Below are 65,113 nucleotides of genomic sequence, written 5' to 3'. Positions count from 1 at the left end.
AGATCGGTGAGTGGTGAGCTAAGGCTTGAGCTCATCGCCAATCAAGTAAGCAATGAACCTCAAGTTTGCGGCAACCGGCCAAGACAAAATTTAAAAAAGAAAAAGAAAAAGTATAAACAAAATTGAATTTTTTAAAATAAAAATAAACATGGAAAAGTTAACATGGGTGTGAAATAAGAGAAACTGAGTGAGGAAAATGTTTTCTTTTTTCTTAAAAGTGGAAAGCATTTTCTCCTATTTTAGAAGATTTTTTTCCTTCATGGAAAATATTTTCCCAACTAATTTATTTTCCATGAAATGACTATCGAAAAACAAGGAAAAAGTTTTCTTGAAAAATATTTTTAGTGAAATGAATGGACCCTAAAATTATAAATTAAAGAAGACTCTACTAATACTATATTTTTTTAACTTTAGATGAGAGATTATTAAAAATTAAAAGAAGATGTGAATCATATATGATGAAAGGCTCAATTTGTAAGTAATGAGCAGCAATATTATTACTTCTGTTGGTTTACTTCCAATTCCTTCCTAGGTTGTTATTGTGTAGGAAACAAGAGTTCGAAATGGATGGATGAATACTCCAAGTTGTATTGAATAGCATCAATTAAGACCTTGCAATCACTTTTAAAGATCATGTTATAGATGCTGTGGGACTGGGCAGCTTTGCAAGTGAGAAGAAGAGACGTAGCTTCCACTTCCATTGGCAAGTTCCATCTTCCTTGTCTTGTCCACACTTGGACAATTGAACCTCTATCTGATTGTGCTCCTATTGCCCCCTTATTATCCTTCCACACATCATGTACATTAAACTTCAACTTGTGGTTCGACAGATGAATCCAAAAGTCTATCCTTACTCCGGTAGAATCTACTTCTCCGCTTAACTCAACTATATTCCCCTTGTTGAACATATTCAAATGCATGACCAGTTGAATCATCTGGGAATGAACTGGAATAGTTTGGTTACATAATTTTGCATTCCTATGACGCCACATTCTAGTTTAGAGAATTTGCAATTCAATCTCATTCTCTATAGTATCTTCATTGGATTAAGAGTGGTTTAACATCTCTTCTAGCGACCTGAACTTTCAAAAAGATGAGATGAGAACTCATGGGCTCTATCTCCACCAAATTTGGGTTAGAGTATACATAGAAAAATTATTCAAAAAGTCTTAAACTTATTGCACTTTTACTAATTCAATCATAAACTTTTTGATTTTGCTAATTTTTTTTTTGGTAAATCAATTTTGCTAATTCATTCTTAAATCTTTTTATATTTTGCCAGTTGAGTCTATTCGACCAATGATAAACATGCAATAGGTTTAGGACATTTTGGATAATTTTATCGAGGACATATTGTGAACATATGCACTGAATTTTCTTCCGACTCTCCACACAGCAGGCAAGAAGGGTCATGGGTATAAAGCAATTGAAACAAATTAGCTCGACAAGGAAAGCTAGTCGTTGTCCTCCACAACATCGTTTTGTGCTACTCATGAACTCAATAACTTTCGAGATTTTGTCCCAAATCTTGAAGTTGCTGCCATTTTTAGTTTGCGACTTGATGAATTTGTAAGTAGATTTAACAAGAAATATTCCATCATCAGCTGTTGCCAAATCGCTTTGTCCACCCAAATGGAGTTTGGAACATGGATATGAAGAATTGCTTAGATTGAGGTTGGGTAGAATGCTGATCTAGACCGATTACATCCCAAGTTTTTGTCCCTGGGACAAAGAAGTTTTCTATCTATCTTTGCTTCAAAACATGGTCCGAATCAATAAAAGAAAGCGGATTTAAGGACTATATGAATGTGTTTGAAGTTACTTACGCCCTTGCAATATCCTTCGTCCTTGATTAATTGTGCAAGATCCAGTGCCCTGAAGGGTAAAAATTTGCTCACCTCTATAGGTCTTCCTCGCTGAGAGAAGAGTCAAGCACTTTTGCATGCATCGGTAAATAGGGGTTTCCAACATGTCCTGTCCACATCGTGCTCCGGATCTTTATTGATCATCAGATCTCAGCCGTTAATAGAAAGGCATGAGGCGCATATACCAATTAGCCTTAAGTATGTTCGAACACATTTCTAAAAATGAGCGGTTGCTTCTCTCACAAGATCTAGTGAATGGAAAATATTTTTGTTACAATAACAATATATATCTAAATTTTTTCGTTGATGACAAAAATGCCTTTGGTTTATATATTTTTGTAATTGACATAACATATCATTGTTTGAAAAATATTTTTCAAGTGATTGATTTTTCCCAATGCTAAGGTGCCTGTAATTATGAGATGATGACTGAAAAACATTTGAGATGGAGACTAGACAAATTTTCCTGCTTTTTGAGTAAAAGGCAGCTCAGATGCAGTCTTGCAGACAAGACAATATGTTACTTTACCCGCCCTCCCGACTTAATATTTGCCTAGGAGCAGGAAGGGAAATTGAGAAACCACAAGGCCAAAACCTAGCAATCGGTATATCTGAGTTCCTTCGGATCAAAGGCACGTACATCTCTTTCTTCTTGAGTTAAAGTGAGATTCAACGGGAGGTCACCTTTGCGGCCCAGCAGGCAGTCACTCACTGCCTGCACTTTAACTCAACCCTCCGTTGCCCCCAGCTCTACTAGATTCCACCACCGGTTGTCGAGGCAATCTCGGAAAAAGAAAGTGTTCTGTACCCACCAAGATCGCCTTTTCGAGATATTATGTATCGCGGGGACCTTGGTATTGGCCTCGCCTTGTGTGCACTTTCCAGTTTCTATTTTCTTTCTTCTTATTCTTCAAGAACTTCTGGTTGTTGAACATCGACGGTTGTCCATTCGGTTCCCATTATGGCCACTGGCAAGGGAACGGCCGAGGCATCGGAGACCGACATCCAAGGCATGCCCTCTGAGCAATCGGACGGTCATGAGAAGCCGGGGAAGTTGCAAACCCACTTTGGGAAGGCGATCGCGCACCGAGCGCTGCACGCTTCGAGCGGCCGTCAGAGTAGGAGCAGGAGCCGAAGTTCCCGGACGAGCGATGTGAACGCCTCATTGCCAAGCAGGTTGAGCAAGGTTTCCCTGGCTGATGGGGCAGAGAAAGAAAGCAAGTGATGCTCATTTGTCATGGTCAGGCAAGTCGTTCTTATGGGAGCACAGTGTCTGAAATCTCAGTCAATAGATATGGCAGGTCTCGCCAATCACCATATCTGACAGTCCATATTCATTTCTCATCGAGTAATTTCACTAGTCAAGCAAAGTAGCTGTGCTAACTTGTACTCTTGTTTCCAGTTAGGAATGTTAAGTGTCAATATCTCTCTGTGTCACTGGATGCACATGAGAGAATGATTTAAATCTCATTCTTTGACTCTCTACAACCAAATGACAAGCAACAACACATCCGTTAATAAGAAAAGAAAGAAAAACTCAACTATGGGGTGCTTGAGAAACTGCTACGGGGCATAAAGATTTAAGAACAAGGACACGATATTTTTCAGGAGCTCATTTTTCTAGCTAAACATACAGGAATAGTTAGAAAGTGCATATAATGTTGATTGTTGGTTCTTGAGTGATGAATCTTTTATGCAGGACATGATTGAGAATTAGATTTTTGACTGGTGCAATCAAATCTTAAATCTTTTTCAAGAAGTGCAATCAAGTGCTAAAAAGATCAACTTAGGTATTGGAGATTCTCCTTTCAGGAGATTTCCTTTAATTGTGGTGTGAAGTTCAATCTACTCTACAAGACGCACAAATAAATCCGGGAGAAGTAAAAAAGAACTGTGTCATTATATACTAGAAATTGTAATGTGGCCGATACCTTTAATCATTAGACACAAAATCATTGAAATAATTATTTTGTTTAACTAATATATCCATAAACCCTAAATAATAAAATAAAAACGTAATCACTAATTGATATTGACTGTATGTAGACGTGGGATTTGCTTTTAGGGAGGGAAAGAGGCTGGAAAAGCATAGTCGTTATGGTTGAACGCGTCATAAAACCTTGAGACTCGGCCCAACATTATGGGAGTTCAGAGTTGATCGAATTGGCCCAACATTCTGGGGTTTCAATAAGAGAAGCCCAAAAGCCTTGGAGGACCCATCACCAGATTGTCACATATGTCCATTTTAGTTTAACAACCAAGAAAAACCTTACAATAGTTTGGTTTCTCTCCCTTTCCTTTCATAATCTTAGGCCAACAGCATAGTTCAATTCGCAGCTCCGGTCATCGCCGCGCTTCCGGCCACCATCGTCGAGGTCACCCCTCTGATCATTATCACACCACTGCTGCTGTTGAAATCGACAACGACGCACGCACCCCTCCCCATCCTTTGACGAAGCTAACATTAGCATCTCTTTGATCTTCCCTCGAGTAAAGAGCTTCGTCTCATTGTTGCCAAGGACCACTTGCCAACGCGAAAATGTGGAGTATAGGCCGACAGACCCGAAAGGCGCTCTCCAAACCTCACCATACCAGTTGAGCTTGACAACAATGACCATATCTCGATGAAAAATGGCCTGTGTGGTGCTGCCGGCCTAGAGGCTGTGGTAGGGGTTTCCATCAACAAATGAGGCAACGGGCGGTGATCACCAAAGAGAAAGGTGGTTAAAATCACATTTTAGAGCAGAATTGCTGTGGAATAATATAACGTAAACTCGCCTTATAAAAACACAATAAACACTATTTGTAGAGAACTATGACACGTAGATTGCGAGTATTTGTACTAAGTAAAAGAGCATAATAATGGACTTTTACATAGTTCCGTAGCCCACATCATTTTATAAAAAAGGCATACTATAAAGACGAATCAACTCAACTTACAATCTACAAAATAAATCATATCCAACATTTTTATGAAAGTCTAGACTGGCCGAGGGTTGCATCACCGCCACCATTCGCATCGAGTCTATCGCCGATGCCATCCATGGCAAGAAACGTCAGAATAAGTCAATCATAGCGTTAAGCTCGGGTGGGCTTCTCCAAGTGGATTTGATCATTGTTACACAGTGCTAATGTCATTAAGACTAATTTTAGCAAAGTCAACACCCAAATTAATATGTTTTTTTATTTATTTCATACGTCTCTCTCTTTCTCTCTCTCCCTTTTTTCTTTTCATCCTCAATTTTGATTTTCATAGTTTATTTGTGTCAAGTATTCTCATTTTTGGACTCCGTCTAACACAAAATCAAGAAATTACAAGATGATACTATTCTTTCGACTTAAGACTTTGACAAGAAAAAATCATTCTAGATGTTTTGAATAGTGGAACTGCACAATGTTAGAAGATTCTGTGACTTATATCTAGAATTTGCTAAAATTTTAGCATAGAAGTAGATTGTTAGATGTGTATGATTAAGATAGCGATATCATATTATTTTAAGATTTAAATTTAGATTTTAAGAACCATAGGATAGCAACATGGGTAAGTTGGGAAATCGAGATAGACAAAATTATTAAATACTCCTGACCTAGTCGTTAGATTACATTTGACTCACATGATCCATGTGATTTAACATAGATAGGGAGTATCCAAAGTAGTTTAAGATAAAGGAGGAGTGGAGGAGAGAGAGTTCGTACTTGACAGCGGGAGTAACTCTGTCAGGGCAAGTCCTTGAACACGTACAATTTTTTTCACTCAAGTCCTGCTTGTGGCCAGTTCCAACACGTGAATGCATGTTCAATGTCGCTTGAAAGTTCCGAGGGTCATCGTGTAATCAAGCATTATTGAAATTTCACTACCTTCTATGCGAGTCCCGTCCTTTTAAGGGCCTATTTTAACCATCTTGTTTATATATATAATTTTTTTTTTGTCCCCAAAAATAGAAAAGAACATGGATCCAACTAATTTCTCTATTCATTGTAAAAGAAAAATTGCTAGATAATATACTTCTTTATACTTCTTTATTCTCAAAAACAATTTATAAAAAAATGGTCATTATCTTTTTTTCCTTTTTCTTTTATTTTTCTTCCTCCTCTTGTTTGTCACTAGGCCTTGACGATGACTGGCGAGGCTCAAGGCTTGGCGATCGACTAGAGGAGAAAGAAGAAGGGAGAAAAAAATTCAAAAAAAGATTAGAAAAATCTCATATGTTTTCTTTTTGAGAATAGAAATTTTAGGATCGTATACAAGACATTCTTTTGCTAAGAAATTTGTCCAAAGAATAGAAGTGGAAAAAAAAATATTTATGAATAGAAATTATTCTCGGGAATAAAAATATCATCGAATGCACCCTAATTCACCATGAGTATTTTTTTTTTTTTTTTTTTTTTGGTGATTGGAAGGAAGATTTTCATTTCACATAAAAGAAAGGTACATAACTTCTAGATAAAGATGCAAATCTTACAAAGTAAGTAAATCTGAAAATTAAATTAACTTGATAAATATGTAGAGACTCAATCATTAACCAAGATGGGTTTATCATAACATCAAAACATAACCGGCAATCAATTACTGAATCTTATATCATCATCATCAATGATGAGCAGATGCTGCAATTTCCTTCTCTAATATCTACAATTTTGCCAAAACGTGGTTTATGCCTAGGTTTGTCATCCTTAACACTATAGGGACGACAACAACAACAACAGGTTAAAAGAGCACAAAAAATCCATTGTGAATCCTAAATTTATAACTAGATTGGAATAAGAGAGCACCCAAATCTACATGTAGCTCTAGAACGGGAGAGAAGAATTGTAATAGAAAGATCCGTTGATTACAAAATTACTTTAAGATAAGTCGATTGCTGAAGACAACAATAGAAGAGCTCGGAGACTTGCAGAGCGCTCTACTCTATGGAGCAAGCACTGGAGTCGGAGTAAGCGAGCAAATTTGGAGGAGTATATTCTTCTAAGGCACTCGCACTTCGAACTTTTGGGTTCACAGGATAAAATTCTCCAGATATTGACTACATCATCTGCAAGGTCAACGAAGAAGTCTTGAAGATAAGGAGAGAGAGAGGTAGGAAGAGGGAGAGGGCGAGGGAGGGAGAGCTTCTCTTTCCCTCAGGGATGAGCTATAGAAAAATTGGCGGCGACTTCAAGGAAAAGAGAGCAACCCTAAGAGAGAGGGAGTCGACCGTTCGTGGAAGAAAGCCGTATCATCATGAGTCTAGTCCCCATAAGAAGATGCTCAACTTATGATCATCGGTGTTTGGATATTTACTTATGAACAATGTTACAAATATGCCGTAATTTCTTTATTATTTCAACTAATACTATGCGCTAGTCATATATGAATCCAAGTTTGGGAGAAAGGACTATTGTTCCATTTAAATTACGACGGCACAATGTAGAATGATACGATTAAAGGCAAAATTAGCAAGAAACCTCAAAATATGACTTGCTGAAGCTTAGGATACGCATCCGTCACGACCCCTGGACGAATTTCATCGATCTGATTACTGTTCTTAAGCAATTGCGACTCAATTTGGTAACTTGTGGATTTGAAGAGGAGATCGGATGGGTGCATATCTCACCTCTATTTTCATGTACATCGCGCCACCTCATCCTTTCTTCTGATCTGCGAATATAATCTCCGTTTAGGCAGCAGCGGCAGCAGCATAAGACCCTCTTTCCAAGATTCATTCTTTCATAAGATTTCCCATTTCCTCACTGAGTCGAACTAAAATCTCGCTAACTCAGTCAGCGATTGCGCGTTGCTCAGCAACTTCCTCGTTTCCGTCACGATTCCGAGCTAAACAAATCATTTTCACTGATCTTAAACGCTAATTATAAACTACAATTTATCAGAACCCCCAACACATGATTCTGTCCGGACCCGCAAGGCAAGAAGAGATCGGCAAAACCGAGGCCGACACTCAAAGACACTCGAAGTCTCTCAGTACTTCTTTGTATTCCAGCACGAAAGGGGCCCCGAAAAGAAAAAGAGAAATAGAGAAATAGAGAAAAGCTTTTTCCTTCCATTTTGCTTTTCCCGTTTTCCCTCGCCGCTCATCATTCATCGCACGACACATCAAAAAGCAAAAAAAAAAAAGAGAGGAAAAAGAGAGAGGGAGAAAGGAATAAGAGAGGAAAAAAAATAAGAAAAAGCGGCCCCCCAAGAACACTCGCTTTCCTCCCTTTTTCTCTTTTTAAAATTCGATTCTCATTTGATCCCCCCCGTCCTCTCCTTGCAGCTTGCCCAGTTTTAGAAAAAAACCCTACTGCCACCCTTCTCTCTCTCTCTCTCTCTCTCATCGTTCAGCCGGGCTTGCTCGATCGGAACACGCGCTCGCTCGTTCCGGCTTCGTGTTCATGGACGGGTACGGATCCTACGGCGGCGGCGGCGACAGGAGGATGGAGATCGTGAGCGGGAAGGGGCTCGGCGCGTGCCACCGGCCGTACTCGCCGACGACCCACCACCCCCCGCCGCCGCCGATGCCGGCTAGGGATAGCTGGTCGGGCCACCACGGCGGCGGGGCGGCGGCGGCGGCGGCGGCGAAGCCGTGGGGGTTCACGGACCCGGAGATGAAGCGGAAGAAGCGGATCGCCCGGTACAAGGCGTACACGGTGGAGGGCCGGGTGAAGGCGTCGCTACGGCGGGGGTTCCAGTGGATCAAGAACAGGTGCTCCCAGATCGTGCACGGCTACTGAAGGCCGTTACGATCGCGACACGTGTGAGAGTCCCCCTCCCTTTTTCTCCCCTTTCCCGATTTCCGACTTCCTTTTTCCTTCTTTTGATTCGGTGCCGTTGATGGTGGTGGCGGCGGCGGCGGCGGCGAGCGGCGGAGCTAACACGACAGGCGTAGATTAGGGCGACTTTCGTTGACAAAGATATATAATTTCCTTTTACTTTCCCTCCCCCCCTTTTTTCCTGTGCATTTTGTGACATAGTTATTTCTATTTCTGATCTACTCGCTTTCCTCTTTTTTATTTTTTTTCCCTTATGCTTGATCAGATTTCAAAATGTGATTATGTTTGATTTTTAATTGAACCCACATTTTGGCGAGAGGCTTATTGGTATTTCGGATGTAATTTTGCTTCTTTTGGATGGTCCTATGAAAAGATCGTGGATTTCCCTAAATCGGTCATTATCAAATTATTGGTATGCGTTTCTGTCGGCTATGTATTAAACCCTGATGTGGTCAATCACGAGTCAAATGTTGTCGCCATCGCTGGTTGTTATGGAAATATTTCGATATGGAGCTGAATTATTGGGTGAGATAACGTAGGAGTCGTCGAACTTTACTCCATTAGTCAATGTCATTGTCATACCATAACTTTTTTTTTTCTTCGTCAATGTCGTCTCTAAACTTTTTAATTTTCATTCAAACTTGTTGACGCGTGTATTAAAGTGGCTAACTTTTTATCTTTTTCTTCAATTTCATCTTCAAACTATTAGATGTTGGTTTCTTCTCACTGTTACGTGAGCATGGCATGGTTCCTCAAGTGTTCCGCAGTATAAACCTTGAGGACCCTTATCTAAAATTAGTAATTGTGGACACTAACCCTTGACAAGACATACGCACTACGGGCGTTGAGGTGTTCTTATAAAGCTTAATCATGATGAATAATAAACATGTCGAGCATGAATTTTTCATTTTTATCTACATATGGCGCGCTTGGCCCTGGTTAAATAAGCAGTCTAGAATGTTTCTTGTATTAACACAGCATATTTACTTCAATTCAGCAATTTGAAATGTTTCTTGTATTAACACGGCATGTTTATCTAGATTTAGAAATACTTACAATATGTAAGCACAAATAAGCATTTTTATTTGCGAGAATTCATGTGTTAGATGTTGTGTTGTGCAATTCATTTAATGGACATGTCACGTTTGGGTTTTGATGTTGCAACATAATTAATAAACATCTTGTGATATGGCGCTATGGAGAAAAAGAATAAAAAACATTTCATACACTAAATTGAACAAATAAATAAACTATGGGGACGAAATTGAACAAAAACAATGACAAATCATAAATTAAACAGAATATTTTGTCCACATGAGCAGATTTCGAATATGATTTTAACAAAAGGAATCACAATACAAACATTGAAAAGAAAAGAAAAAAGAGTTTAGGGGTGACATTGAACAATGAAGAAAAGTTCAAAATTATTGGTGACTTTACCCCTGACTAATATTACTTTTCTTTTGATTAAAGGTGTATCTAAATATGTTAAAGAGTGCTAACTTTATGTTATGTTCGAACAACTTTTCTGTTGTTCAAAATGTCGAGTACTACTTGAGTGGATATCATATTTTGAGTTATCTCGATAAATTTATTTTTCAGTATCGTACTGGATATTCGCCCTTATTTGATAGATACTTCTATTCTAATTAAAACGTGAGCTCTAATTGAAAATACTTATCTAGCCTAGGAAAAGAAAAACAATCGAAGATACTTTGCTCGAATCTATTTCATCACAAAAGGGATGGTAAATTCTTATTATCTACGCGAGGCATATTACAAGCACACATTTTAGGCCTGGCCTTGCCAACAAAGGTGTTACAATATGAGAAATACATACCAAAGGAACTAAAGTCCAAATATCTCTAGCATACAAAAATTCTTCATAAGCTATATCCTATCCCAAGATGTAGACTGACCAAATTAGGGTCACCGAGGGCCACAAATTTGGGCACCGGATTCATCGACGACTAGACATTTTAACTTTGTGATTGTAATTTTGGGTACGCATTTGCTCGTAGAATTGAGCAATGAATTGCTCGGCCTTGACATCGATCGTCTCGTCGCCTTCCTCGATGCCATGGTCATGATCGCTGTCCTCGCTACCGCAATCGAGATCCGCAAGGTTAACCGCGGATGCAAACCAGCTCCCTCCTTCCTCGGAAGCGGAAGATCGAGAGGACGAGCGTGTCATCTTGCGCGGCGCGGACACGGGCGACAAGAGCTCGTCCTCGTATCCCTCGTTTGTTGAGGGTGGGGTCACAGAGCCCGACGCGCGAGGGTGCTGCGGCGACCGATGGGCATGGAGGTGCAAAGGACGCATTGACCCCACGACCTTGGTCAGCATGCCTCTGGAAGAAGGGTCGCTATCTATTGACACGCCAGCCTTCTTCTCAGCGCAGCGGCATCGCCTGAGCATTGCCGCCCGGAAGATGTTCATCCCACCGGGCTTTTTCCTCCCGGCCGAGGCTTGCAGGTCGGTGAGGAGCGGCTGCATGTTGTGCTTGGTAGGCATTTAGCGGCAGCGGCGGCAGTGGCAACGGTGAGGAGGCGGTGATGCGAAATATTTGCGACCTTCAATATGGGAGGAGAAATGAGGGCGTTTTGCTCTTCTGGGTCCTAATAGTTCTTCTGGGTCTCTCCTCGCAAAGAGAAGGGGAGATCCGAGAGAGGATGGAATTTTGCTATATATATGCAGAGACGTCCATCTTAACTTTTGCCAAGATAAATTTAGCAAATCATCGACGACTTTTTAGCGAGAATTTCCTGATGTGATCAACGCTTCCGAACATTTGTAAACGCCTTAGCTCCATCGTAATTATGTTTATTTCGTCTTAAAAACTTCAGTATCAATATCTATCTACAAAATACTTCCTTGGTTAAGGAAAATATTGATTATTTGATGAGTAATTACGAGTCTTGAAATATTGATATGCACGACATTCCCTCAAAAATGTAAATTGATTGAATCTTAGCTTACGGTTAAGCAAAATGGGCAGCTTTTCCCCTGATCAGTTTTGGGCCTATCTCCACAATGAATATCCGTTGAAAATTTTGGAAATAATCTGCTCCCTAATCTTTCAGGTATATGTAAAGTCTTAATTAAAACTAGGATAAAAACCTCTACCCTAGTATGCTATGTCTATCTTTAAAATTTATGTTTCAATTTGTAAAGCAATTGAGCAAAAAATAGCAGCCTTTTTACAGAAGAAATAACAGAGCCAAATTGGGAATTCATCGGAATTCATCAGAGAGAATGAGAAGTTTTGAAGACTAGGAAGGATGATCGAGGACTTGGTTTATGGGACTTGCTCACTTTCAACAAAATCATGTTAGGAAAGCAAGCATGGAGAATGGCTCAGGACCCCTCCTCCTTATGGTGTCAACTGACGAAAGGCGTATGCTTCCCTGATAAGGACTTTCGGCATGCGGAAAAAGGAACAAGATCATCACGGCATCGGCAAAGTTTGGTAAAGGAAATGGAGGCAATCGTCAATTTGGGAATGTGGTCGGCTGGGGACAGAGACCTTTGGCTAAAAGAGTGGACTGCTGGGAGGACCAGCAACAGGAGACGAACCTACTAGAGTTACACATCTCAACATCTGGAAAGCTTAGAACAATTTCAGTCATCCGCAGGAAGCCAAAGCCAGGTCCGGAGCAGCTCGAGCAATGTTAGCGACAGAAACTCGAAAACGAAGAACTGCGCTTGGGCCACGATGAACAAGGCTGCTCAAGCCCAGCGGAAAGAAAAACTCTCTGAAAGTAGGCCTTTCTTACCCTTTCCACCCAGGCCTTTTTCTTACTTACTTCGAGTTTCAGGGCTTGGACTTTGTCGATGCGTACGATGAAACTCGAAACCGCGTTACCTTCGTTGCTCTATAAATTTAGACTTATGCTAAAGCACATTATGTTATTTTACTAATCATATTATCTATCTTTTTGCTATTGTATTTACTTATTAAAAAATCAAAAATAAAAATACGCACGTAATTAATTAGGTTCTAGAAAGACTTTTTTGAGTTCCCTTATTGTTAAGCTGACAAATTTGAGACCTCATATGGAACTATTCTCGCTATCAACCTTATCCCTCAACCCGTTCATCACTATCACCGCTATATTGCCAAAAGAAGCAAAGTGATTAGCAATGACAATTAAAATGCGGAATAGAAAATAAAAAGGCTAATCTTCATCCATTTTTTCCATCTAAAAATGAAAAAACACACAGTTCAGTGTAAAGTTGGTAAGGTTGTATCATTTATAAAATCTTTGGGATCTAAATGTGCATCACTTTTGAAAGAAACAAATGTTCCATGCAAAGTTTTCTAGAGAATGAATTATATGTAGTCTGGCTGGCAAAACATCCAAACATGATCCGAGAAATCATAGGTTGGTATGAAAGCTTGGCATTTTCTCCTTACGTGTGAATTAGGTTATCCATTTGAGGTTGATGAACAGCTGGCAAATTAGCATAACAACATTCTTTCTTCCAACATGATTCCATGCAGTTGTTGGAGTAAAAATGATTTCATTTCGTTTTTCTAATATAAAGTTCACAGAAAATTACGTGAAAGATACATATGCGAGCGTCTTATATTCTTACACGATGATGTTTGCGGTACATATTTATTGGATGCACATGGATTTATTTTTTTGGGATGGTTACTATGTGCATGAATTTTTGGGTCCCTCACAATGAATTGAAGTCATTTTCTGTGCATAATATATATATATATATATATATATATATATATATATATATATATATATATATATATATATATTGGACACGGTAAATTGGCTGGCTTTCGTGTATTTCTCTGCTGTTGGGGTTGTCGATTTGTCACGTATTATCTTTGCGCTGGATTGCACTGCAGTTTTCAGCTGCGTGAAGATAACTTATGTTTAGGTACTTTGGTTTTGACTTGAGATTAAGTCAGTCAGAAAAAAGGAAGCATCCTATGAGTAGGGAAAACTGCTCACACGGTTTAGAAAAATCCAACGCTCCACCAATCATCTCTGTATCTGTCTGTCTCTCTCTCAAATAATTCGTAATCGGCCTTTGCAATATAAAAATCTTTTATAACTAATAAGCGTTTACTAAGGGCAAAGTCCAGAAAACTTTTGTTTAAGTGGCTTATTATTCAAAATGTAGTAACAACTTCATTAGAGTTCTGTTGTCCGGGACCAATGGCGGACCCGAAAGAAGGAACTGGTAGAAGTCATCGCCTCTTGATCATTGATGCCGTGGATTATTATATATTCTTGGGAATTGGGCTATAAGAGTAGATGTCCGACGATCCAGAGGTCGTGAAGTACTCTATAAGCCTTAGTAATTGTTTACGGGCAGTTGGTGAAATTTGTAAATATGATTCAGTTTATTAGTCATAAATTACCTAAAACCTTGCGGAGGTTTAGTGGCCCGAAAGTTGGTTGAACACCCGACAAGTCCGGTGATTTGGTCTTAATCCAAGGCTTGGCCCACGCATGTAGCCCTGACTTAGAGCAGGTTGCATGTAGTTTTTGAATTTTGAAAATGTAACTTTTACTTCCCAAGTTAGAAATTGTCTAGTGCCCCGACCAACTACGCCAAACAACACAATTTTTAACCTTTTTCACAAGACGGATTAACTTTAGGGGATAACTTTACATCTCAAAGTCACCTATTGAGAGACCAAGACATTAGCATAACACATTTTGGACAGATCGAACTGCCCTCTTTCTTTCCTTTTCCCACCCCCTCAAAGTCGAGTCTGCGGCAGATCAGGGTAGAGAGAGAGAGGTGTATGATTGAGAATAAGCAAGGGTTTGGGATAAATTTCTTGACAAAGCAGGGATGTTTTGGTCTCTTTGCGCCTCCTAGGCTCTATATATATATTTGCGGCTCCTAAGCAGAAAGGAACAAATAAACACAACAAAGATCCAGCAGATCTATCGAAGTCCGCGTACAGCCGTGTTGCTTACCAGTTCACACCACCCTTATTCATTCCCGTCCCCACACCAAACAGCTCTTGCTCTGTCCTCTTTCTCTAACGCCGCGTTATTGTGCGACATCTCGCATCCAGTATATAAACTCTCCGAACTCTGCTCATTCTCTCTCAGATCACACAACGCACACCAGCTTTTTGATCCCTCTGCACACATCCACACCTTCATCGCTCACTCATACCTCTATCTGAGTATCAACAGAGGGAGCCCGAAAAGATGGCCAAGGCAAACAAGTCCAGCATCTCTCGCCGGGCGTGGAACCTCCTGCGCCTCTCGCTGCTCTGGGGAAGGCGAGGTGGGGCATTCAAGCTGCAGATCCGCCTGCTCGTGCCCAAGTTCCTCAAGACCGTTGGCCATGGGGCGACCCCTCGTGGCCACATCTGGTACGGTGAGCGGGAGCTCTCCTTCGAGAGGACGCCAATTGTCCACGTGAAGATGCACCGGCCTGGGTCCATGCGATTCATGCTCCCGTGCGTCAACCCGAAAGTCGATTTCGATATGGAGTTCGATGACGAGGATGGCAATGGAGTTTATAATGGATATGACAGTACGAAGAAGAGCTTCTTCCTAGAAAACGCAGATGAGCAAGAGTGCTTCTACGACGACAACGGGAGGATCCAATGTGAGGAGGAAGAGCGGGGGATCGACTCAAGAGCGGAGGAGTTCATAGCCAAATTCTACGAGCAAATGAAGCTCCAGAGGCAGATATCGTATCTTCAGTACAACGAGACGCTGAACCGAAGCACGAGTTAAATAGATAGTCATCCGGCATTGATAACTTTCAAACCACATTCCAATTTTCGTCAACGAGTTCTTTTCGTGACGCAGAGTCGCGGCACTTATGTATACAGGCGAGATCTCCAGATTTCCATTGATTTTTTTTTTCAGTGCTTTTGTTTTGCGGTTAAAAGTTGCAGTCCCAACTGATACACAACTCATAAGTGGGTTAGAAGAGAGACCGAAGAAATTCTTGTCAAGTCATTGACGCATTCAGTCAGAGAACTACATAGTCGCTTGATTCAGCAGATTATGACCTGGACATTAGTGTTTCTGTTCCAACAGTTGAAATTAATCATGGGAGAGGCAGATCCTTAAATTTGAAATATCGGAAAACAAGAATGAGGCATCAAATATGTGTCCAGTAAAGTGCTCCTCAGCAATGTCGGAAAACTATTTTCCATTGCATATGTACTACATATGTCATACATTTTACCCTCGTTTATAGACATTGATTTATTATCCGTGTGTTCCTCATTGCATCCAATCCAATCACCACAAACAACTCAGTTCTATCAAAAGTGAGTTCAGAAGTCCATTCCCATGCATTGCATGACAGAGTATTGTTGGGGGTTGGTTCAATCCGAATCTAGCCAGACCTGCCTTGGGCCTGTTTTGCAAAGTCAAGCACAGCACAATTTTCTCAAGGAAAGTACAAAGTGAACTCGCACAGGAGGGCTTGAGGGTTTTGAGTCTTCACAGTGCTGGATAGAGACGATGTTACTTAATTTATACATAAAAAAGAATGTAATTGGTGTGCGAATATTCAAAGTAGAAGTTATAATGACTAAAACTTTTAAAATAATTGGGTGTGATCCTATAAAATTTTACACTTAGATCCCTAATCTTTCGAGTATTGGACACCACCTTGAAATTTGTATAAATGTACATGTTTTCTATCATTCATTAACAAATTAAATACATAAATAAAAAGTCCCGAGTCATCTTTTCCATGTCAATGATCATGGGCACGGTAACATCGGGTTTCCCACCTAGCAGTAGAGTCGTGACTAAGGTTGGATTTAGGAATTGCGAGACTTGTTTGAGTTTCTATTTAGAAAATTAAATGGGGTTTGGATTTTTTATTTATTTATTTGAAACTCGAAACTAGCTGGTTACATTGCTCTAAAAATATTAGTATTATTTTATTTCGCCAAAAATATCAACAAAGCATATTTTAAAGAATGGATAGATGAACCAATTGATGCAGGATATGATGAGTCTTTTGCTGATTATTTGATAGGAAACGCGAACTGACAAGAAAATTAGAAGTACAAAGACTAGAAACAATCGCTACCAATCATGTAAAGAGGTATTGGAATGTAAACATAACAAGAAGATGAAATCGAACAACTAGTGTTCGTTGATTGATTGGTCATTCCTTCTTCAAATTACAGTCATACCTTCTTCAAATTTCAATCCTGATATTTATAGCTACTAGACGACGGTTAACAACAGTTACAAAGAAGACAAATGATATTCTACGCGACTTCTAAAATTTAGCAGCATGTATTAATAAACAATTACTAAAATACTCACTACTCGATCATTATGGCCTCATCACTTGCCCCACGTCAACGAGTACTTCCACAGCTTGCCACTCCTCTTCGCAGTTACAACAGCTCATGTTTCTCGGCCATTATCATTCATGGCTTTTGAGAATTATGGCTTCGCAATTTGATGATCGTGCTGGCTTTACAAATGAATGGGTCATTATGGTTGTACTCGAGACTGTTGATTTCGTGTCCTGAACACTTTTCTAGTCCTTAATTTATCGATCTTCACTCCAGTTTCAATTCCTTCATCAACTAAACCAAATCTTGTTCCTCGACACTCGTGGCTCAAGACTCCGTATATTTTTTATTGCATCACCTATCGGTGACTTCTCATCACTTTTGTTGATTGCCCATAGTTGCCAACCCAAAGGATTAAGTGAATTTTACCTCAACCATGTTCTGCTGATCTCCTCCAATCCGAGTCGACGGTCAGGGACTTGGGCAATTTTTTTGGTGTCAACATGCCTAATACACACAAAATTATCTAACTAATAATGCATAGTTAGGTTCAAAAAAGATTTTTTGGAGTCTCTTAATGATAAGTGGACAAGTTTGAGACACCATCTAAAACTTTATCTTGCAATTGGACCAGGTTATATTTAGATTATCTGGGTTTGAGTTTAGGAAACAGTTATATAGCTATATCAAACTATTCCTGCTATCATCCTTACTCACCGATCAATTGCCGCTATCGCCAGTCACCACCGTGTCACCAAAAGAAGTGATAGTTTTTTCACAAAAACAAAGTAATTACAGTTGAAATTTGAAAGAAAAATAAAATTTTAATCTCTATAACAAAAAAAAAAAAAAATCCAAATATGAAATTCTGTTTACAATCTATAAATAGTACCTTCAATAAAATAGGCATAAGTTAGCTCCACGGCACTCCATCCATTTTTTCCATCTAATATGAAAAAGAACACATTTCTATTCAAAGTTCAATAAGGTTGTATCATTTGAAATCTTTGGGATCTAATGCGAGTCAACTCTAAAGTTCAGGACTCTATCTCTCTCCCTCCACTTTTTTTCATATTAGAATTTCAAGAAACGGACGTTTTTGTGAAAGGTTAGAGAGGGGTGTGTCATGCGAAAGTTTAGAGTCTAGAGTATACCACTTCAAACATGTTTCATTAGTTGAATTAGACGGAGTTAATTGAATGACACGATTTTTCACAAGATTGAATCCTGGGCGAGGTCTTATAAGCCCTCATTTGCCGCTGGCGAGGGTCGCCTTGCCTGAGTCCTCGCTAGGCACTGGTGAGCTGACCCTCGCTTAGATCTAGCGAGGATTGGCCTTGCCTATGGCTAGTGAAGGTTGCCCAAATGATGTCGGCTCTCCCATGTGGCTTTAGAGGGGCCTCACTTGTCCCTCTTTGGGCATCGTCGATAGCTAGCCATCGCTTGAGATTGACAATTGGCGAAAATGAAAAGAAAAAATGAAAAGGAAAGAAGAAAAGAATAAAAGTAAAAAAATTAGAAGACAAAATGCCTTTGACTAGCTAGTAAGTCCAACCCTTCTTTAATTGTGACATGGCCACTTTAGCTCTTTATTTGAAAATTTCCTTGGATACTTTAATATTTTGCTTTCTTTAGGGATCAAACCTTCAACCTTAAACTACCCATTCAAATACTTTGTAGTCACAATTATTTTTCCCTAAATTTCAAGAGACATTTTGATAATGTAAATGTTATCTATATATTAGCAAAAAAAATAAGATTAAGAAAGCGAAAAAAGATACCGAAGTAATAAAATCAGTGGTACATATGTAAGTGTATTTACGTGATTTTCCATTTTAAAAATTCTCAATGAGGGTAATGAAATGAAAAAGGGAGATGGAATTGATAATTTCAGCACTAACTATTAACTATATAGATATTGAGTTTTGAAACTCTACATCAGTATAGGCGAATAATGTATATTTAAAGTATGATTAAAGACATTTGAGGAAGAAAAGAAGGAATGAGTAATTTTATAAATTCAATGATAAGAAAATTTGTGCGTCGAAGAAAAAGGGTAAAAAAAGAAAGAAAAATTCTTGAAAATCAGATCTAAAGCCAGCCCAGCCCAGCCCAGCTCAATGAAGTTAGGCCCAATGTTTGCAGGCGGCAAAAGGCCAACAGTTTCTCTTATTTCACTTTCCTTTCAACCATAAAAAAATAAAAGCGCATAACAAAAAGCAAACATACTTCGTGCTTGCCCCGTCGCAGTCGTAGTTGCAGCTGCAGGAAGAAGTGGGAGATTAACAGGGAAAGAGCTTCGGCTTCTTGCGGATTGGGCCTTCTCTGATATCAAGGTCTCAATCTTTCTTCGTGCCCTCCTCACCTCTCTCTTCGCTAAACGGTGGGTTCGTCGCGTTTTCGTTGAATTTCGTGGCCCCTCCATTCAATTAGAGTCGGTTCAGTTTCGCTTCTGTGTTTCTGATGCTTGTAATGGTAGGAGAATGCATGATAGATGCTGAATATTTCACGTTTGGTTCTAGTTCTGCGATGTTTATCAATCATTTATAATTGGGTTTGCCATTGAAAGATTAGTTTCATTAGTTTTCTTCTTCTTTTTTTTTTTTTTGGTGAAAGGTAATAAATATATTGAGAAAAGATCAACTGAACAAAAAGATCACGGCATCAAAACCCACACTCAAAACAACATATCATAATGAGTGGAAAGATGCCGGGTGTAAAAGCCACAGTCTTGACAATCCATTAACAACTAGAAAGGAAAAGCACAGCAAGAACAATCGGTGAATAGATACAAAACGCTCTTAGGTAGGGAGAGAACCATCTTTAGGAAGCAGCAAAAGTCGCTGCACCAATTGCCTTAATCAAGACGCACTAGCTGAAAGGAAGGGAATTAACGATCCACCGAAAAGATGACCGGGTCAATACCCTAGCTCTGCTGCAACCTTCTATTCTTGAAGTTATCTTCAACATTCCTAACAGTGATCTCCTTATCTCTAACCACTTTGAAGAGATGGTTCTTCATAACTGGGACAGAAAGAGGCTGTTCTTTGAAGAGAATGCTGTTCTTGTTGTTCCAAATAATATGACACAGCACTTTGAAGGAGAAGCGAGCTATGCACGTATAAAACTCATTTCCCATAAGCATGGCGGTGGCCCAACAGATATTATCCTCCCACGACCTGTTATGCCAAGGTAGATTGCATTTGGCCGCCCAAAAGAAGGCAACCCCGGCCGTGACACGACATCCAAAAAACAGATGGTCAATAGAATCCGGTACATCGTTACAGAAGGCACAAGCACCACTATCTATTCTGCCATGCGACGATAAAAGTGTTTAGGTGAGCAGCTGTTGACACCTAAAATTTTCGTCGACATTTTAATCATCCATTTTGCAGAAATATAAAAAAATAAAGAGCCAAAAATAAATAAATAAAGAGAAAAAAGAAAACAAAAAGAAAACAAAAGAAAACAAAAAGAAAAAAATGAAATGAAATGAAAAGAGAAAAAATAAGAAATAAGGAAAACGAAAAGAAAAAGGAGAGAAAAAGAAAATATAAAAGAAAGAAAAAAAATAATAGAAAAGGGGGCTCTCTTTTTCTCTCGCTCTCTCTTTTTCTCTTGCTCTCTCACGGACTCTCTCTGGGATGCTCTCTCTCTCTCTAAAACGACTTCTCTCTCTGGGGGGATCGATCAGTTTTGGCGGGCTGAAGCGCTCTCTCTCTGGTTGATTCTCTCTCCTTTGGCTGTCTCCAAAACCGACGATCTCTTCCTCTGAATCGGTGGTTAGGGCCCTTCAGCAATGGTGCCAGCCGTTCCTTGATTCAGTCAACGCGCACGGTAGCCACCCCGATCTAGCCCCGCGCTTTGACATGGCGCCCGAGAAGAACAGCTTCGGCGCCAGCGACGACGCCGGTGAGGCTCGTGAACTTTAGCTTGTGCGGGAGGAAATCTCTCTCCCTCGCCGATTCTCCCACAGCAACCGAGAGAAGCGAGCAACCTCCTCCTTCGCTGAAATTCCCGTCTCCGGCCGAGTGGAGTGGGAGTTCTTTCCGGTTCCGCCGCCGGTGTTCGCCTATGCGAGAAAGACGGAGAACCTGCTCTTTGTTTCTTTTTCTTTTTCTCTTGGTTTTCTCTCGGAAACTGACTCTTCCTCGATCGATCGCTCTCAGGCGCTCGATTGGAAGTTCTCGCTCTCTCTGCAAAACGGCCGAATGATCTTGGAGTTTTACACGATCCTCCTCGATCCCCTGGTTGATTGATCTATCAATCGTCATCACCTCATCACCGCCAGGTTGTTTCTTTTAAGTTAAGTGGTAAGAATTGCTTGTACGCATAGTGTCACGCCCCGAACCCCGAGCTCGCGCACATCCCACTACGGTCGATCAAAAATGCGACATCCCAGGATATGTCGCCGACCCATTCATTTTATTTACGCATGCAGAAGCGAAATAAATCCCCTGACAACATTTAACTTGGGATAGAAAAGCAGGCAACCAATCACAATACCAACACTCATTTACAAACACAAAGGGTTTAAATACAACACTAGACTTTCTACAAAATAGACCAGCTCGACAAAAGGGGAACTATCCTACAACCAACTAGCAGGACACGCTCTCCAACCCTTATGACTTCACCTCTGCAACTCCTCAATGTCAACCAAAGCTATCTGGCCGCTCCGTCCACCGAGGACCTGAAATTTTAATCCCACAACCGGGATGAGACGATGTCTCAGCAAGTTCAACCCCCTAAACCCCTATTAGAAAGAAAATACGCCCGGTGGCCTAGCCACATCACACGAAGACTTATCTCGCCTCGGCCTTCATCCGCGAGTTAGCACCATTTATATAATTCAACCACGTACAATTATGATAACCAAACAACCATGGCACAATCACATTATCAAACAATTCAACCACTTGGATCGTCTCAGCGATCAATTGACTCGGCCGATTATATGTCATTCTAGCAAATCAATCATTGCTTTCAATCCCGACCCTATAGGAAGGTTTAACAAACAGTGGCAATCACGGCCCTACTCGGCACGACCTTTAATTAGGTGGTTCATCACGGCCTCACTGGGCACGACCTCTAATAGGTGGTCAATCACGGCCTCACTGGGCACGACCTCTCCTAGGTGGTACATCACGGCCTCACTGGGCACAACCTCTCATAGGTGGTCAATCATGGCCTCACTGGGCACGACCTCTCCTAGGTGGTACATCGCGGCCTCACTGGGCACGACCTCTCATAGGTGGTTCATCACAGCCCTATTAGGCACGACCTCTCATAGGTGGTTCATCACGGCCCTATTAGGCACGATCTCTCATAGGTGGTACATCACGGCCTCACTGGGCACGACCTCTAATAGGTGGTTAATCACGGCCAATCTCCCATCAATTTCTACACTTAGGATTTTATAAAGAATCCCTATTTATCACAATCACACTCCATTTGCCACAATCAATTCATCAAATTTAAATTCTAAATGCACAGCAGCGATCATCACGAAATTCTGAGAATTTAAGGTCCAAAAATAATTTTTCGGATTATTAAATAATTAAATTTATTCCGAAAATTAATTAAATAATAATATTCATATTTTTCACAATCCACATTCAATTTATAATATCCAATTATCAATTTCAAAATCTGACTACACTAGCCGACGGCACGAAAATTCTGAGAATTTAGGGTCGACAAAATTTTCGGAATTTAATAAATAATTAAATTTATTCCGAAAATAATTAAATAATAATATTTTATTAATTTCGAATAAAATATATTATTAAATTATATAATAATTTCGAGACATTTAAATAAATCAAAAGTAAATTCATTTATGTCAAATCAAGGCTTATTTTAAATAAACATACTTACCCTTAATTAAGCACATTTTAAATTAAACCACAACCTTAATCAAATCTACTCTTAATTAACCTAAACTAACAACCTAATAATACTTAACATAAAATAAACCTCCCTAAGCATAATTAACCCTCTAAGCGAGGTTTAGTGAGCTAAACTCACCGGATTAGCGAGCCGAGCGGACCAAAACGACGGGGACGCCGAGGAGAACAACTTTCCTCAAAGTGGGCCGAGCATCCGGGCTCGGGAAGGCGGCCAAAACGGGCCAAACACCCGCTGCCATAACCATTTTTCCAGATTCTGTTTGGGGCCGATGGAGGGCGGATCCGGCGCCGGTTGAGGCGGCCAAGGGCGGCGGAGGCAAGGCGAAGCTCCGGCGGGCTAAGGCGGGGCCGCACGGTGGCTCATGGCGGCCGATTCGCGGCCTTGGCTGGCCGAACAACCTCCCGGAGGCGAAGACAAGTGAGGACGACGACGGTGGCTGCTGGCGCGAGCTGGGCGGAGCGGAGCGGAGTGGAGCGGCGAGGCGCACACGCGCGGGCGCGGGGCGGCGGACGGCGGCGGCGTGCGAGCAGGAGTGGACAGCCATGGGTGCGGCTTCTTCTTCTCTGCATTTTTCTGGTCTTCGCACCATGGAAATGGAGAAGAGAGGCAACGGGAGAGAGAGAGGGGAGGAGAGAGAAGAAGGAGAGAGAGAGAGAGAGAGATGATGGACCATTTTCTTTTTTTTCTTTTTCTTTTCTTTAACCCACAAAAATGGCCCACCACCATGACATCATGGGTGACATCACACTCCACTCACCCAATCCTCCACAACCTCTTCCACAGTTACAAATTTCATTTTCCGTGGGGTCCAATTCTTGTACACTAATTTCTCCAATTCCATTCAATTCTCTTCCAATTGAATCCAATTGAAGTTCATAAAATTAATCCAATGTCACCACACTTCAATTTACATCTTCACTTGTCCATATAACCAACTTAAGTCCCAAAAGCACGACCAAAGACGCAGGCCTACTATTTCTCGAGCCAAATTAGCCATTTTCGGATTTAATTTGCCAAAGAACTCGATTGCATGAAAAATCTTCCAAAGATAAGTCAATGATCCTAAAATGACTTGTGACACACCCAGTTTTCCAATTTCGATTCGATCTCAATTCCACGGTTAATTTCACTTTGGCACGATACTAGCGCGGCCCAACCTACCGGGTAGCCTTTAGAAATTTTTACGCATTTGACCTGTGGTTGATCATCTCAAGCCACAATGTACATCTTTGAAACATTGGCGACTTTCGGTTGTCGGGGTAATCTCAATGTTTCAAATATGAACACAGGGTACCCAATCGATAGAAAAGTCGGTCCAGTGCCGATCGACAAGAATTGTGCGATCCGGTGGAATCACCCACACTCGATCACATGCCTCTGTCGAGTCGACCTATCTCCGGTCTCTAATCGATTTTTATTTGTGTCGTAATAACCCTTGCAGATTAGCTCGATCGAAAGGTCGCTTCCTGGCCAAATTCTCGAGTCTGATGCATTAGAATTTCTTAACGACTTCACCCGATAGACTAGTTTTCACATGAGTGGCCGACTTAAGGAAAAGAACCATATGCGTGCTAATGAAATGCCCGTCTCAATTTATTAAAAATAGAATCGGAAAATCGGGATGTCACACATAGATTTTCTATTCTGATGTCTCTGTTCTGTATTGCTCTGTGCCATTCTGGTGTCAATAGTACTTCACACTACATGCTTACAACCTGTTCGATAGAAAGCCTGACTCCATTGCCGATAGTTCTTATTGCATTCTATTTACCAACGTCTTGATATTCAATTGAAATTGCGTTGGTTGTGTCTTTGCTGGATTTCCTGCATATAGTTGATTGAAATGTGAACTAATTAGATGTATAAGTGATGTATATCGAATGCTGTTCATGATTGTTTGCGTGGATCAAATTCTGTTCATGTGTGATTTTGTATATCAAATGGTTCTCCTGCATGTTACTTTGAGATGTTGAGTCCGCAAGGAAGAGGAGGAGACTGCTGTGCGTTCTTGATATTTTTCACGCAATACTTGTTCACAACCAGGATAATCAAACTAGTGAATTCGCAAAGAACCCGATCTGTAGTTCTTGGTTCATCTCCTCATTTAGCTGTTTGGATTTCTATCCCACAGAGAGGGTGAAACACCGAATTTATTTGATGATGAGTTCACTAATTGAAGTTCTACTTGAGGTTGATTGAGTTTGATTTCTATTAATCTGCAATTTCGTGTGTTTGTGATAGACTTTCTGTTTTGGCTTAAATGAAGTGATAGATGACGCTTTCTGATCTCGAGCCCTTTTAGACATAGAAAATAGACTTCTCAAGCTTCGATTTGATAGTTCACATGCCCTGAGAGGACGTCATTTGGTCACTTAAAAACACCTACAAAGTCTGTCAATTCTGCAGTAGTTTTTAGGTTGATTTGCTGTTCTGCGATTTTCTGTTTTAACTGGACTGAGCTGGTAGATGATGTTATTAGGACTTAATGTCTTCTAGAGATTTGTAATGGACTTCTCAAGCTTTCCATAGACATATTATATGTGCGATTTGGCCACCATTTGCCCTGCCTGATGCTTCTTGCAAAGAGCACTAATCTGCTGATGTGTTCTGCTTGTTATGATCTGATCTGACCACTTATACAAATGGCTTTGCTTGAGCTAGAAAAAAGACCTAAATTGCAATTGTCACCTAATAGGAATTCGTAAAGGACACCTTGAGGTTTCTAACAATGCCTAGTTTGTCCAATTTGCCCATCATTTGCCCCGCTTTTCTTTTTTTAAGATCAAGTTTTGAAGTCTGAATTTGTCTTGACCTGCAGTGCTGTCTTGTCTCTATGAATCTAACTGTCTACCAATTTTGTGTGATCTTATACATAATGATCTTGAGGATAAATTCTCAATGAAAGCTGTCCATAATATCCATATCCATCCCATGCTAAAATTTGAGAATTTTTAAGGTCAAATAACCTTAGAATTCAAGTTGACATGTAGCAATTTAAATTGTTATGCATTTTGCTCCTAATGACAAATCACATATCAATGTTAATGGATTTGTGTGGCCTTTTGCACATGGATTTAGGGTTAAATGTCTAAATCAAAATTTTTCTTCACATTTAACCCTACGTCATGTTCAAATTTCATGTTTTTCATGCATTGATTAGGTGGCTTAACAAATCAGTTATCATGCATCATTCTCTGATTTGCTTATGATTGATTTGCATGCTTTAGCGATTGTTGCTTTTCGGCCATGAATTTGACTTTACTTGAACTTGATACTCCTCAGGAAATTCCATTCATGAAAGTTGCTCTTTATAAAGTGCTTGATTTCTGTGCTTTTTTTTCTTAGAGCCAATCATACATGGGTTCTACCCCAATTCCCAATTGCTTTGATCTTAGTTGTGATGATTGTTTCTTTCACTTGTATGCACCTAGTCATAAATTTCTTAGATTAGGTTTAAATTAGGACCTTGAAGATGGAGAAGGCGTGAAGATGGTGGAGGTCGATGTCCATTTTGACCATTTTAATGTAATACCCATTTTCCCGACATATGTCTCGGGTTCCATGCATTGTATAAAACCCGACGAGTTGCGAGTTTTCTTTCTTTCCCAGCTGTTTTCTCTTTTACAATTTTAGAATTGCATGATTAGGTTTAACTGCTTTCCCTTGATTGTTTACTTCATGTCTTGCAATTTAATTTTCATTGACTGTTTTCCTTTCATTTCTTAGGAATAGAATAGAATAGAATATAATGAAAGTAATTCACCACGCATGATCATTTAGTATAGAATTGACGATCTTGAAATCATAAAAAGAAATGCATGGACATGTTAGGAAAAGACACAATATTCTGTTTAGGTACCGAAAGGGCGCTAATAGCAATATTAGCATAACCCAAGTCCCCGAATCTAGATATCTGGTTATGTAAGAATCGAGGGAATACTCCCGACCCTCGATTGGGTTTCTAGCCGACCCCCAAGATGAGGTTAGTGGCGACTCCTGTATTTTTTTTTTTTTTAGGTTGTTAAATACTTAGATCATATAAATAAATCCGCTATTGCGCGGGGTACGAGCTTGGGAGAGCTCGTGATCTCGTGAGGAAACTCTCGTGATTGAAGTACCCCTAAATCCGACCTTTCCCCTCCTTGGCCATTTCGAGGGGCGGCGAGATCGGGTCGCGACAGCAGCTTGCGCTTAGCTATAAGCTAAATGTTTACTTGATACCGTGGTGTAATTTCATTGTTCCAGATGAACATATGCCAAATGACTTGAGTCCTCTTTTGCTTGAAGGTCTCCCAAGCCATCTCAACAGTGAAGCATCCTGATTAATTCTCCCTCTAGAAAAAGCAATATGAATTCTGAGAGAGGCTCGGGAGGGGATGATCCCATGACTCAAGCACCAACTTGAGAGGTTGCCTAGCATTAGAGAAGAGATTAGCCACTGTTGCCTGCCTAGAAAGCCCTGAACTGTAGATGAATGAGCACAAAAAAATTAAGTTCAGGGGGCCCCTAGGGTGCCCCTAGGGTGCCAGTTGTCAAACCATAAGGAGGTAGAGAGGCCGTCTCCAATTCTCCAATAGAAGGCATTACGGACCTCGCTTATGAAGGATAGGATTTTTTTTCCAAGCCCAAGAACAGCAGGTGGGTTTCTTAGCAACCCAAAAATTCATTGATTTTAAAAACATGGAATGGATCCACTTGCACCACAAGGCTTTCTTGTGTGAAAATAGGAGCTAGATATGCTTCAGCATAGTAGCCTTGTTGCAATCCTTGAGCCTCCGGATGCCATGGCCTCCTTCCTTTTTTGGTAGGCACACTTCACCCCAGGCAACCTTAACACCCCCTCTCCCTAGTTTCGGGCCTTTCCATAGGAATTGCCTATATACTTTCTCAATTTGTTCCAACACGGCTATAGGTAAAATAAAAACTCTCGCCCAGTAGGCTTGGATAGCATGAAGGACTAACCTGATAAGCTAAAGCTGGCCAACAAAAGAGAGAAAGCGATGAGTCCAAATTGCACCCCCACAGTAATACGGTTAATAAGAACACAACAGTCTGCCTTGCTAAGCCTAGCGGTAATGATAGGAACCCCTATGTATCGTACTGGTAAACTACCTTCTTGGAAGTCGAGGTGGAGGAGGATTTGAGTCCTTAAAGCAGGCGATCCACCAGCCAAAAAGATTTCGCTCTTGGAATGGTTTGGGCACAAGCCACTCCAAGTCGGGAAGAGCTAGAGGCCCTCTTTGAGGAGACTTACAGAAGTTAGGTCCACCTCAATAAATAGGAAAACATCATTTGCAAAGAAAAGATGCGAGAGATTCGTCGCCTTGCATTGCCAGAAGAATTTAAACTCCGGCTTGTAAGAGGCCCTTATCAGGATTCTAGATAAGACCTCCATAACCAAAGTAAAAAGGTATGGAGAAATAGGATCACCTTGGCGTAGGTCGCGCCCACTTGCAAAGTAGCCATGAAGTTCCCCATTTAGAGCAATGGAAAACATGGGCATATGCACACATGTCATAATAGGCGTAGTCACGAAGTCGGGAAAGCCAAAAGCAAGCATAACTCTCTCCAGGAAACCCCAATCGACTGTGTCATAAATTTTTTTGAAATCAACCTTAATCGCACACTTAGGAAGGTATGATTCCAAATGGAAACTAGAAAAGAGTTCCTAAGCCATCAAGATATTGTTTCCGATCCGCCTGCCCTTCACAAAAGCGCTCTGAGTCGGACTAAAAACATTTTTTAGAACATCCGTAACTCGATTAGCCAGCACTTTTGTGATACACTTATATATAGTGTTGCAGCAGGCGATGGGCCTATAATCATCAACAGAAGTCGTATTGGGGACTTTGGGCACAAGCACCAGAATGGTGGTGTTTATCTCCCTCAAGAGCTTCCTCGTGACGAAGAAATCCCTCATTGTTGCTATGACCAAATGTCCAACTGTCTCCCAATTCTCCTTAAAGAATTAAGCTGTGAAGCCATTCGGGCCAGGGGACTTGCCCCTAGGTAGAGAGAAAAATGTATCCTGGATCTCCATCTCGATGACTAGTCAAACAAGAAAGCTACCTTGGTCGTCTGTAAGAGGATGTTGGATGGTCTCTCAAATCTCCCCAATGGACGGCCCTTGTTGCTCCACTTGCGGTGCCAGGAGATCCTGGAAATGCTCCACAAAGCGTTGCTGAACTAGGTACGGTTCAGTAATTTAGTTACCAGAGGAATCCAAAAAAGAAAGAACTCTATTCCGAAGTTGTCACTTGTTTACATACTGATGGAAGAACTTGGTGTTGCGATCTCCTTTCCTTGAGTCACCTGACTCTTGATTTCTGTCTGAAGAAGGACTCCTCACTAGCTCGAAGGTTAGCATAGATATTCGCTGGTCCTTTTCCAACTAAGCAAGATTAGTCGAGAAAGGATCCCTCTGAAGGTCGGCTTGCATGTTCTCTAAGGCGACCCTTGCTTTTGATGTCCTTGCTTGAGACAGTACTTGAGCGCCTTAAGCTTACGCATAAGCCTAAACATGGGAACCCCTTCCACCGAGTCCTCCCAGATTTGATTAACAATTGCATTGAACTGTGGATGCTTAATCCAGAAATCAAAAAAATTTCCTTCGAAGAATTGGGTTCAACACTTTAACCACCATAGATATGAGATCCGAGATACCTGGTGCTAGAAAGGAGGCTTTAGAGTAAGAGAAATCCATGCACCACCTAGAGTTCACAAGGACTCTATCAATCTTCCTAGCCTTCCTAGAAGATCTTGAGGAAGTTGTCCATGTATGCCTGAAACCAACATACCTAAGGTCTTCCAGTTCCAATTGCACCAATCACTGACCGAAATCATCAACATAGCCTTCGTTTCGTTAGTTTTCGTTTATGCTGCAGTAAGAATTTGAAGGACTTGAGCTAGAAGGACCATGGGGAAGAGGTCCAGGAGTCAGAAAAAGGAGAAGAGGGGCTTTAAGAGGAGGGCTGTCGATGAAGACTCGGCCTTGGAAGACATTGATGACGAAATAGATGCCTGTGAGTTATCTCCCCCGGCTGAGTATCTGCTTACTGGCGCCACGTGCTTTCTATTTGTGTAAATGCCAGTGCGAAGTTTGCTGCTTTATAAATGGGTTGCTCTTATTTGATGTTTTTATTTGTAGTTCACAAACAAAAGGATGTTGTGCCGCTGAACATTCATAGTATGCTGGGGAGTAAGATGATGACAATGAAGAGCCTGTCTTTGATTTTAAGGTATATAAGTTCCCTTTGATGTTGACTTGGTCTAGTTCATCCGGTGAACTTCGTTTGGGACAGAGTTGGATTTTGTTTAGCGCATGGTAGGGAAGGTTTTTAAGGAATTTAGTGATAATTATATAAATGTTTGCATGAGATTTGCGTTTGAGTATTTGTGTGGATTAAACTGGTGTTGTGATAGCTATCTTTTTTGTGGTGATGTGACCTTTCATAAGGCATTCTTTTGTGGGTTTTCTTTATATTTTTCATATTAGCTGGTGAACTGTTGTGAAATTAGCATGCATGAGAGACTTCCTTTCTGATGTTCTCATGAAGTAATCATTACTTTTAAAATTCTGGAATTCTACTGGCCATTTATATAAAGGCGCTTCGAAATTGTTGTTTGTTGGAAAGAGAAATTCATGGATTATGGTTTCTTGGAATTTCATCTAGGACGAAGACGACGAAGACGAGGATGAAGATGATGACACGGAAGAAGATGACGCTCAATTGACCGGGCTTGCTGCGAAAAGTAAGATTGTCTTAAGTTATTTTGCTTTTCTTGAGTTACCATTACTGCCCACTGAATTTGTTCTTCTCTACATGCCAATTCATCAGAGAGTTCCTAATTCTCTGAAGTAAGTTGTCCTACCTGCTCAACATTTAATATCTGAACCTAAGTTGGCTTAAGCTCTCCAGTCAATAAGTCTGGTTAGAAAACTGGAAGTCTTGTTTGCCATGAAGTCCTTGAGAGTAAACGTGTTAACTTCCACTAGATGAAAAACTCTGAAATTGCAGTCTACGTGCATGTTCACTTTTGTTGAGTCTGGTTTTATGGGAATTAGGTACTAGTTATTGATGAGATTGGCCTAAAAATAGCTGTTTAATTTTTAACCGGTCTCCAACAGTTGGTTGCTCTGTGTTACACTCTTGTTTGCCTGTTCATGTCATTTCAACGGTAAAACCTTTACAGGTGAATTTGTGATGTTGTAACATCAAATAAAAGTGATGGAATTTGATCTTACTTGAATATGATATATTGGAACGTTTTTAGGGAGCTCTGCTATCTTTTCATAATCTTCTCATGAATTTGTGTGGAGAGGAAAAACTTCCTCTGATTTCGCCAACCTTGCCATAATAGAATGTACAGGTGAAGCAGCCAATAGCAGTATGCTCTTCTATTATAAATTTCACATGCTGCCATGCTAGGGACGCTACATCTATCATCTTTTATAATAATTAGATGGATGGTAATGGTAACAGTTACCTGTAAGAGAAGTCATTTTGGTTCATAACTGTAGCTCCACATGTATTATGTCTCCTATGAATGAACTATTCTAATAATGGGCAATCATTCAGCATATTGCTTGATAGGAGCAAGGTGATTGGCCTAGTGATGATCAATGTACCAAACCAAGAAGTCTTGCATTCGATTCTTCAATTCTTGATCCTCTTCATAGCCTGTGAACAAGAGGAGAGTAAAATATATTGTACGCCATTGCCTTGGTTCATTTTCCCCTGATGATGATTCACTGCTTCTTAAAAGTGTAATACCTCATGTAGTAGACAAATGCTTGGTTTTTGTTGGTGATGTTGGCTTCCACTTATAAAGTTCAATTTCCATATTGTTGTTTCGTTTATTTGTAGTTGCAAGACAGCAAAAGTTTTAGCAGGCAAAAATTGGTGGTGTGGAAGACAAAATGCACGATGAGGAGGAAGAAGATGAACACAAGAAGGCTGTTTGGGCAGAAGGAAGAGGCGGTACTATAATGCTGATGAGGTACGTTGAGTTGGAAATCTGAATTGATCCCTCTTTACTCTTCATCAAGTTGATACGGGGGTTCTCTGTTAAACTACAAATGGATTGTGATTTCCCTTGTTAAGTACTTTTCTGAAGAACCCGAACGCTTCATATTTGGCTTTTGAGCGAGCTTAAATTCTGTGATTCTTTATTCGAACCACAGGCAACCTCTAGTGATGAGGAAATTCCTGCAGAGGAAGAGGCAGTGGTGTTAAGATTGCAGAGGGAGAAAGCAAAATCATTATCAATGGTGGACTTTGGGCTTGAAGATATTAGTCCAGATGAGGCCACTGTGGAACCAACTTTAGGGGTATCATTTTCTGATAACCTTGCTTACTCTGTGGCTTTGAAGTTGTTCTGAAATGTTTTCCCCATAGAGGTAGGTGGAGTTTCGAAGTAATAGTGCTATTTCAATTGCAACTTATTCATGATTCTTCTGGAAATTACGGTTGGAGGAAAAGGTAAATCTGAATCTGGCTTAGGCAAAGGCACTGGTGATGATATTGTGACAGCTTTTGAGGAGAGAAAAAAAAGATTTGAATGCACTGTCAAAGGAAAAGCAAATGGATGTTGTATACAGGTATTTCCTCTCTTAAAGTGAACTAAAAGCTGCTTTGGTTAATGTGTTGCTACTGGTTATGGAATTTTGACTGAAAGTAGCAAGAGTTTAATATCTTTTGCTGGGAAGATCAGTATGGGAAAATTCGATAGACCGGCACAATGTATTGACCATGAACATACAATTGATATTGACTATGACCTCTTTTGTATATGGCTTTACATTTTTTGGGCTCTTTTTGCATATCGGTTTTCACCCCCTGATGCCCTCTGGTTGAACTTTTTATCTATTAAAAATAAAAAAGTATTTCCAAAGATGGATCTTGCAATGCATGTTTGTAATTGGTCAAGGTACATAAAGTGCTGCACTATGTTTTCTCATAATTCTTCATGGTGCATCCTGCAATTAGACTGTGGAAGCTTATGTAATTCGCATAATCCTTTTTGCATAAAACTGGATAACTTGGTGTCTTTGATTCCACTCTGCATCTTAGCTATTCCTATCCATCAGGTGGTGATTGTCAGTCCTTTCAGATTCATGAGAACTATGTGCTGAAATTTCTGAGAACTATGTGCTGAAATTTCTGGCAGGATAAACTAATCAAGCCAAATGTTCAGAAGTAGAACTCAGCAATGTTTTTCTTCCTTGATTAGAGAACCTACTAGACAGCCTAAGGATGGTTTGGTTATGATTTTGAAGAAACAAATAAAGCCAATTTGATGAATTGATTTTCTGGATTTTACTTATAAAAGCAAACGTTAGACGTGAATGAAAAGGGAAAGACAATCAGCAGATTTCTCCTCGTATATCTCACAATATTTTCCTACTGTAATGTGGTCTTTCAGAGAAGACATTCCATTTTTTAATTTCGTAGGATTTTTATAAGCCACCTCCTTGTTGGGAAAAGAATTTGTCAAGCTAGATGAGGAAGACATCTTAGTGGTAAAGGCAAATGAAGCCGATCACACTTGATGAGAGGAAATAGGTGGGATTGTTGAGGCATGGTAGATTTTGCAATAATTGGGACAATGTTAAATGAGAAAAATTCTTGTTCATGAGAGAGAAGCAAATAAAGAAGTGGTTGGAGTTATGGATTACATAGAAATTAATAATTCATATGTAATATAGTCATCAATTCAAAGATTTTATTCCTTGTCATACTTGATCTCATAATATGTGGTATTTTCCAGTCAGAAGTTATCTGCATCCAATCCTACTACTTAAGTTAACAAATGAAACATAAGGGATATTATGAAGTAAGTTCCCCTGCATTGAATGAATTTCAAAGTCACCAGGAAAAGGAAATATGTATGTAGTCTATTTACTTTATATTTCTGCCTCTTTATTTAATTGAATGTTTTTCTTGCAGTTCTGCTCTGGAATTGGTGGGACTGCTGTCTGAGCTTAATGATGCAGTTGAAGAGCTTGAAAGCAGAATCAATCCGCTTCTAAGCAAGGTATTTATTCCACTGTCAAAGAGGCGTGTGCTAACAGATGACTTGTTCTTTGAATCTCTCTAGTATGGAATGATTTCGTTCACGATTTCTTCAAGTTTTCTTGGCAGAAATTTATATCACTACAAAGATTGCTTTGAAGGTCCCTAGGAAGGATCTCACCGAAGGGATGAATTTTAGCTATCCAATATTTTCTGTTATGCTTTTGGTCGAATGCTTTGGTGTCTTGCTTTGAAGTTTTCTTGGCTTGGATCTTTAATATTTCTTATTGTTTGAGCTTATTACTATAATGTTTTAATTCCATTTGGCTTGTACAGTGTTGTTTCTTTATTACTCGCTGTCTGTGGTTTCTGTTGAATGTGGAATTTGCAGCTCATACTTTATTGTTGTTCGGCATGTGTCTTTTATTCTATGAAGGTTAAAAAGAGGGAAAGTACAATGAAAGGAGGATCACGCTATTTGGAAGTAAAGCGGGTTCTGCTGCTGGCCTATTGCCAAGCAGTTACTTTTTATCTCCTCCTTAAGTCTGAGGGACAAACAGTTTGAGATCATCCTGTTATAGCTCGCCTTGTAGAGATCAAAAGCTTATTGTAGAAGGTATTTAAAGAAGTTATATAATTTGTATTGGTTATTTTATCTATAAATCTGCACATGCATACTGCGTGGCATGCCAATGAATATCGTTGTTAACTTTCGGCCTACTTGTTAATTCCTATTGGAAACCACTCTTGGGCATGATAGGCAAAGTCACAATACACTCAACGGTGTCATTGCTCCTGTCATCATAGTGATTATGGGTAATATGCTACTCAAGTGTGTGGACGTACTTTTTAGCCTATTCATTTTATTTTTATTTATTTTTTAAATTTTCTTGTGTTCAGTGATCTGCTAAATGTTGTTGTAGTTGTCTCTATTTGTATGTATGGCTGTTTGGTTCAGTCTATGTTGCTAGTTGAACATCTTTACTGAAATTCCATTGATTTTTACATTTCCATTTAGTGAGGACTAATGAACCATTTGGTTGAGATGTGTAAGCCATTTATTTGTGGCGTCTCCGTATTCATTATGCTGGAATCAACTTTAACTGGCACCTGATCCTTATGAAATCATGATCTTTCTCTGTAATCCCTAATCTTTAGTGTGGTGTAGTATTCTGAGGGTAGAAGGGGATGACTGGAAGGTTGTCAGGATTGTGCGAATGCATATTTGTTCGTCAACATCTTTTGCAGTTAGCTTTTGGTTTCCTTGAGTGTTGACTGACTATGCATGTGCCTGAAGATTGCTCTCTCTCTTTTTCTCCCTGGGTGAGTCATGCATATAACTGTACTGCTTGCTCACTCAATGTTTATGAACATATTGCTGTACTGCATTGGATAGGGTTTTTGTCTACTGTCATATTACTTTTCAGTCTTTATTTTATAGCTGTCGGAAGTCTTAGATGCACTACGTTAGGCAGATGAAACAACTTGATGAAAACCTTCCGTCTCACCTTGAAGAGATTCTAAAACAAAGTACTTCAGATGAAATGCCAGAAAAGTTGGTGAATGATGAAACTTTGTTGCAATCTGATGATTCTGATGAAGATGACGAGTCCATTCCACTGCCTATTGATGTTCAAGATCAAGAGGCAAAAAATGTATGTTTCACCTTAATCAAGATTGTATATTTGCCTCCTTGTGTCCTTAGTATGAACATGAATGTTGGTTTGCAGCCTCATGAACCCATTCAGGACGATGAGAATAATGGAGAGAAACATAAACCTCAGGTGAGTCTGGCTCAATTGACAGCACTAGAAATGTCAGTTCCTCTCTCTCCAAGCCGCATAAAGTAGTTTAAGTATTCTTGTATTTGATTATCGCAAAATTTGGCAGAGGGAACAATTTAGGGTGCAAAGCTTGAAGATGTTAAAGGTTAGGGCTGCCCTTGAGGAAAAATTGAGGCACAAGAATGTTTTTAGTTCAAATGGTTCAAAAGGGGAGAAAAACCAAAGAACTTCGAGACCAGTGAACGGGTACTGCTTTAATTGCCCACACCTGCTCTTTGTTTTAATTTAAGGTGTTTACTTAGGTTCCTTCTTCAACAGGCAGCTGGAGACCTATGCAGATTTCGATGATCGTGCTATTGTAGCATCTCGTCATGGTTGATGAATGGGCATGCAGGATCATTCAAATTAACTAAACTCTCCAATCTTCTGCGGGTTGAAAACAAGAGAGAAGGTTTGGATCTTGGCATGATTATGTTCAAATTTTTTCCTTTAAGTGCAAGAGGTTATGTGATTGATCAAAATGTGTTTGCAACAACTAGGCTGCTTCCTACCAGGGGAAATATATGGGTTAAATATTCAAAATGAAAGTAAATTTCCAGTTGGTGCAGTCCTTGAACAATGTTCCTAGAAGATGTTTCTGATGATTCAAGATTTAGTTGCTCTAGAATGGACGAGTCTGTTTGGGTAATCTGGTATAGATGGAACTAACCACGTCAGTAATATACCTAAAACATTACAAAAAAGAAAAGAAATCATCATGGGCTACAATTAGGGTATATGGCTAACACATGTTAACACTTTGTTTTTGCTTATTTTCATGTCATAGAATAATCTTGTATGGATTATGTCAAGTAAAATACCGAAATATTGGGAAAAAAATATTCTACTTTCCTGTCCCTTGAAGTTTTTGAGGAACTTTTTTTTATTCTCGTGATCGTATTGAGCTTTCGATGTTGTCTCGTACCTTTCTCTGTCCTAACTCTTTTTTGATTGTTGGATATGTTAGATGCAAGATGATAGATTGATATACCTTCCATTTATATGATTGTTAAATTACCTAGGGTTATAAGTCGACTTAAGTACAATCTTTTTATGGATTGGATTTGCGCTGAATTTCTACTATATTTTTAAACAAATCAAGTGATAGTATCATATTAGTTTTGGAAGGATTCCAAGGAAGCTCTAAGTGACATTACCATATTAATCCTGAAATGAATATTACGAGTGACAAGCTTTTCACCTTGCTCCTGGAAGGTCATATCAGGTGATGATGATTTGCCAGGGAGGGATGATATTGGAGAAAGGCGGAGGAAACATGAGCGTTAAGTATTGGCTGGAGCTGGAGTTAAGTCAGAGGATGATCTCGGTGACGAAGATGGGAATCTTGAGGCTAATGGAGGTGATGATTCTGAGGAAAGTGAATCTGAAGAGTCAGCCAATGAGTTTTATAAGCAAGTGAAGCAGCAACGAGCTGCAAAACTTGCCGCCAAAGCAGATATGTATACAAGGTCTGTTTTCTGTTGCTCATCTAATATTTTCCATGTTGATCTTAATGTGGTCCCAGAAGAGTGATATTAGGCACCCATTTTGATCAATCAATTACAACTTATGCTTTGTGTGAAGAGATAATTGTTTTCTAATTCACAAAATAAAAATAGGGTTACAAATATATATATGTGCTCATATGTGCTTAACCCTACTCATAACTAAGTTACTATTTTACCTTTATTACTAACAATATTTCTTAACACTCCCCCTCAAGTTGGGATATAGATATCAAATAATCCCAACTTGTTACATAAGACGCTCACTCTATTTCCCCATAGAGATTTCGTAAAAATGGTTGCGAGTTGATCCTCTGACTTTGTGTGTTGCAGAATAATCTCATCTTTCTGAACTTTTTCTCGCACAAAATGACAATCAACCTCAATGTGCTTAGTTCGCTCATGGAAGACTGGATTAGATGCATTATGAATAGCGAATTGATTATCACAAAATAGCACTGATGGATTTGAAGGTGACATTCCAATCTCTGATAGTAACATTCTCAACCATAGTAATTCACTTGTCACATGTGCCATAGCACGATATTTAGCTTTAGCGCTTGATTGGGAAACTACATGCTGTTTCTTGCTTTTCCATGCTACTAAATTACCCTCAAGAAACACACAATAGCCTGAAGTAGATCTCCTATCCACAGGACATCTAGCCCAATCGGCATCAGAAAAGCCTGCAGTGTTTAGATGGCCATAATTCTTGAACTGTAGTCCTTTACCTGGCGCTCCCTTCAAATATTTGATGATTCGAAGTACAACATTCCAATGAGTGGTACGAGGAGAACTCATGAATTGACTTACTACATTAACCGCGAAGGATATATAAGGTATTGTGATAGTAAGATAGTTTAATTTACCAACTGATCTTCAATACTTTGCTAGATTATGTAGTAATTCTCCATGTTTTGTATCAAGTTTCATATTGGAATCCATAGGAGTATCGACTGGCTTTACTCCAAGAAATCCAATCTCACCAAGGATGTCCAGTACATACTTTCATTGTAATAAATTGATACCAACATGTGAATAGGATACTTCAATAATAAGAAAGTATCGAAGACATCCCATATCTTCAGTACTTAATTCTTTATGCAGAAATTACTTAAGTTTTTGAATACCACCTGAATCATTGCCAGTAATGATGATATCATCCACATATACAACTAGAAGGATACAGCTAGTTGAAGATACAGGGTTGAAAACTGAATGATCTACCTGACACCGTTTTAATCCAAATTTGATAACCGTATCACTAAATCTACCAAACCAAGCACGAGGAGACTGTTTAAGTCCATACAAAGCTTTGTGTAAACGGCATACCACATTCTCCCCTTGAGCAATAAACCCAGGTGGTTGCTCCATGTAGACCTCCTTAGCTAAGTCACCATGTAAAAAGGCATGTTTCACATCCAATTGATGAAGGATCCAGCCAAATTACACAGCCAATGAAATAAAGACACGGATAGAGGGAATTTTGGCCATAGGAGAGAAGGTGTCATTATAGTCGACACCATAAGTTTGAGTATACCCCTTCGCAACTAACCGTGCCTTCAATCGATCAAGAGTACCATTCGGGTGAACTTTAACGGTGAAAACCCAACGACAACCACCAAGTTGCTTATTAGTAGGTAAGAAAGTAAGCTCCTAAATTTTGTTTTGAATTAGTGCCTGCATTTCATCTTCCTTGGCACGACGCCAACCCAGATGAGCAAGAGCTTTGATAACACTGCTAGGCACAGAAACGGAAGACAACGATGGGACAAAGGCAGAGAAGGTAGGAGATAAACGATCATAGGACAAAAACTTTGAAATAGGATGACGCTTATTAACACAATAAGAAAGACCAGAATAGGGAGAATAACGATCAACAAGACGACTAACACAAGAACGTGTACCTTTTCGAGAAGCAATAGGCAGATCCGGATCATAGGCTGGCATTGCAATTGATGGGGGAACAAATGAATCAGGTGTTGATGAAGGTTGTACTGTCATAGTTGGAATTGTACTTCATCGATGATAGGTGCGGTTAGCAAACTAAAATTTTCTAGAGTTAACTGAAGAGATGGAACGCAGTGGAAGCATTGGTAGAACACAATCATCACTATCACCGTGTGTCTGTGGAACATTATGAGAAGAAAAATATGACTGATCTTCAAAGAACATCACATCTGCAGACATGAACATGCGACGACAAGTAGGACAGTAACATTTGTATCCCTTCTAAGTTCAAGAGTATCCCACAAAGACACATTTTTTAGCACGAGGATCCAATTTATCAAGACATGGAGTAAGATAATATACAAAACAAACACACCCAAAGACTCGAAGTGGTAAAGAAAAAAGAGGACGATTTGGATGTAAAATTGAAAATGGTGTCTTCCCTTGAAGAACAGAAGTTGGAAGCCTATTTCCTTACCTACTAATAAACAACTTGTTGGTTGTCATTGGGTTTTCACCGTTAAAGTTCACTCTGATGGTACTCTTGATCGATTGAAGGCATGGTTAGTTGCGAAGGGGTATACTCAAACTTATGGTGTTGACTATAACGACACCTTCTCTCCTTACCAAGAAACAACATATAGTTTCCCGATCAAGCGTTGAAGCTGAATATCATGCTATGGCACATGTGACAAGTGAATTACTATGGTCGAGAATGTTACTATTAGAGATTGGAATGTCACCGTCAAATCCATCATTGCTATTTTGTGATAATCAATCCGCTATTCATATTGCATCTAATACAGTCTTCCACGAGTGAACTAATGTATCATACTCAGCACGTGTTAATGTAACTGAATTGCCTGTCTTAAGAACTTGAGTTGAACTTGGTGGAGCCATTGAGGAAGGACCAAGAGAATCCTCAACCTCTGCATATGTAGCAATAGATGGTTTGAGCTCTAGGTGAAGTGTATAGCAATAAGCTTCTGTATGTCCAGCTCTTTGACAATGATGGCAATAGTGGGAACCACGACTATTCCCAGAATTGATGGTACCACGAGTCCCAACTCCCCCTTCACGGCCTCCATGACTTCCGCCATGAACAACACTGCGTCCACGACCTCGATAACCACGACCTCGAGCTCCACGTCTACTAGAACCACAAGAAAGCATAGCACTAATCTCTGCCGCCAGTGTGGAAGAACTCTTTTCAGGAATTGTAGAACGGAGAGCCTGGGAGAAGACTTCATCTACAGTGGGAAAAGAACTCTGAGATATAAAATGCTGACGAAGAGATGAATACTCAGGCCCCAATGACTTGAGATATAATATTACCCTCAAATCCTCTTGGCGTTTAGCCAAAACATCCGGATCGTTCGAGGCAGGAAGATAAGTATCCAATCGTTGGCAGAGAGTGGTGAACTGAGCATAATGATCAGACAAGGATTGATCTCCACGTTGAATATCAAATAACTTTTCCCACGTGTCACATACTCGCATCATATTATTTTGCCCTGAATAGAGTAATGCACACTTATCCCAAATTGCTTTAGTGGAGTCACATTGAATAAAGCGAGGACTGACTTTAGGGTCCATGCTATTCCACAATAGGGTCCAAATCATCGCATCTCCTACAATCCAATCGGCAGCTTTACTCGTGTTAGACAATATTGTAGACGTGAGATAGTCTAGTTGTCTAGTGGTAGTAAGATAGACCTCGACTGCTTTAGACCAAGATGGATAATTAGTTCCATCTAACTTGACAGATGTTAATTGAAAATGATCAAAAGGAGATCCAGAAGTCGATCCATTGGTCGCCATTAGTGAATAAAGAATGATTGAGCCCAAGAAATGAACTCCACAGTTGCCAATACTTAATTCCAATAATTCAATCAAATATACAAAAATTCCAAATTCAACCGAATCACCATACGAATCACCAAAGCACCAGTATACTCATTCTCAATATCCCTATTGATTCAATGCAACATCACTTTCAAGTGCGGAACAACAACTCTATCCTCTATAATAATAAGCAAATCTATCCTCTACAATAGCTACTTCCAAAATTTTGTGCAGTACAAATAATAAAGTGGGTTACTGTCCACCACTAGAAAGTCATCTCCAGCAGTTAGGATATCTAGCTTTCACACATAAGACCCAAGTCCCCGCGCATCTAAACCTCAGCATTTGACCCAGGCATTGATGCCTCGTGGGTATTGGAAGAACCATCAACAACTAAAGAATCGCCTACTTTATTACCAAAATGCCCGGTTTCCTCATCATTTGACCTAGGAATATGACTTTGCGGTAGGGCTGCTTCTTCTTGGGTTGTATCTCCATCTCTGTCTCTGGATCTTCTTGGTGGGTGCTCTTGCAAAAGGGAACGACAACGGCGATGGGGGGCTTCGAGCAGTAGGTGAAGGAATTCAAGATCGTGGGGGATATTTACTTGGTGTGGATAGGAGACCGCCTCCCTTTTTCACTTTGTGTGGTTGGAGTGAAGGAGAGAGAGCAGACATAGGCACACGCACAGGGCTCAGACAGCCCTACTGCTACTAATTGGCGATTCCAGGGTCGGCAAATCCAACCTCCTCTCCCGATTCAAGAGGAAACAAACAAAGACTGAACCAATCCTCGAGAATCCGACCTTGAGCTTGATAGACATCGAAACTCTGATCTCTGTGACAACGATCGGGGACGATATATCAAGCGCCCCAGCTTCCTCTGAAACTCAGCACGATCTGATCAATACTCCATAGATCGCAGCTGAATCTACCAAAGCCACCTCCTTCCATCCGCGATCGAGAAATCGAAGATCTTCACACGCACGGATAGGACCTCGATATCCTTCGCAAGAGCCACGCAAGGCAGCAAGATCCGAGAGCCTTTGATTGGTGACGGTGCTGCTCTTCAACGGCATCCGGTGCAATTTGCGACGGAACAGTGGTCTTTGGAGGCACGACCTTTTCCGGTGATGGAACAGTGGTCTCCGGTAATCTGGCTGCTAGTTTTTTTTTTTTTTTTTTTTTTTTTTTTTTTAAGTGTGGCTCTGATACCATGTGAAGAGATAATTGTGTTCTAATTCACAAAATAAAAATAGAGTTACAAATATATATATATATATATATATATATATATATATATATATGTGTGTGTGTGTGTGTGCGCGCGCGCGCGCGCTCATATATGCTTAACCCTATTCATAATTAAATTACTATTTTACCCTTATTACTAACAATGTTTCTCAACACCTTGAAAAGTAAATTAATAGTTACATGCTGGGTATAGAACAAGGAGATCCTAGAAATTTCTTCAATCATGTATGAACTCCATAATTATACCTATTTAAGATTTTTTTTTCTGCATTTCTTGAAAATTTTTCTTAGACATTTGATATCAAGGGTTGAGACGTTTACTTGCAAGGAAAAGTCCTAACATTGAACAATCTTTTGGGATGAAGACAAATTTTTATTACTAAGTATAAAGTGCAAAATAACGCGGTGTGAGTGTATAATGTGTCTTCGTATAAACAAATCATTTCTTTCTTTCTAAGAGATATTGAACCTTATCGAGCATCTGGATTTAGCTAAAATTCGAACTAACATTTCTATGAGTTTTATCTGCTTTCATGAAATAAGGAAGATGTTATATCAATCTTTTTGCTACTTTATCCTATGGACTTAGCAGGAAAAGGAAAGAGAACTTTTAAGGAGGGTGAATAGCATTCTGGATCTAATTAAAAAGTAGAAATTAAATGAAGATTAAAGAAAAGACCTGAGAGAGCTACCAATGCATCAAAATCACGGACATATGGCTTTCAATATGCACGAGCTTTCTTTTGTCTTTGTGACACACATGAAAACTCAATGGAAATATTTAGTGCCATGTCATGATAATATTGCTCTCAGAATGTATTCAATTTGTTGTTGACTTTGATGCGCCTACAGGGATCCGGCAATTCCATCCTTGCCTGAAACAGTCTATGGAAAGCGCCATATCACTTGTTAGGTGAGCTTGTGGACTATGGTTCAGGTCAGTTCCGTTAATGGTCTTAACTACTAGTTGCCATAGTCAAAGATTTAACTTTTGCTGTGCAAATGCTTTAGATGGAGAAAAATAGAGGACTGACCCGTAATCGGAAGAAACGAACGAAAAATCCAAGGAAGAAGTACCGGGTGAGTCAGGAGAATCAGATTCTTGATGTATATTCTCATGTCGACTTGCAATATTGCCTGGAATTATTTATGTTCATTTTGCGTGCAGAGTAGGCATGAGAAGGCAGTGATCCGATGAAAAGGGCAAGTTCGGGAGGTCAGGAAGCCTTCTGGACCTTATGGTGGGGAAGCATCTGGTATTAATGCAGGAATCAGTCGAAGCATAAGATTCAAGAGCTAAATGCTACTATTTTGGGTGGAAATCTGTTGTACGGACTTTGGATCAACCTGCCGGTGATTTGGGTGACATGCGTACATATATATAGATGGTTGAGTTTCTACGATTGCACAAGAATCGGTGTCTAATGGGTGTTGTGTGGAAGAACACCCTAACTAAATGAGAAAAGTAAACAAGAATAATCAAGAACACGGAAATTTACGTGATTTGGCAAAAAAATCCGCCTACATCCACGGGAGAGAGAGAGAGACAATTCTTATTTGAGCATATCACAAGAGTACAAGGTACAATGCCGAAATAAATATATCTTCAGGTCCCCACTTTCCTAAACTAACTGATAAATCTTCAGTGATTATCCCCTATATATTAGAGATATCATGATACATCCCAGTTACATTGAATCAGGACTATTTCCCATGAAAGTCTCTTATAGATAGGTCCAAATCTAGGAAATATATTTGGAAACAAATAGCCTGCAATCTTCAAGCTTTCCTAGATTTCCCGATTGAATTTTGTAGAATTCAAGACAACATCAGCAAAACTCTCCACCTTTGGCTTGAATAAAGCACAAGCCTCCACTTGAACCAAGAAAACGAATATATCTCCCTCCACTGTACCTTTGCAAAGGTACGCTCGCACCTGGATCAGTGCAGCCTCCATCAACTTCAATTATGAGTGAGAGAAATCAAGTCCTTGCAGGACTTGAACTTCTCTGTAGTAATTGTCTTCGTGAGCATATCTGCAGGATTATCTTTAGTATAGATTTTCTTCAAAGCAATGCTACCATTCTCCACAAATTCTCAAATTTTGTGGTACTGAACTTCAATGTGTTTCGTTCTGGAATGGAACACTTGATTATTCATGAGACATATTGCGCTTTGGCTATCGCAATATAATGTAGTAATTTCTTGCTTTATACCCAACTCTGTGACCAAACCAGTCAGCCATATTCCTTCCTTCGTAGCCTTAGTTACTGTCATATACTCAGCTTCGGTTGTAGACAATGCTACAGTAGGTTGAAGCATTGCCTTCCACAAAATAGCTCCACTGCCAAGAGTAAAGACATATCCCATGATAGACCTTCGCTTGTCCAAATCACCAGCGAAGTCTGAATCAACATAACCTACTAAGTCGATTGATCCTCCCTTGGAACTGAACATTAAACCCATTCCGGTAGTTCTAGCCAAATAACGAAAGATCCACTTAACAGCTTCTCAAAGCTCCTTACCTGGATTGCTCATGTATCAGTTGACGAGACTCACTGCATGAGCCAAATCCGGTTTGCTACAAACCATAGCATACATGAGGCTCCCTATTGCGTTGGCATAGGGTACTCGAGACATCTTTACAACTTCCTCATGTGAAACAGGGCATTGTTTCTCAGATAATTTGAAGTGATTTGCTAAGGGTGTACAAACCAGTTTAGCTTTTTACCCATGTTGAACCGCTCCAAGACCTTCTCAACATTCTTATTTTGATTTACCCAAAGCTTGCTTGCATGTCTATCTCGAAAGATTTCCATGCCAAGGATCCTCTTTGCAGCACCAAGATCCTTCATATCAAACTCACTACTTAACTGAGACTTTATGGAAATAATGTCTCTCATTTTTCTTGTAGCAATCAACATATCATCAACATAGAGTATCAACAGAATAAGTGACTTATCATCCAAAGCTTTGTAGTAGACACAAAAATCATGCACACTCCTCATATAGCCAATATGAAGCATAAAAGAATCAAACCTTTTATTCCATTGCCTCGGAGATTGCTTCAAACCGTAAAGTGATCTTTTGAGCAAACAAACATGATCCTCTTTCTCTTCCACCTTGAAGCCTTTGGGCTGCTCCATATAAAGTTTCTCCTCCAAGTCACCATGAAGGAATGCCATCTTCACATCTAGCTGCTCAAGCTCCAAGTCATACATGGCTACCATAGCTAGTAAAACATGAATTGATGTGTGTTTTACAACCGGGGAAAATATCTCGTTGTAATCAATCCCCTCCTTCTGTGTATAGCCCTTAGCAACAAGTCGGGCCTTATATCTCTCTTGCTTTTTCTTCGTTGCTGCTTCCTTTCTTCGAAGAACCTATTTGCAACCAATGACATTCCAATCCTTGGGCTTCTTCACAAGTTCCCATGCCTCATTCTTTTGTAATGACTCCATCTCCTCCATCATTGCAGTCATCCACTTTTCTTTGTGATCACTTTTCAAAGCTTCATGGTAGGAGCTTGGATCGCCAGAGCTTATGGTAAGAGCATAAGCAACCATATCCTCAAAACTGTACCTCTCCGATGCTTTTGGAGTGCGTCTTCCTCGACCCGTCGCAATGGTACGAGGAACTTCTACCATTTCTTTGACTTTCGGAGCCTCATCGGATGACTCGCCATTCTCTGCAGATTCTCTAGTTTCAAGCTCCACCTTAACGATAGATTAATCACTCTCCTCTTCAGCAGCCACGCGTGGCACGCAGCTTCACTTCAACATTGCAGATTCATCGAACATAACATCCTTGCACGTCAGAACTTTCTTCTCACTTGGATCCCATAATTTATAGCCTTTCACTCCTTTCTCGTAACCGAGAAATATGCATTGTTTTGATTTTGGATCCAACTTCGAGCGCTTCGAGCTTTACACATGTACAAAAGCAAGACAACCGAATATTCTTAAATTAGAATAATCGACAATTTTACCAGTCCATACCTCAGGGAATTTTGCATTTAATTGTAGTTGATGGAGACCGATTTACAAGATAACATGCCATGCAGACAACTTCTGCCCAAAACTCCTTGCTCAGTCCCGCATATAGCCTCGTGCTTCAAGCTCTCTCTAATAAGGTTCAGTTCACCCTTTCCGCTACGCCATTCTGTTGGGGCATATCCGGAATTGTGAAGTGACGTTTAATCCCTTCATTCTTGCAAAGCTTCATGAATGGTGTCGATTTGTACTCTCCTCCATTGTCCGATCTCAAGCACTTAATCTTCTTCTCCGTTGAAGTCTCAACTTGAGCTTTCAATTCTTTGAACTTTTCAAAGACTTCACTTTTGTGTCGCATGAAGTAGACCCAAACTTTGCGAGAGAAATTGTCAATGAATGTCACGAAGTATTCCTTCCCTTCTTTTGACTTTACCGGTAAAGGACCCCATACATCCGTGTGTACATACTCGAGCATGCCCTTGCTTGTATGAGTTGCAGCATTGAACCGTACTCTGCATTGTTTTCCAAACACACAAAATTTGCAGAAATCTAATTTGCATGTTTTTATACCTTGGAGTGCATTCCTCTTGTGAAGTTCCATCGATCCTCTTTCTCCCATATGCCCAAGACGCATATGCCATAGATAGGTGTTATCTATCTCCGTGCTAGCATTCGTGGACACAGATGCTCCACCTTACATTGTGGTTCTTATAAGTCAATATAGGTTCCCATGCCTCTGTCCCTTAAGAACAACCAGAGCTTCCTTAATCACCTTCAAGACTCCACCTTGAGCCGTGTACTTGCATCCATTGGATTCAAGTGCTTCCAATGAGATCAAATTCTTCCCTAGACCCGGAACATGACGCACGTCTGCTAAGGTTCTAATCATGCCATCAAACATCTTGATTTTCATGGTTCCAACACCCACAATCTTGCACGAAGTATCATTCCCCATGAGAACTGAACCACCATCATATGCCTTGTACTCATCGAAGGCTTCTTGATGAGGACACATGTGAAAAGTGCATCCGGAGTCCATGATCCACGAATCTTCAAAGTTTCCTTCCTCGACAATATGGACAAGACATCTCCATCATTGGTCTCAATGCTGTCGGCTATACTTGCCTCATCCGAGCTTTTCCTCTTTTTCTTGTTCTTATGTGGACAGAATCTCTTGGTATGCCCTTCATGATTGCACCTGTAGCATCTTCCTTTGAACTTTCCCTTGGATTTTGATCGACCCCTACTGCTCGATCCTTGATCTGTTGATCTTCCTCTTCCTTGATTGCTTTTCTCCTTTGCAAAGAGTCCCTGTCCTGAAGATTTTGAACTACTTGCCCTTTTCTGGGTGTTGTTTAAAATTAGGCCAGCAGTCGCCTCTTTGATCTCCAGAGTTTCCTTGCCATAAAGGAGCGTAGTCACCAAGTGGTCAAATGAATCTGGCAACAATGCCAGTAGTAGAAGCGCTATGTCTTCATCCTCAAACCTTACCTCCAAGCTTGTAAGTTCACTAATCATCTGATTGAACATGTTGAGGTGTTCCAACAAATCTCCTCCTTTACTCATCTGAAGCGAATATAATCTCTTCTTCAAGAACAACTTGTTCGTAAGAGATTTCGGCATGTAAATGCTTTCGAGTTTGAGCCATATCTCCGAAGTAGATTTGATTTCCGCTACATATTGAAATGCCTCATCTGATAGGTTCAATCGGATTGCGCTACACGCCCTCTCCTCCATGTCGGCCCAATCATCATTAGTGGTGTCCAACTTATTCGATCTTCCTAGAAGAACCTTTGATAAACCTTGTTGAATCAATAGATCCTTCATCCTTCTTTGCTATAGTGTAAAATTATTCTTCCCGGTGAATCGTTCAATATCAAATCGAACGGTTGAACTTTTTCCAGCCATTTAGTTAGAAGTCGTAATACAAGAACGGAGAAACTGGATTGCTCTGATACCAATTGTTGTGTGGAAGAACACCCTAACTAATGAGAAAAGTAAACAAGAATAATCAAGAACACAGAGATTTATGTGGTTCGGTGAAAAAATCTGCCTACGTCCACGGGAGAGAGAGAGAGAGAGACGATTTCTTATTTGAGCGTATCACAAGAGTACAAGGTACAATGCTAAAATAAATATATCTTCAGATCCCCACTTTCCTAAACTAACTAATTAATCTTCAGTGATTATCACCTATATATTAGAGATATCATGATACATTCTAGTTACATTGAATTAGGACTATTTCCCATGAAAGTCTCTTATAGATAGGTCCAAATCTAGGAAATATATTTGGAAACAAATAGCCTGCAATCTTCAAGCCTTCCTAGATTTCCCGATTGAATTTTGTGGAATTCAAGACAATATCAACAATGGGAATGCAAGTGGACGACTCAGGAGCCCCGACAGATATGTGTTGCCCATCATTGGCAGGCCATTTTTGTTAGTATCAGAAGACCGGTATATTGCTTGAGTTGAGATAGCTTTCCATGTGGAAGGCATTGTATTATGTAATATTAGGTTAGTGGGCCCCAAAAGAAAAAAAATGAAACAGAAAAAGAAGTTGAAAAAGTCAATAAAGCAAAAAGGAGAGGGGAGAGGGCTTGGTTAATAGAAGTTGAGGGGTCCTCAACCAGAAAGAAAAGAAAGAAAAGAAAAGAAAGAAGAAGAAGAAGAAAAAGAAGAAGAAGAAGAAGAAGGGGAAGAAAGGAAAGGGGTTTTGGCACGTGCACGCCTTGGACACTTCACCAAGCCAACTCAACTCCATAATGCAGCACCTGGTAAGAGATTAGGCCCCTCGTTCGTCCAATTGAAGTAATTTTTGGATTTAAGGCTCAAATTCGGAATTTTTGGAAAATCGAGTGGTGAAGTCCGATTTTGGAGTCGTTGAGCAACGTATTTTTGTAGGAATGGTAGTTTAGGCTGTTGTGGAGCCATGGGATTTTACGGATTGTGATTTCAGTTTATGGTTTGTCCTAAACAAAATTTCAAAGTTTCCCGCACGCAGTAAACAATACGCGTCCAGCTGCTTCGTGCCCGTATTTTGTCATTTTTCGGCTTGATTTTGGGGAGGCCAAGTTGAGATTCTTGTAATATGTGTCAAGGTCAATCTATTGACTATAAATACGTTCGGATCGGGGTTCAAAGGAGAAAGTTAAGGCGCTATCAAGTTTTGCACTTAAACTCCGTGTTGCGAATGGCTTGAACAATCGCCTTGGTTAGGCGAGTTGTTAGCGTGTAGAAGTCCTTCTGTTAGAGTTAAGGCATAATTTAGTCATTTTGTAGTCGAGATAGAATTTTATTAGATTTTAACATTATTTTTCAGATATTTGATAGGGCCGTGAGTTCAACGATACAGGTATCGTTCGTCGTTTGGTCATAAACGACGAGGTGAGTGGTACTATATCTTCTTTGGTTTTGTAAAATCATGTCTTGAAGTATATATATATGTATATATATATTGAATTGAGAAGAGCATTTTTATTGCATAAAAGCCAAATCGAGCAATTGCTACCATTTGGTTGATTGTGAATCTTTGAAAAGCATGTTATACAAGGTTTGTGGAGAAATATATATGAAATTGTTTTTCGACTGATTTATGGAAATGTTTATGATGATTTGAGAAATGGATATGAAACAGATGATGAGCTATGCTGCAAAATGTTATTCATTTGGTTTAAGATATTGATTTCTGGTATTGGAGGATGGTTATTTATGCTCAATATGACTGTGAACCCGGTGAGGGCTTTTTGGGGTATACATACCAGGTTTAGGATATTCTTCTGGACCCAGCCGCCAGCTTTGTAGGTGGAGACCTTGCCAATAAGAGAATCTTGGTCACCTTGTCACAAGGCGTTGTGTCGTGACCATGGTTAGTTATTGAGCAAAAGATTAGTCGATGGATGGACCATTGACGTGTGTTTGATATGAGATGAATCAATGGATAGACCATTGATATGTGTTTTTGATGGAGATTATTCAATGGATTCGACCATTGATACTTGACTTTTGATGGCGATTTAAATGAGTTTTCCATATTAGTATAAAATTTTGATGATAAGAAATAACTCTTATAAGATTCGATATGTATTTTATATATTGAGTTGGCGTTATGAAGTTTGGTATTGCTTTGTATACATGCATAGTGGTCATTCGATTTGCTTAGAAGATACGTACTACTCATTGAGCTGTTGTTGCTCATTCCACTCCTCCTTTGATCTTTTCATGTTCCTCAGCTAGCGGCGAATAGAGCGAGTGCGCCATTGGTGGGAAACTTTTGGGGAGTTCTATTTTTTTTTTTGGTATGGTTTAAGGAAGTGGTGCAAATGATCCTTACTAGTGGTTGGATTGTCTGAGTTTTAAATGTATATATCTTTTCTCTTTTTGGTGGATTATAGAAACTCTGATGTTGCAATCAATTTGTTGGTTTATCTGATATGTAAATATATGGTTTGAGATATATATAAGTTAATATCAGTTTGTTGGTTGTGTTTGAGGCTGCGTCTTTCGTAAAGAAGGACGGCCGTGTCATCCCCATTCTTTGTAGTTTTGGGGTGTGACATTTTTGGTATCAGAGCCTAAGTTTTGATCATTTTGGATGTAGTTATGGGATATTGTGAGGTTGTGTGATAGATTTTATTTTTGCATTAGTCTTCTAGATTCTAAGGTGTAGTTTTATTCTTGGATTCAGGTGATCATGAGTACCAACTCTGAGACACTTGCCTTGCTTTGTAGGAGCCGCAAAGGCAAACGAGTCGCTACCCCTGAGGCTAGAGACATGCCTCAAGCTTCTCAAGGTGCATCTTTGAGAAGGAGACTTGAGGACTGCTATGATAGGAGTCCTGACTTGCACAAAGTCAGAGAAGAGGATCAAGAGCCAACTCATTCAACTGAATTTGAACAAGCAATGATCCATTGGTATCGCCAAGCAAAGGAATTAACTGGAGATGGAGCGACTGGTTCATCCACTTTTGCCAATTTTAGAAAGGTGAAACCACCCACTTTTGATGGGAAAGTTGATCCTCTCGCGGCTAAGCGTTGGATTAAAAAGATTGATGGGATCTTTGAAGTTGAAGAGGTCCCCGAGGATCGGAAAATTAAATTTGCCACCCAATACCTGGAAGGTGAAGCAGAGTTTTGGTGGGATGGAATGAAGCCAAGTCTTGGAGGTAGGGATGTTATTATATTCTAGGAGGACTTTAAAAAGGCGTTCAATGCTCAATTCTTCCCAAAGTCATTCCAGGCAAAGATGAAGGGTGACTTTGTACATATATCTCAGGGTGACTCCACAGTTTTGGAGTATTTAGTTCGCTTTAATCAGTTGAGTAGGTTTGCGGAGCACTTGGTAACAAATGAGGATAAGGCCGACCATTTCCTAGGAGGGCTCCGACATGAAATTAATTCCGCACTTGCACCTTTCGTATTAACAAGCTATAAGGATGTGCTAGAACGGCCAATCAAGGTGGAACAAAGCATTTTGAAGCATGGCACACAAGGAGAGCCTCAACCCAAAAGGTTTAAGCCCACAGATGTACAAGGTAGCCATACTAATGGTAGTGGAAGGCGAAGAAGTTTCAGCCGGCTAGGACAATTCAGAAATCCGAGTAACCAGGGCCCTTGTAATACATGTGGAAATTATCATCGCGGTGAGTGTCATCGGAAAACCGGAGTATGCTTCTCATGTGGGAAAGCGGGACACATGCTGTGAGATTGTCCTACACAAAGGAATCCTCCTATTGGCAATAGATCATGTTATCTATGTGGGTGACAAGGGCACCTAGCACATCAATGTTCCATGCGGAGGAATACCCCTTTCGTTGGTAGGCCCCAAGAGAACCAACAAAGACAAAGTACAAGTGGGAAAATTTTTGCGATGATGAAGAAGGATGCAGCAGCATCTAATGCAGTTGTTGCAGGTAATATTTCTATTGCCTCGCAATGTGCTTATGTGTTATTTGATCCTGGTGCTACGCACTCCTTCATTTCAATCGAATTTGCAAAAAAGCTTGATGTGTTGCCTGATCCTCTTGAATGTGAATTGTGTGTTGATACTCTTACTGGCGATTTCTTAGTTGGTCATCATGTGTTCAAGAGATGTGTGATTCGGACTAATAATGTTGAAATGCCTGTGGATCTAGTGGAGTTAAATATTTGAGATTTCGATGTTATTATAGGGATGGATTTGTTATCTACCTATCGTGCTATCGTTGACTATTTTTTTAAATAAAGGGATATTTAGACTTTCGAATCAACCCGAGTTCTCTTTTTCAGGAAGTTGTCAAAACACTTCTCCAAGGTTGATCTCAGCTTTGCAAGCGAGGAAACTTTTGAGAAAGGGTTGCTGTGGTTATTTAGCTTGTGTAAAAAACACAAGTAAGGTTGTAGTAAAGTTGGAAGATGTTCCTGTTATTAGAGAGTTTCCAAGTGTGTTTCCTGAGGATTTACCAGGCTTGCCTCTTGATAGAGAAATTGAGTTTTGTATTGAATTGATGCCCGATACAGCACCAATCTCTAAGGCACCCACTGAATTGAAAGAATTGAAAATGCAGCTACAAGAGCTTTTGGATAAGGGTTTCATCAGACCTAGTGTTTCTCCTTAGGGAGCTCCTGTTCTATTTGTGAAAAAGAAGGATGGTAGCATGCGGCTTTGTATAGATTACTGAGAGCTTAACAAGGTAATGGTCAAAAACAAATATCCCTTGCCCCGAATTGAGGATTTATTTGAGGCAGAAGAACAGCCCAAGTGCCATAACTTGGAATGGGAGGACATTTAAGTGCCATAATTTCGAAAAGGTACACTTAAGTGCTAGTTTCAAAGTTAAATGGAACACTTAGGTGCCACTTCGAAAATCTGGCCAAATGGCTGACGTGGCAATTTTCCGGCGAGTTTGGTCCAAAATGGTGTCGTTTTATACGCTGACGTGGCGAGAAAATGCAAAAACGATGCCATTTCGTGTCTAATGTGTAAATAATAATATAAAAATTAATTAAATTAAATTTAAACTTAATTTTATTTAAAATATTCTAAAAAGGGGAGGCCGAAGGGGGCGATTAAGGGCTGAGCCGTTGCCGCCGTCGCCAGGAAGGGCTGGCGACGGAGGGGGGAGGGTCGGCCGGGTCGTTGGCCCCCGGCCGATCGGCGGCGGGCCACGAGCCCTCGTCGGATCGCTGCAAGGGTCGCAACCCTCGCCCCCGATCAGGTGAGGGCTCGCGGGCCCTTGCCGCCTCCTTGCACTTGTCGGGAAGGGCCGGCGACGGAGGGGGAGGATCGGCTGGGGTCGCTGGGCCTTGGCCAGGGGCTGGCAACGCTGGTCGACCCTCCCCTATCTATCACCGGCCCTTCCCGGCAACGGCAGGGAGGTGGCGGCGGCGAGGGCTTAGCCCTTAGCCGCCCCCTTCAGCCTCCCTTTTTTTAAAAAAATTATTTTTAATTTTTAGAATATTTTAAATAAAATTAAGTTTAAATCCAATTTAATTAATTTTTATATTATTATTTACACCTTAGACATGAAACAGCGTCGTTTTTGCATTTTCTCGCTACGTCAGAGTACAAAACGACGCCGTTTTGGACCAAACTCGCCGGAAAATTGCCACGTTAGCCATTTGGCCGAATTTTCGTCAGAGTGGCACTCAAGTGTTTCATTTAACTTCGAAACTGGCACTTAAGTGTACCTTTTTGAAATTATGGCACTTAAGTGTCCTCCTGTGCCTAGTTATGGCACTCCAGGTGTCCCAAACTCATTTATTTGATCAACTTCAGGGAACTCAGGTATTTTCCAGGATCGACCTTCGTTCTGGGTATCATCAGTTGAAGATAAAGATAGATGATGTGCCTAAAATCGCTTTTAGAACAAGGTATGGCTATTATGAATTTCTTGTCATGCCTTTTGGATTAACAAATGTGCCTGCTGCCTTCATGGACTTGATGAACAGGGTGTTCAGGGAATATCTAGACAAATTTATTGTGGTGTTCATTGATGACATCCTAGTGTATTCAAGTAGTTTAGAGGAACACAAACAACACTTGAGGTTTGTCTTGCAGACTTTGCATGAAAATAAGTTGTATACCAAATTTAGTAAGTGTGATTTCTGGCTTGATCATATAGAATTCTTGGGTCATGTGACCTGAAGGATGGCATATTAGTGGATCTAAAGAAGGTTGAAGCAATTGTTAAGTGAAATCGTCCAACAAATGTTGCAGAAGTGAGAAGTTTTCTTGGGCTAGCTGTCTACTATAGGCGAGTTGTAGAGGGATTTTCAAAGATTGTTGGTCCACTTACCCGTCTAACTCAGAAGAAAGTTAAATTTGAATGGTCAGACCAATGTGAACGCAATTTTCAAGAGTTGAAGAGACAGCTGGTGTCGGCTCCTATTCTAACTCTACCTTCTGGAAGTGGTGGCTTCGAAATCTACTGTGACGCATCCAAAGAAGGTTTGGGTTGTATTCTTATGCAAGATAGCAAAGTTGTTGCCTATGCTTTTAGACAATTGAAATTACATGAGAAGAACTACCCCACTCATGATTTGGAGTTAGCGGCGGTTGTGTTTGCCTTGAAGATATGGCAACACTATTTGTATGGTGAAAAATATGAAGTCTTTACCTGTGACATATTGATTTTTTAGTCTGATTTCGATGAGATGAAATGGGCTTTTCATCGACGCGCTTATAGCCTTATTCTTTAAGAGGGCCCCTCATGAGATAACTAGCCTATCGGGTGAAACCGTTAAAGGATTTTAACGCAATAGACTTGAGAATTCGACTAGGAATCGACTACTCGACTGTGTTGATCTGTTGGAGTAATAAGGTGCAATATGTTCTTGGGATAGTTAGTAGGAATGGCCTCTATTTTCATGCTGATGCATGTGAGTGATAGTTGTTTAGTAAATTGTTTGTGGTGATCACTCAATTTTTAATTATGTATGGAATTGGGAATCGATTTTGTAGAGAGTCTACAGCATGAGTGATAAGGAGTCGAGAACTCCTAGGCAAAGGACCTTATCCTCAATGACTCGGGCTAGAACGCTCACAAGAGTCGGTACCCAAGGTAGAGCGTAGGCTTAGGCTAGTGCGAGAGTAAGAGTACTGTTGTAGGCCGGTACTAGTGTAGCAGCACCGAGTGATCCTAGGTTCGACGGGATCGTTCAGGCGCTAGTGTTCCTTGGAATTTGGTTGAGCCAACAAGCTCAAGACAGAGCTGCCACTGTTGTCATTGTCACTACTGCCATCAGAATAGCAACCGCCATTACTGCCACACCTTCTGAGGTCTAGTTTGGAGACGTAATCTGGGAGTGAGCCGTTGCATCCAAGTCGAGGTACAGATCTAGGAGAGATGGAAACATGTTTGGGAAGGAGCCCATGATTGGAAAAATGTATTTTATTCCACCCAATAGGAAGAGTGGGATATACAAGTCAGCACTAACACAGAGTGTCGTGTGTTGCGGAAGGCGACATGAATCGGCTCATGCTAATCTAGGACGGGTGGTTATTTTTAGTGTGACCAACAGGGTCACTTGGCTAGAAACTATTCCAGAAGGTCGATAGGACCATAGCAACGGTTGTCGTCACCGCTAATGGAATAGAACAGAGAGAATGTGCCGCAGAACGCACAGTGGGGTGTTTGGAACAAGCCCCGAGGCAAGGGTGCACGTTGTTACCAATGGGAGACGGAGGATTCACTAGACATGTACCGAGTTGTGGAAAAAAGTGTGGATCACTCATGTGTCTTGGTAAGACTAGAGTGTGCTATGGATGTGACCAGCACGGTCATTAGGTGAAGGACTGTCTAAGTAGGTCCAAGGGAATGTGAGCATCACTATCGTGGGCAGGACATCACTAGGATGGTGAAAGAGACAAGAATGGAATCGACCATGCACCAATAAGAGGAAGAATGTTTGTGGGATGATTTTATCAAAGTAGTGCAACAAAGTTTTGGGGATTAAGTTTGTGAAATTTCAATTTGTTGTGTTAAGATTGTAGGAGAAGAACCACTGATTAGAGTTGTGCTCGACTAGTGGCTGAGGTATAACTTCGGTGTCATATGTGAATAGAGTGGGCTCATGGAGCATCTTGTGGTAATGAATTGATGTCGGAACGTAACCCAGCTTAATCTGTTAGCATGTGAAAGTGTCGAGTTTAATTAGAGTAGAATTTTATTTATCTCGACGCTTGAGGCAACCCGTTTGTTAGACAGAGGTTGCTAGGGTTACTTGGCGATTGTCATGGATACGACAGTTGAAGAACTGAAAATAGAAGACATCGCAATGATTCAAGAATTTCTAGATGTATTTCCGAAATAATTGCCAAGTCTGCCGCCAGAAAGAAAAATAGAGTTTATGATTGAGTTAGCCCCTGGGACAGAGCTAATCTCTAAGGCTCCTTACCGGATGGCCTTATCAGAGTTGAAAGGACTGAAAGTGTAGATGCAAGAATTGTTGGATAAGGGATTCATATGTCCTAGTGCATCACCTTGGGGAGCACCGGTTCTGTTCGTGAAGAAGAAAGAAGGTTCATTACGCATGTGCATCGACTATCGACAACTCAATCATGTAATGATCAAGAACAAGTGTACATTGCCGAGCATCGATGACTTGTTTGATCAGTTGCAAGGAGTGTCAATATTTTCTAAAATCGGCCTGAGGATGGAATATCATCAGTTGAGGATCAGGAAGGAGGACATTTTGAAGTCAGCATTTTGTACTCAATACGGCTGTTATGAGTTCACTGTAACACCATTTGGGTTGACGAATGCTCCAGCTGCATTCATGGATTCGATGAAGCGAGTTTTCAAGGAATATTTGGATCAGTTCGTGATCGTATTCATCGACAATATCCTGGTGTACTCGAGAAGTGCTGAGGAGCATGAGAGTCATTTGAGATTGGTACTGTAGACTCTAAGGATTCGTGAGTTGTATGCCAAGTTCAGCAAGTGCGAGTTTTGGTTGACTCATGTTGCCTTCCTAGGTCATGCAATTTCAGGCGAAGAAATCTCCGTGGACCCCACCAAGATCGAAGTAGTTATCAGTTGGCCGAGACTGACGTCAGTGTCAGAGATCAGAAGCTTTTTGGGTTTAGTCGAATACTATAGAAAGTTTGTGGAGGGATTTTCAGCAATAGCTCAGCCTTTGACTCGACTGCTGAAGAAGGAAGAAGAGTTTGTGTGGATAGACAAGTATAGGCGTATTTCCAAGAGCTTAAGTAGAAACTGACTACTGCACCTGTGCTGACCATTCCGTCTACTCCTAGAGGATACGAGGTCGTTGATGCGTTGAGTTAGGAGTCTTGCACATATGCTAGTTAAAGAATGGACCTTACTTGAGAAAGTTCGAGATTCGGTTTTCAAATTTGAGATGGGCTACCTTCTAAATCTTATAGCCATCCTCAAAATTGAGCCGAATGCTCAGATTTGAATTAAGGCACTTCAGTTGACAGACCAAGACATTCAGAAAATCCTGCAAGAGGATATCGATAAGAGAAATGTTGATTTTTAGATTTTTGAAGACGGAATGATAAAGTTCCGAGGATGATTGTGTGTACCCGACGATGTAGCACTCAGGAGGAGAGTCTGTCAAAAGCTCATCGTAGCAGTTATAACATTCATCATAACAATACGAAGGTGTATCGGAATCTGAGTCAACATTATTGGTGGTCCAGTATGAGGATGGACATCACCAATCATGTTGCTAAGTATCAGACGTATCCGCGAGTGAAGGCACATCTTTGTTAGCTGTGAGGACTTTTGCAACCTCTCGAGATTCTCAAGTGGGAAAAAGGGAATATGTCACGATGGACCTCGTGACGAGCTTGTCAAGGAACTAGAGGGGTAATGATTCCAATTGGAATAGGGGTCAACAGATAGATGAAGTCAACTCACTTTAGTGCAGTTCGAAAAGATCTCGATTTGAATAGGCATTCAAAAGTGTATGTGTGTCAAATAGTTAGTCTGCATGGAGTGCTAGTGACGAATTTATATCAGATCAAGACCCGAGGATTCCCAGTTTTAGCAGAACAATCGATGGTTCCCTTTAAAGCAAGATAGAGCAAAGTGTACAGAACTTTAGTTTGTTGAGATGAGGTCAGAGAAAGAGAGATCGCAGGCCAGAGTTAGTCCAGTAGTTAGTGGACGCAGTTGCTTATATCAGTGACGGATTAAGGACCGCTCAGAGCCGTAAGAATGGTTACTCAGATAAGCATCAAGGGCCGGAATTCCAAGTTGGTGATTGCATCTTTCTGAAGGTGTCACCAATGAGGAATGCCTTGTGTTTCGACAAAGAGGGAAAACTGAGCCCAAGGTACGTAGGTCCATTTAAGATTCTTGAAAGAATCGGGATCCTAGCGTATCGTCTTGCATTACCGCTAAGGTTGGTGCAAGTGCATGACGTCTTTCACGTGTTGAGGTTAAGGACGTATGAGCTTGACTTGACTCACATGCTAAATCTTGAAGAATTAAACGTGAATGATAGAGTGTCGTATGTGGAAAGTTTGGTTCAGATTGTGGATCGGTAAGAACAGATTTTGTGTACCAAGAAGGTCCCATTAGTCAAAGTGGTTTGACAACACCACATGACTGAAGAAGCGACTGGGGAAAGTAAGTCTCGATGAGACGACGATACCCCTACCTTTTTGTGTAAGGATTAATAAGGGTTTAAATTTTGAGGACGAAATTTTTATAAGAGAGGAAAAGTTATGACATCCTGATTTTCGAGTTTGATTTCGATGAGATGAAATGTGCTTTTCATCGACATGCTTATGACCTTATTCTCTAAGAGAGTCCCTCACAAGATAACTAGCCTATCAGGTGAAACCATTAAAGGATTTTAACGCAATAGACTTGAGAATTCGATTAGGAATTGACTACTCGACCGTGTTGATCTGCAAGGGTCATTATGACACTGTCAGAAATCGATCAGAGACCGAAGATAGGTCGATTCGATTGAGATATGTGATCAGAGTGTGGGTGATTCCACCTGATTGCAAAATACTCGCTGATTGGCACTAGACCGATTTTTTTTTTTTATCGTTTTGATATCCGATGCCCATAAATGAAATCTCGAGATTTTCATGACAATTGAGGGTCGCCAATGTGTGGAAGATGTACAATATGACTCGAGATAAATCGATCATGGGTCAATTACACCAAAAATTTCTAAAAGTTCCCCAGTATACTAAGTCACGCTAAAAGCGCGCCGGATTAGAATTAACCACGAACTAAAACCCGATTTCAGAAATCGAAAGTTCTGTCATGTCACGATCTATTTTAGGAATGTCGACTCATCATTCGAGGAATTTTTGAAGATCCCGATATTTTTACCGAAAATTGTTTCGGACGTTGCGAAAAATTAACGGAAATTCGGATGGGCCAAATTAAAGGAAATTGGGACTTCCAAGCCGAGCCTTTGAGTGTCAGAGACTTACATAAAATTGTCCAGACAGTTTCCTTGGCAAAATTATACCTTAATTGGGAGATTTGAGCGAGGAATTGAAGTTAATATTGGTGAAATTCGGATTAAGGCATGGGGCAGCATCTTTGGCTTCAAAAATTGGATAATTGGTGGTTTATTTTGTGGATTATAAGGCTGGAAAGTATTATGAGACATTAGGATATTTGTGAGGGGTTTGAGGGGACCAAGCAATCAATGGAAGGGATAGAATTGGTGGGCTCCCTCTTTCGGCAGCTTCTTTAGCAAGTCAAGGCTGCCACCCTCCTCCTTCTTGCGTTTCAATCCGTCGACCCCTTCTGCTTTTGGTCTCGCTTTCATTATTTGCTTTCTACCTCATCCCCATTTTCATTTATTCCTCACGCCTCTTCCCATCATCATCACCAATCCATCATCCAATGTCCACCAATTTCTCCACTCACTCTCTTCCTTGCAACCACAGAAGCCCACGAACGAAGCCTCCACTTAGTCAAACTTCCTTGGCATATTTTGGTTGTTGACTCCTCTTGCCGGGCGACCTTCAATCCACGAGACTGCAGCTCCACCACTTCCTCTCTCTCTCTCTCGTTGAACCCTCTGCCATCTCACGTCCGAAGCTCCATCCCTCTTCTCCACCGAAATACAACGCCAACTGAAGACCACCGAAGCCACAAAACAGCTTCCGTTCATCCACCGAGCTCCCATCTCTTCACGTGCTGCTGCCTGCCACTCCACGCCAGTGCCGTTTGAAGACCAAGCAAAACAACGCCTCCATGATTTCCATTTGTCTAGCAACCGAATCTACACGTCCTAGCTTCTTCGGTCAAAACCCTAAGTCGAAGCCCTTCCATCATCGATCGAAGCCGTCCCACGAATCGTCCAGCAGCTTCGGCCTTTTTCAGCTCGTGGATCAGCCACAACAAAGCTTGCAGCCCATCCAACCTGTGTGAAAGCTAGTACGAGCACTTAGAGGGGGTGAATAGGTGCAAAAATAAATTTTCCATAGAGAAGTGTGCAACTCTAATAAACAATAGATTATGAAAAGGAAATTAGACTCTTGTAAACAAATTGAGTTACGATCAAAGTAAAAGAGCTTAGGGAAGAGAATAAGAACACAAGATTTATAGTGGTTCGGTTTAATCCAAGCCTACGTCCACTCTTCCGCACTGACAGCCCACAAACTAGATTTCACTATGAAAAAGAGTTGTTACAGCAAAGCTCTTCCTTGATTTCACAGTGTAGAGACTCTGCTACATTTTCTCAAGGTCTCATAAAGATATAAACTCACTTTTGTGTACAAGATTTCGCTCAACAATTGAATTGACTAAGAATAAGAAGCTTTAGACTTTGGAATTCTTCTATCACGTACACACTCGAATAACTAGAACGTTTTCCCTATATATTCCTTCATGCCATCACACCCGTTGGCACTTACCAAAGGAGTTCTTCCAATCTACCCATTAGACATAATCAATTAGGGAGATTTCGAGTTATTTAAGGAATATGTCGATAGCCCACCAATCTTGCTCGCCCATACAATCAGGATCTATGTTTCCATAAGTAGAACCTTCCAAGTATACTTTGTCATTCAACGGATTCAAAATCCCTGAATCAATCTCAATTTGAATAATGGATTCCGACATGCTATATCCAGCCAAGGGATCTTCTTCAGTTGATAGAATCAAATCCTTAACGAAATACTCAATTCTGGATAAGTTTTCTTCGACGGTCTAGAAACTGTCAATGAGGATAGACTTTGAGTCTTGAGTCTGGCAGTCCAGAGGTCTTCAGACTTTGATGAAAAAGTCTGTAAGTCTTCAGATTATATTAATGGAAACGTTTTGTCAACTTCAAAACACTCAAGGAAGTTTTCTCTAACAATCTCCCCCTTTTTGATGGTGACAAAACTTTCCTGCAGATTTGGATAACTTTGACCTGCAAAACAATACTCAAGCAAACATAGATATTTCATAAAAGATAATTGACTTAGTAAAGATAACATTAAAATCTGCATCCACAGAAAATAGGTTAGTCTTGTAAATAAGTAACTATCTTTGCCATGAAATACCAATAGTGCTTAAGATAAACAAACGATCAAACAGTCCAAATCGAAATCCAGTCACAGCCAAACAGCCAAACACAAAAGTAAAGTCAATCAAACACAAAAGTTAAGAGTTTAAATCTCAAAAGTTTAAATCTCAAATCTGCACCATCGCACCACATCTCTCCCCCTTTTTGTCAGCATTAAAAAGGTAGAGATGAAAAGAGAATGAAATTAGGATTGCTTTGGAATACGAACAAGTTGGAAATCTCCCATTGACTGGACAATCCCTTCCAGCTTTTTCAAATCCTCCTTCAGTTGAGCCACATCTTCACCCTTGGCATTTGCTTGAACTTGAAGAGTAAGGGCATGGATTTGATCATGCAAAGAAACTGAAGAGGATTTACCTGCATTATGCAAGTTCTGAACTTTGCATCCCAGAGGATAAATTTGGCCTCGCATCTCCAAGAGAACATCAAGCACTCTGTGAAATTCTGTTGAATTATCAGTCTGAGTACTGACTTCTGCACGATCATAAGGTGTATTGGCAGGTGATGGCAAGTCAGCACGATCACGCAGATTTGGCGATGAAACCTCATGGCCTTCCTCATAGATGTCTTTTGGATCTGCTGGTGAATGACTTACTCCTTCACTAGTAGTAGCAATTGAAGACGTACCTCTTTTCTCAGCATCTCCCCCTGTTTCATTACCTTTAGGCGGTGAGAAGTACTCTTCATGCTCTACTTCTTCTTGTTCACCTCTACCCTCTTCTTCTTCTTCTTCAATCCTTTCTTCCTCTGCTTCTTTCTCCATTGATCCTCTTTCTCTAGTCCTCTGTTCGATCTCCTCCTTGTCTTGTTCCTGTCTCACCCCTGTCTTTGGAACATAACGACTTAAGTTCTTCAATGCAAGAGCAGAAATTGTGATATCATCCTCATCTTCTTCATCTTCCAAGATGAGTGCTCTTCTTTTCTTGAATGGAGCAACCATGGGCTCTTTCCCTTTCCATTTTGTAGCTGAGGAGATTGGGTGAGTCTTGACAGGGGTTTTAACCTTGAATTGCTTCAAAGCCTTGTTAAGTTCATTCAGACGCATTTTAGAGACAATTTTTAGTCCTACCACCATTTGATCGCATGTTCAAACACCAAGAATCTTGGGAGGCTGAATGTTCAAATGTCTGAATTACTTAGTGACATGTGCTAAGTAAGGAAGTTGGCCTTTGTCCTTCAGCATCATTCTGTACATGTGGAACATAATAGTGTGTGGAAGAGAGAACTTTTTGCCAGCGTTGATGGCATACATTAGTTTTGCCTCCGAATTTGAAACATCGGTCTTCGAAGTTGATTTGGGTCTAAGGTAGCTGATCACTATCTTGTGAAGCAAAATATTTGAGGCATTCATCCTTAAATATGAAATGTTTCCTTCCGTTGTTCTATCCCAAACAAACTCTATCATCGCACGTCTAATAGACACACTGATTGGTTGGTATTTCCCTCTTTCAACCCCAATCATAGTAGCCAATGTATCCATGTCAACCACATAGTCCTGATCTCGAACACTAAAAGAGAATTTATTCGCATCCAAGAAACTTAGATTCGAATAGAAGTAAGCAGTGAGTTTAGCATAAGCCTCTGTCGTTTTAGAAAAAAACCGTTCTAGTTGAAGAAGATTGAATTTCTTTCTCAGCTTGATATTCAGAGAATCGAGAAAATCAAAGTCCACAATTCTAGGGTTAATCACACCACGCTTTAGCAACTTAGAGTACAGTTGCTTGTGTTCCTCTAAGCGAAACAAATATGTCCTTTTACTTCGGATTTTCGCTGCAATACCCATTCTAGGTTTAAACTCAGTGTACATCTTATCATCATCATTCCCATCAGGTTGACTCAGCCCTCCACTGCTTCAGATCGTTTGGGATATTTGCCAATGCTTCTTCTGCTAACCCCGCAGGAGCAATTCCCAATCGTTCCATTGTGCGTAAAAAGTAGGTTTCATTTCGATACCCTTTGTCTTTCAAAAATTCATCAATATAGTTCAAAGGAGTACCACTCCTCTTCAAAGCACAGTAAATCTTAAAAGTAAAAGCAGGCTTATGAGTTCTTACGGGTTCTGCATCTTCGATGATTTCTTCATCTTCTCTATGTTCAATATTCTGAGGTCTAGAGGGAGGAAATGGACGCTATTGAGAATGTTGTGGGCTCTGCTGCTGTCTAGGAGATTCTTTTTCCTTGGTGAGATCAAAATGCGTAGGTCCCTCACGCATTTGCTGTGGTCCTCTGTTCGCGATCCTTGAAGACTTTCTTTGAGACGACATCTTTCACAGTCTTTGAGAAATTCCAAGCTTGTTTCGCAAGAAATGTGAAAACTTTTCGAGGATTAAACAAGAGAAGAAAAGAGAAGTTGAAGATTTGTGCTCTCTTAGGGTTTTTGTGAGTAAAACGGAGAAGAACCAATAGTATATAAGGTAGTCGAAGTGAGGCATACGGAACGTCGTAAAAGGAAATATAAAAATGCATTTTAAAAATAACTGACTTTTCAAAAAATTAGATAACCGTCATTTCAAAAATAACTTCTTTTTCGAAAAGGAAAGATTGCAATAATCACAAAAACTGGGGACATAACATCAATCAATTAGAGATAGATGATCGTACCTTTTCGAGATTTGATCCGAGAGATAAGTTTCTAAAATAGAAGTAACTTACAGTTGTAAATCTTGATCGTCTGAGTCTGAGTGTCTTTAGACTTTCAGCCTTAAGTCTGAACTTCCTCAGACTTTAAGATATTGAGTCTGGAACGAATAACTTCAAATTGATTTTTCTCCAAAGGCTTTGTAAATATATCCGCTAGTTGATTCTTTGAATCAATAAACTGAATCGAAACTTCTTCATTTTGAACATGATCTTTAATGAAATGATGTCGAATCTCTATATGTTTTGCTCTTGAGTGAAGAATTGGATTTTTGGTGAGATTGAATGCGCTGGTGTTGTCACATTTGATCTCAGTGCATGAATCTTTAATTTCAAAGTCTCTTAGCTGTTGTTTTATCCACAGAATTTGTGAACAACTTCCAAGAGTTTCATACTCTGCTTCTGCCGTAGAAAGAGCTATAGTACTTTGCTTTCTTGAAAACCAAGATACTGTCTTGTTACCAAGTAATTGACAGGTGCCCGAGATGCTCTTTCTATCAACTCTGCATCCGGCTAGGTCTGCGTCTGAGTATCCAAGAAGAGTGAAGTCTCATTCTTTTGGATACCAGAGACCTAAATTTGAAGTTGAGGCAATGTATTTACGTTTTGTAGCACTTAAATGAGATTCTTTGGGGTTTGATTGAAATTTGGCACAAATACAAACACTAAATAGAATATCAGATCTAGAAGCAGTAAGATAAAGAAGTAAACCAATGATACTCTTGTATAGCTTTTGGTCAACTTTCTTTCCTCCTTCATCTTTGTCCAGCTTCAAGGAACTTGAC

General features: G+C 40.3%; 3 protein-coding genes and 1 pseudogene across 3 annotated transcripts; 3 read left to right on the top strand and 1 right to left on the bottom strand.

Annotated features, from left to right (window-relative positions):
- The first annotated feature begins 8,237 nt into the window (after positions 1-8,237).
- Positions 8,238-8,576, top strand: LOC104456719 (hypothetical protein). The gene has a single exon (XM_039299628.1). The coding sequence runs from the start codon at positions 8,238-8,240 to the stop codon at positions 8,574-8,576; it is 339 nt and encodes a 112-aa protein (XP_039155562.1).
- A 6,240-nt stretch (positions 8,577-14,816) lies between these two features.
- On the top strand, positions 14,817-15,353 carry LOC104456717 (hypothetical protein). Its single transcript, XM_010071569.3, has one exon. It carries the CDS (start codon positions 14,817-14,819, stop codon positions 15,351-15,353), a length of 537 nt encoding a protein of 178 aa, XP_010069871.2.
- A 14,367-nt stretch (positions 15,354-29,720) lies between these two features.
- On the top strand, positions 29,721-43,497 carry LOC120287000 (annotated as a pseudogene).
- A 2,081-nt stretch (positions 43,498-45,578) lies between these two features.
- LOC120286999 lies at positions 45,579-47,100 on the bottom strand. Its single transcript, XM_039299627.1, has 3 exons — positions 46,922-47,100; positions 46,339-46,699; positions 45,579-45,911 (listed from the first exon to the last, which is right to left on the bottom strand). Exons 1-3 carry the CDS (start codon positions 47,098-47,100, stop codon positions 45,579-45,581), a joined length of 873 nt encoding a protein of 290 aa, XP_039155561.1.
- Between the last annotated feature and the right edge of the window lie 18,013 nt (positions 47,101-65,113).

The sequence above is a fragment of the Eucalyptus grandis genome, chromosome 8, assembly GCF_016545825.1.
Source record: "Eucalyptus grandis isolate ANBG69807.140 chromosome 8, ASM1654582v1, whole genome shotgun sequence".
Taxonomy (NCBI): Eukaryota; Viridiplantae; Streptophyta; class Magnoliopsida; order Myrtales; family Myrtaceae; genus Eucalyptus; species Eucalyptus grandis.
Note: the sequence above shows the minus strand (reverse complement) of the source record. Positions and strands in the feature narration are given on the sequence as shown.

Excerpts from the sequence above, each read along its gene's own strand:
- LOC104456717 (XM_010071569.3), top strand. The coding sequence starts at position 14,817 with ATGGCCAAGGCAAACAAGTCCAGCATCTCTCGCCGGGCGTGGAACCTC.
- LOC120286999 (XM_039299627.1), bottom strand. The coding sequence starts at position 47,100 with ATGAAAATCAAGATGTTTGATGGCATGATTAGAACCTTAGCAGACGTG. Across the intron at positions 46,700-46,921 it reads GTTGTTCTTAAGGGACAGAG|AGTACGGTTCAATGCTGCAA; the intron begins GCATGGGAACCT and ends AAAACAATGCAG. Across the intron at positions 45,912-46,338 it reads AGAATGGCGTAGCGGAAAGG|GTGGAGCTTGAAACTAGAGA; the intron begins GTGAACTGAACC and ends TCTATCGTTAAG.
- LOC104456719 (XM_039299628.1), top strand. The coding sequence starts at position 8,238 with ATGGACGGGTACGGATCCTACGGCGGCGGCGGCGACAGGAGGATGGAG.